The sequence below is a fragment of the Callospermophilus lateralis genome, unplaced genomic scaffold (assembly GCF_048772815.1).
Source record: "Callospermophilus lateralis isolate mCalLat2 unplaced genomic scaffold, mCalLat2.hap1 Scaffold_130, whole genome shotgun sequence".
Classification (NCBI taxonomy): Eukaryota; Metazoa; Chordata; class Mammalia; order Rodentia; family Sciuridae; genus Callospermophilus; species Callospermophilus lateralis.
The window spans coordinates 150,199-222,287 of NW_027512473.1; the positions used below are offsets into that span (position 1 = coordinate 150,199).

At 34.4% G+C, this 72,089-nt stretch overlaps 1 pseudogene; it reads left to right on the forward strand.

The window, feature by feature from the left end:
- The first annotated feature begins 1,018 nt into the window (after positions 1-1,018).
- Positions 1,019-32,693, forward strand: LOC143640168 (abnormal spindle-like microcephaly-associated protein homolog; annotated as a pseudogene).
- Positions 32,694-72,089: the final 39,396 nt, after the last annotated feature.

The following is a 72,089-nucleotide window of genomic DNA, read 5'->3' on the forward strand; positions in this document are numbered from 1 at the left end:
TAGGGATACATATCCTGGCTTTCTAATTAGCTGTATGCTCTATAGTCCTCATCTATAAAATGCAAATAATGATAATTATGTCCCATGAGATATCTTGTAGGATTCAAGTTTGAGATAATTATGTAAAGGGTTTGAAACTGTTCCTGACATACAGTAATATGTGAGCTAAAATCATTATTATAAAAATATTAATATAAAAATCAGTGGTTGTTTGTCAAGAGAATTTTCTATCCAAACCATCATTTATGGATTATTGGGAATCTTAGCTTTTATTTATCTAGTATTGCTCCCAGTATCTGGAGGTAAGAAACAGAGTGTACATGTAGTGAGCTTCTGCAATGGCCAGCCACTAAAATAAGCATGTTTACTAAACTGTCAATTTAATTGTCTTTATATTTTACAATTCAGCCCGGAAAACCGCGGAAGTAAAGTTCATGGATGTAATTCTGGGCGTGGTGGATCAGATGAGTGGAGTGACAAACTATTTTGCCCACTCAACGGTTTTATCTATGGTTGTGCCGCGCAACCGCAATGATTCCTACTTTTACTGTGGAAATGCTGTTACTATCTTTCTTTTATCATAACCTGTTTACAAACTCTAAAGTTAATTTCAATCCTAAACCTGTGCGTTTCTTTTCCTCTGCAAAGAAAGACTGGCGGGTACCATGCAATCATTTAAACGAGGCGCTGCGGTTTCATTGGCCAGAAGCTGCTGCTCATCGATTTGCCCCCTGGTGTTGTGGGCAGAGCGCGGAGGTGCCTATTGGTGGAGGTGAAAAATTTAAACGGAGGCAAAAGGCAGGACTAGTTTTGCTCCCTGACTTGAGTTTGCGAGTTCCTGGGGTTGGTACCCTTTTTATTTCTAGGGTGTCGGCTTCTGGAAAACAAAGCGGGGTAAATTCACTCAGACCGTTTCCACAGCCGCGCGGTGAAGCGGCCAGCGTCGGTCGGAGGTCCCTGCTCCGGAGCAGCCTGGTAGGGGGTAGGGAAGGAGGCCGGGACGGGGTCTGAGGCTGCTATGGCGAACCGGCGAGTGGGGCGAACCTGCTGGGAGCTGAGCCCTACAGAACGCCGGCCGCTGGCGGGGCGGCGGGAACCAGCGGCCCAGGAGGAGCGGCTTCCCCGCCGACGCTGTCTCTCAGCCACTTCTACAGGTCCCCTTTCCCCTGCTTCGGAGATGTCTGCCTGGGCGCCTCGCGGACGCTGCCCCTGGTCTTGCACAACCCTAACGAGGAGGTGGCTGAGGTGGAGATCTCCCACTTCGCGCCGCGGACCTGGGCTTCAGCGTGTCTCAGCATTGTTTCCTGTTGCAGTAGGTCGTGGGGCGGGGCGTGCCTTGGGCTGCGCTTTCTACCCTGTCCTTCCCGCCGCCTTCCACGCACATATATAATGTTAGGGCACTCAGTTACTTGGGCGGTGACAGTGCATCAAGGCATGCCTACTTATCTTTAACAGCATTCTAAGGAAACTTTATGCAAAAAAGTGCATTTAAAAATATGCTCCGGGTATTTTTAAATACTTTTGGTGTTTTTAAACTAATAGTTGGCACAAAGAGTGCATTCAATTTAATTTTATGACATTTGTTTCAAGAACCTCCCACATAGCTTTTACAGCCTGCTTTGGCCAAAGTACTAGTCCCATTCCCATCTCCACAAAAGAGAAAATTTGGTTCTTATTTTGACTGATGTGTCCTTTTAATTGAGTAGATCCTTGGAAAGCATGAAATCATTAACTGAGGGAGTCTAGATGGCTAATAACCACTTCATAAGGCAGTAGTAATTCAAATCTGAGGTTCATTGCCTTCTGTGTCACTGCTTATCTGCACTTCAGAACCTGGCTGGTCTTGTTTATAAATGACTGCTTTTCTTCCTATGGAAAGTTAGATTTCTGTTCTGTATAGTGATACTTTTACTTTTTGTTATTGTTATTGTTGTTATAATGTAGAAGTAAAGTTCTTGTTTTCAGAGTAAATTGTTTTACACAGTAAAGATTCTGTATTTGTATTTTCTAAAACAAACTGCTTATGATGTTATATAGATTTACTTTTCAAACAAAAAACTGTTTTTTTCCTCTGACAAACAACCAAGGTTTGTTTGTTTGTTATTGTTGTTTTGTCATGTCAGGGTTTGGCAGATTCTACTGGACAGGCTGTATGGTGTAGATAGATGTTAAAGTCTAAACTCTGGAGCCAGACTACTTGGGTTCTAATTATTAGCGATATGACTTTGACAAAGTTTCTAGACATTGGTCACTTCATAGTTAACCAGTTGTATGAGATACCTGTAATTGTTCCTGAAACATACAGATTGTTTAACAAAGGTCAATTTTATGATGTGGACTGTAGAGTAGTTTGTGAGAAAGAGGAAATTTAGTTGATCATCTCTATGTTTCTTTTTCCACAAAATCTTTATAATACAGGACCATTATATTTGAAATAGAAGTACTGCACATGATAAAGGAGTAGACATTTCATTTTTTTTTAAAGCCACTCAATTAAAATGATCTGGAGACTATTCTATTGCTTTCATCCAGTTAGATCTTTTTTTTTTAGTTGTCAATGGATTTACATGTAGTGTTGAGAATTGAACCCTGTGCTTCACACATGCAAGGCAAGAGGTCTACCACTGAGCCAGGACACCAGCCCTCATCCAGTTGGATTTTATTATAGTTTTATATTGTTATGAACCCTGTTAGTGCTGGTGACTATTTTCATTATAATGAAATGAGCAGATCAGGTGGGAAAAATATATTTGACTTACCAAATGCTTTTAGGATTTTAGAGTGTTCATGAATAATAGTTGTTGTATGGTATGCTTTGATTATTTTAATTATATTATCATAATCATTTTAAATGTATTCTTTTGACTGTAGCCTAAAGAAAAACTAGTTATTTCTGTTAACTGGACACCATTGAAAGAAGGCCGAATAAGAGAGATTGTGACATTTCTTGTAAATGATGTTCTGAAACATCAAGCCATATTGCTAGGAAATGCAGAAGAGCAGAAAAAGAAAAAGGTAATAGTTTAATCATTCTATAATTCAAGAAAATGTTTCATAATGTGTAAAAATTGTTTTGATGACAAGCCTGAAGTAACATGTATAAATTGCTTATTAAAATAATATTCAATGGTTTTTAATTTCATCAGTATATTTTGTTTGTTTTTACAGAGGAGTCTTTGGAATACCATTAATAAAAAGAAAAATTCAGCCTCTTCAAGTTATAACAAAAAGATTTCAAATGATCAAAACATTAACAAAACATTTTGTGTTTCTCAAAAACTTGACAGAATTAGTAGCCCACTACAGGCATGTGAAAATCTGGGTATTAATGAAGCCTGTTCTCCAACAGAAAATCGTTCTTTAACCCTTGAAGAACATAAAATACCTATATCACCTATTAGCCCTGCTTTCCAAGAATGTCATGGTGAAATTTGCTTGCCACTTTCTGTACGTCAGTCTACTACCTACTCATCTCTTCTTACATGTGAAAATGAGGAACAGTTAAAAGTAGAAGATGCCACCATTTCAAAAGATTTTAATTTTAATGAGGAAGTCATAACTCAAACTTCCTTTCAAAGTGAGGAGAATAGTAAACTTATTCTGACCCCAAACTGTTCTTCAACTTTAAACATTATGCAAAGTCAAGCAAATTTTCTAAGTCCAGATTCTTTTGTAAGTAATAGTCATACAGCTAATAATGAAGTAGGGTTAATGACATTTATTTCATCAGATACACTTAAAAAAGATAATTCAGAGTCTGTGAATTTGGAATCCAAAAGTATACATGAAATTTACAGAACAATTTTAAGTCCAGATTCTTTCGTAAATGATAATTATGGAGCAAATCAGGATCTACAGTCAGATTCAGTTAATCCTATTTTATCCCCAAATCAATTTGTAAAAGATAACATGGCACATATATATACCTCTCAGCAAACATGTAAAATATTATCATTATCAAATGAAAATTCAAAGATTGCCCGGTCTCCTCAGCACTGGAGAAAAAATGAAGTTTTGCCATGTAGTCATGAATATCAGGGTTCAAAAACACCTAAGCCTAATTTTGAAGAACTAAATCCTATAGAAGTGAAGTCAAGGTTAGTACAATTTTAGAAAACAAATTCACCCTAAATTTTCTGCAGTTCAGGATGTTTCTCGTTATAGCCATAATAAGCAACATAAGAGACGCCCCATACTTTCTAACACAGTTATTAAAAGGAAGACCACCATTGCCAGAGAAAATCAAACAGATTAATAAGCCAAAAGCAAAAAGATGCCTCAACAGTACAGTAGGTGAATGTGAAAAAGTAATAGATCACCCCAAAGAAACAGAAGCTTTACATTCTCATCTTCCAATTATCGATTCAGTATTAAGTAAACCTGAGTGTTATAAAAGTGAAGTAAGTAATTCAATGACAGCTTTAGTTGCTTTTAAAAGAAAAAGTGATGGAAACATGGAAGATACAAATGTGAAGGTTGCTATTATAGAACATATGGATATACCCAAAATCAAAAGAATCCACTTTTCTCCCTTGGAATTGAAAACATCAACTGTTAAAAAAATAAAGATGACAACACCAATCTCAAAATGTACTAGCAACAGAGAGAAATTAAGCCTTAAGAAGAAAACTGGTGAGTATTATTTATAAAATCTCTAGTGTATTTTCTGTTTTGGTTTAGTGAATCTGCTTTTGATAAGCTTATATTAACTTGTACTTTTCATTTGTCAAATTGCTCAGTGGAAGACAGAACAAATAGTGTGGGACTAATTTCTGAAATTGTTGCAATCTTGTCTGTTAAACTTTGGATATTTTTTAAAATTTTATTTATTTATTTTTTAGTTGTAGATGGACACAATACTTTTATTTATTTTTTATTTATTTTTATGTGGTCTTGAGAATCGAACCCAATGCCTCACATGTGTGAGGCAAGCACTCTCCCACTGATTCACAACCCCAGCCCAAACTTTTGATATTTTACTCATGAATTTTCTGCAATAATTCTGTTTTTTAAAAAATATTATATCCAAATATTTATCTCAATTTGATATTTTTGGTACCTCCTTAAGTTTTACACCCTAAGAAAGTATTTGACATGTCTTGCCTTAGTCCACACCCTAACTAGAAGGCCCAGTGAAGTTCCTGGCCCGAATACTACCATCAGAAAGATTGTAGGAAAGACCTTTTCATGTCCTGTACTCCTGATAAGCTTACTCTGTCTTTGCCTCTGTCCATCCACTAATTGGAAATGAAGATAGGTCCCTAGAGTTCTCCATTTCTTAGAGAAGAATATTTTTCCTTTTCTAGTATTCACAGCTTTATCACACTGCCTCAGAAGCAGACAGGATTAATCCCATCACACTTTTAACCCAAAATACCTCTTCTGACAATCAAGATCCACGCAGGAAAGTAACCCATACTATGTATTTTACCAGATAATTTGAAAGAATTCTAGGCCTCCTAAGAAATATACACATCTCTCATTTGAACATCCCTCAATTGGAACTGTTTTCTTTCTCCTATTCTGTAAATCCTTCTATATCCTTTGGACTCACTGTTCTTCATTAGCACTTCTTTGCAAACATTCTCCTACCTTGTTAGCCTGTTGCAGCCTGACCTTCTCTTGACAACAGTGCTTTCATTATAACCCTCTCAAGTTCTGTCTGCATTCTCTCCTACTTTTATGATTTTGGAGCTCCTGCTGGAATCTTCTAATATCTACTTTTTATTTTTTATCTATTTCCAAACTAATATCCCCTCTCTCCCTTAAAAACAAGCAAAAAGAAAATAACAAAATAGTTTAAAGCTCATTTTTCAGACTTTCTCACCCCTGTCCTCTCTTGATGCAGAGAATGATTCACTCTCAAAATTTTGAATCTTGCTTATTATACTTTTTCTAAAACTACTACTATTATGATTTCAAAATCATTTTCGAATATCTTTCTACTACTCTGGGAATTTAGTTCCAACCTCCTTAGGTCATGCTTTCCTAAAAGCATCTTAATATCCAGTTACTATCTCTATAAGTTCCACATTTCCTCTAGAACCCAACTTCAACATTGTTTATACCCCACTGTACACATACAGTTCTTTAATCCACCACTGTTTCCATGGCCCTCATCTCTGACCTATCTATCTTTCCTAATTCAGCTTGAATTCCATGGTTCAACATAAGCACTTCCTCTGGCTTCCTTCCCTTCATTGTCCATGCAGCAAATTCCAACTGTATTTCAGTCTAACTTTGCCTACTCTATGCCTGAACCTTGCTTGGTTGTTCTTTATTACTACAAACCCCAAGTAATCCCTAAACTCTTTTTATGGCTGTATTTTCCGGGCTTATTAGCTTTGCTATAGGGTACCTCACCCTTTTATCCTGAAACTTCTCTTTCCTCCTGTCTCATGATTGATAATAGTAGCTGACATTTACTGAATTCTTTTATGTGTCAGACCTAGTTGTGAGTGCCTTACTATTACCTCTTTTAATATTTATGACATTCATGTGCAGTAAATGTTATTTTTACCCATAGCACAATTTTACAAATAGGTACATTGAGACTTGAGTAATTTGCCCATTTTACAGTCAGTTAGTGATAAAGCTGGGGTTCTACCCCAGGTAATGTCAGTTTTGTGATCCTCATCCAAGCTGATGACCCGTTTCCTATTTCACTGAGGGAGTAGAAATATAGATGCTTCTCTATTTATTAAGGATTACATCCAATAAACCCATTATAATCGACCTTAACAAGAAAAGTTTCAATAAAATAGCAAAAACTGATTGAAGTGGATTCAACAATTTTAGGTGATGAATTGGAAATAACTAATAAAGCTCCTTTCAAAATGATGTTTTACTTCATAAAATAACTTTTAATTAAGTATAATCTATATGCAAAAATTATACAAATCAGTATATAACTCAGTGAATGATCACAAAGGGAACATTGACTCTATTAAGGAGTTTTGCTTAAAAGAAAATGTAAGCAACATAAGCATAGAGCATAGGCTGAAGGGATAAATGGTCAGTGAGTTCCACACTGTAAATCCAGTGATTATTTCTCAATCTTTTTTTTTTGTATTGGGGATGGAACCCTGGTACATTTAACCACTGAGCCTCAACCCTTTCCTGTATTTTATTTGGAGGGTCTAGCCAAGTTGCTTAGGGTCTCCTTTAGTTGATGAGGCTGGCTTTGAACTCATGATCCTCCTTCCTTAGCCTCCCAAAGTGCTGGGATTACAGGCATGCACCACCATGCCTGGCTATTCTCAGTCTTCATCTTGAACTATTTGTAAACAGTTTGGAGCCTTGAACCTCTGTCTTCTTGGAACATTTTATCTTGCCATTCTCATTCTCCTGGTTTTCTTCCTTCTTCATTGACTGCTCCCTTTCAGTTTTCTTTGTGGGAAGTTTCTTATTTCCCTTACACTTTGGATTACAGAGGGCTAGTTATTAAACATTTTTATATTTTACTCATTCTCTTAATGATCTCATCTGTTATTTCTCAATAGTGAGGCCCAAAGCTGTGGAATTGTCCTTATTTGTGTTTCTCTCTCATCCTTTCTTTATAAACTCAAATGCAGATCTGATTCTAAACTCAGTCCACCAACAAATTTTCTCTTTCCTTCAAATATAATCATAATCTGATCACTTCTCACTCACCATTGAATGGCACCGTTTGGGCCAGTCTTTGTCATTGCAGGATGTGCAAACAGATCTCCTTGCTTTCACCCTTGACTTTTCCATAGTCTGCGTACCCACATACTACTTTTAAAATATTAGGGCTTGGACTGTTCAGTTTCATAACATCTAATGACTTCCTGTTGCAATGAAAGCCCAAATTCCTACAATGATTTACAGGTCCCTATAACATCAATATTATGACCTTTTGACTTTCCAGCCTCTTACTTTTCTCTTTCCCTTGCTCACTGTTTTTTACCACTTTGGCTTCCTTGTAGTCCTTGAAACTTCAAATATGCTGTGTCCTCAGGGTATTTGCAGTTTGTTGTTTTCTCTAACTAGAATGACCTTTTTATTTAGTTCACTCATCATCGTATCATGTTCAAAACAGTGACTTGACCCAGGTTCTCAAACGCTACCAAATATTTAGAGTCACAGTTTAAACTTAGGTTTTTCTAGCTACAACATAAATGTTTTTTTTTTTCACCATTCTTGTTAAACTGTTGGGGTTTAAATGGAAGAAAAGATAAATAAAAGTTTTTATTTGGGGTAACGACCAAGGATTATAGTGATGGCACAATGGGATTCACTGACTTCAAAGTTCTGTGCCAATGTATAATTATTAAAACAACTCTTCTGATTTTCCACTATGTGGTGTTTTTCTTCCTTGCTCAGGAAACTCCAATGGTGCTTTACTATTATCAGATGATTTACAAAATTATTATTCTGTCATTTTAGGTCATCAGTTATAGGATCTCTGTTTATTTAGCCAGATATCTTTATTCACCATTCTGTCTTTGTATACTCTTACTAACATTCATATCTGTTTTTCTCTCATTAATTCAATCCTTTATTTCAAGTACTATAACCAACTTTTGTTAATACTGTTCTCTAATGAATTTCCCTCTAATTATATTCCCTTAGAAACTAATTACAGCTTATGTGACATCTTGAACCTACCTGTTATTTCTATTTCTTGCTTTACTGTTTTTTGTAGATATGTTCTCATCCGATAACAAATTATTTGATTCTAAGAAACATATCCATTTTGGTCTCCTGCAAGGTATACAACAAATGATGAACAGAATGAATTCGTGAATGAATGAATGAACAAAGACCACTGAATTTTTGACACTCAAACCCATACCTGTTTTTGAGGCCACCACGTGGTTGAACCTCTTTGTTAGGTTTAGAGAGAACTGTACATATTTGGTATCTGATATATGAGCCCATAGAAGAGCCAGTAATTCACTAAGAGCTGCTCTAGCTTCTTTCTCTTCTGACAAACAATTCTCCAGATATATTTCTTCAACACTAATGAGGCCCCTTAATAAAGCACATATTAAGTGTTCATACATTGTTTAGGCTCTGTTTTCCCAGGAAAAAAATATAATTTGTATCCTCAAGCTACTCCCAGTTTTAATGATTAAGCTCTGCCCAGGGAATTATTGAAGCATAGAAGCAGAGATGTTGTATGAATGGCAAATAATGTGATAAGGTACTAATGCAGGCTTCCTAATGAATAAAATGATTTCAATGCAGAGGGAGTAGCTTGTTGAAGGTTGCAAAGTGAGTCTCCCTTTTATGTTTTAAATGTTCAAATAAAAAGAAAATTATAACTTAATAAATGTTATAACTTGATCATGTTCCTTATCTTCATAATAGGTATAGATTTGAGATTTCTCTAAAACAAGAGTAAGCAGCCTTTTTTTAGGGATTTTTTTAAAAATAACTTTTTAAATAACTTTATCTTATTTATTTATTTTTATGTGGTGCTGAGGATCAAACCCAGGGCTTCACACATGCTAGGCAAGTGCTCTTTCACTTGCCTACTAAAACCCCAGCCCCTTTTTCTTTCATAGTTCAGATAATATTTTTGGCTATGCAGGCCATATTTCTATCACAACTGTTTAGCTCTGCCACTAACAATGTGCCTGTGTTCTATTAATTTTTTATTTATAGGCACTGAAATTTGGATTTCATGTAGTTTTTATGTCATCAAATATTATTCACTTCATTTCCCCCCATTCATTTACAAATGTAAAAACTATTCTTTGCGTATAGAACATACAAAAGAAGATTGTGCTGGATTTTACACATGGGCTATAGTTTGCTCTAATTAGGAAAGATGCTTACATTTAGTAGCAGAATATGCTGGTATGAAACCTGCTTTTGAGAGAGTGAACTGCTACTCCTATAGGTATTTGCTACTATGAATTTTATTGCCTTTTCCTTTATAATTACTTGCTATTTATTAATCATGTAAGCTATATACTTGGGAATCAGTCTGTTCTCATTCTTCACCACTTTCCTAGTGAGTTGGTATTAAGACTTATTGTTTCGACTATTAAAACAACTCTGCTCTGTTTCCTACCTTTGTTAAAAATTGTTTTATCATATCTAACTTGGCTAATAACTACCTTGTAGTTTTTTATCTTTAGTCATAACCCCATTCATTTTCTTGCTTATACTATTTTCAAAAATAAAGATGAAGGTGTTATTTCTTGAAATAAAATCTGTCACTGAAATAGAGGGTACTTCAAACTTGTTAATAGTGCAGGCTCTAGAACTTGACTACCCAGGTTCAAACCCCTGCTGCTTCCTAACTTATGTGACCTCTAAGCCCTAGAATCCTAATTATGTAAATTTTGGATAACTATAGTACTGTTTTCATAGATTTATTGTGATAATTATATGAGTGAAAGATTAATACTTAATAGCTCTTGGCATAGTATATTCAATTATTAGCTGCCACTATTATTAATATTGTTGAACTCTTCCCTTCCTCTTCCAACTTCTTTTATGTAATTTCTTATATGTGTTTATTCTTTGTTGTATCCTTGTTATAGTTTTGTCAGCAAGCCATATCCCTTGTGCTTAATATTCATTTTAGGAGTTAGCACATGTATATTTTCATCCAGAAGGTCTTTTATGCCCCTTTTAAACTTTTTCTGTATTAGACTTAACTGCCTATAGGCTGTGACAATTATCTTTCTATTCTGTATTTTCCCTGTACCTAACACAGTCTGGAATATATGCACACAGTCAATTGTGGTTAAATCTGGACAGTAACTTCTGTAGACAAAAATTGAATGTATTGTTTTGGTCTGAAAAACATTCTAGATGTTGGTTTCATTGACTACTAAGTTCGTAATATTAGTATCTGAAGCATAGTAATTATTAAGTATTTGCTAAATGAATATGATTATAAAGAACCCATACTTTTAATTTTAAATGAGCTACCAACTTTGGGAATTTTATTTTTTAATGCTATTAATTTTGTTTTCTAATGTATTTTAGATTCAATGGCATTCAAAACACCTATTTCTAAAACAAACAAAAGGATAAAACCCATTGTTGCTGTGGCACAGTCTAATTTGACCTTCATAAAACCATTAAAAGCAGGTACGTGCTTATTATATTTAAACTGAAAATATAGTTTATTATATTTAATCTGAAAAAGTGACATGGAATGAAGCATCAATTTCATTTCAAATGGAAATGAGTTTTTTAAAAAATTTGAATAAAGGCCTTGAAGAATTTTTAAAGTGTGTATGCAAATTATAATTAAGGTATTCTATCAGATTTTACTGAAATTGCTTTATGGTAGGTTAGGATTTTTAAATAATCAGGGAATTTTGTTTTATTCCCTATCATTTTGCTTGATCACATTTCATACCCAAAATGTTTTCAAGTCTTTGTAGCAAGTAGTGAAAAGCAAATATTGTTCAGTTTTTTTATTATGGTTTCACTAGTTTTAAAAAAAGTTATTTTTCTATATATTGTACAGTAATTTACTAGAAATTTTTATATGTAATAATCTAGTTGTATTCTTAGATATTCCTAGACACCCAATGCCATTTGCTGCAAAAAACATGTTTTATGATGAGCGCTGGAAGGAAAAACAGGAACAAGGATTCACTTGGTGGCTAAATTTTATATTAACTCCGGATGACTTCACTGTAAAAACAAGTATTTCTGAAGGTAAACATTAAGTTAATGTTTAAATTTAATAATACTCTTGTTTTAGCAGACCAAAATTTGACAGGATTTGTCATTCTTTAATTAAATATACTTTACTTATTACGTTATATTTCACTAATTTATTGACTTAAGTTTTTAAGATTGTGTAGGTAATTTTTCTTACATAGGTTGACATGAATACATTTTCTGTACTAAAAGTACTGAAACTTGCTTTTTCTTTTTACCTTCCATTCTATCATTTTATCAGCCAATGTAAGCAGTCCTTTGTGGCCTGAACATTTTGGATGTATTGACTTCACTGTTAATACCTTAGTTTAAGGAGTAGGTCAGAACACTGCATAGTACAGGGACTGTGAGAGACAATTCAGATGAAATTTTAAAACACTGCAGTGTTTATTCTTAAAGAGAGGACTTGGGTGTGGGATAAGGTAGAAGCATGACACTCCGAAACATTTGAAAGATTTTTTTTCTGAAAGAGAAAGAAATTAACTTTTGTCTATTCTTCATAGAAATTATAGGAATCCATTTCAGATAACTAAAATGATTTTAGTTATCAAACCATTGTGTAATCTTGCAAAATGGTGATTTCCCCATTGTTGCAGTGTTCAAACAGACCATATTTCACATTCACCAGAGAAACGTGTAGGATTTCTTCTATTAGATGCAGAGTCTCTGGTTTAATTCCTAGGTCCTGAATCCATTTTGAGTTAAGTTTTGTGCATGGTGAGAGATAGGGGTTTAATTTCATTTGGTGCATATAGATTTCCAGTTTTCCCAGCAACATTTGTTGAAGAAGCTATCTTTTCTCCAATGTATATTTTTGGCACCTTTGTCTAATATAAGTGTAATCATATGATTCTGTGTTCTCTATTCTGTACCATTGCTTTGGTGCCAATACCATGCTGCTTTTGTTACTATTGCTCTGTAGTATAGTTTAGGTTTAAGTTCTGGTATAGTGATGCCACCTGCTTCACTCTTCTTTCTAAGGATTGCTTTTGCTATTATTTTTCCAGTTGAATTTCATGACTTCTTTTTCTATTTCTATGAGGAGTATCATTGGGATTATGATTAGAATTGTATTAAATCTGTATAGTGCTTTTGGTAGTATGATCATTTTGACAATATTAATTTTGCTTATCCAAGAACAAGGTAGATCTTTCCGTCTTCTAAGGTCTTCTTTAATTTCTTTCTTTAGCATTCTATAGTTTTCGTTGTAGAGGTCTTACACCTCCTTTGTTAAATTTTGATTCTCAAGTATTTTATTCTTTTTTTGAAGCTATTGTAAACAGGATAGTTTTTCTCATTTCTCTTTCAGAGGATTTGTCACCGATATACAGAAATGCATTTGATTTATGGGAATTGATTTTGTATCCTGGTACTTTGCTGAATTCATTTTACTAGTTTTCTGGTGGAGTTTTTTTTGGATCTTCTAGGTATAGAAGAATCATAGGCAAATAGTGCTAATTTGAGTTCTTCTTTTCCTATCTGTATCCCTTTAATTTCTTTCATCTAATTCCTCTGACCAGTGTTTCAAGAACTATGTTAAATAGAAGTGGTGAAAGAGGGCATCCCTGTCTTGTTCCAGTTTTTAGAGGAAATGCCTTTACTGTTTCTCCATTTCAAATGATGTTGTCCTGGGGCTTAGGCTTATCATAGATAGCTTTTATGATGTTGAGATATATTCCTGTTATCCCTATTTTTCTAGTGTTTTGAACATGTATAGGTACTGTATTTTGTCAAATGCTTATTTTGCATCTATTGAGATGATCATATGATTCTTTAAGTCTATTGATGTAATGAATTACATTTATTGATTTCCATATATTGAGTCAGCCTTGCATCCCTGGTATGAAACCCATTTGATCTTGGTACATTATCTTTTTGATATGTTTTTGTATTCAATTTTCCAGAATCTTATTGAGAATTTTTGCATCTATGTTCATTAGAGATATTGGTCTGAAGTTTTATTTTTTTGATTTGTCTTTGCCTGGTTTTGGAATGAGGGTGACATTGGCCTCACAGAATGAATTTGGAAGCGCTCCCTCTTTTTCTATTTCTTATAAATTATTTCAGAATAATTTATAGAGTATTGGTATTAGTTATTTAGAACTCAATTGTGTATTCATCTGGTCCTGGGCTTTTTTTGGTTGGTAGGCTTCTGATGGCATCTTCTATTAATCTGTTTAAATTGAGTATATCATCTTGATATTCAACTTGGGCAACTCATATGCCTCTAGAAATTTGTCATTGCCTTTGATATTCTCTACTATATTGGAGTACAAGTTTTTAAAATAATATCTAATTATCTTCTGTATTCCTGTAGTGTCTGTTGTGATATTTCCTTTTTCATCACGTTCATTAGTAATTTGAATTTTCTCTCTCCTTCTCTTTGTCAGCATGGCTGAGGGTTTGTTAATTTTATTTATTTTTTTCAAAGAACCAAGTTTTTGTTCTGTTAATATTTTCAATTGTTTCTTTTGTTTCAATTTCATTGATTTTGGCTGTGATTTTAAATATTTCCTTAAATATGTCTTCTACTGCTTTTGGTGTTGATTTGTTGTTCTTTTTCTTAGGCTTTGAGATGTAATGTTAAGTCATTTATTTGTTGACTTTTTCTTCTTTTAAGGAATGAACTCCATGCAATGAACTTTTCTTAGAACTGCTTTCATAGTGTTCCAGAGATTTTGATATGTTGTATCTGTGTTCTCATTTACCTCTAAGAATTTTTTAATATCCTCCTTGATGTCTTTTGCAACCCATTGTTCATTTAGTAGCATATTATTTAGTCTCCAGTTATTGGAATAGTTTGTATTTCTTATTTTATCATTGATTTCTAATTTCATTCCAGTATGATCTAATAGAATACAGGGTAGTATCTCTACTTTTTTGTATTTGTTAAGAGTTACTTTGTGGCATAATATATGGTCTGTTTTAGAGAAGGATCCATGTGTGTTTAGAGAAGAAAGTATATTCTCTCATTGAAGGATGAGATATTCTATATATGTCAATTAAGTCTAAGTTATTGAGTATATTATTGAGTCCTATATTATCTTTGTTCAGCTTTTGTTTGGAAGACCTATCCAGTGGTGTAAGAGGTGTGTTAAAGTCACCAAAATTATTATATCGTGGTCAGTTTGACTCTTGAACTTGAGAAGAGTTTGTTTGATGAACATAAATGCTCCATTATTTGGGGCATATATATTTAAAATTGTTATGTCTGGTTGGTATATGGTTCCCTTGAGCAGTGTGAAATGTTCTTCTTTGTCCCTTTTGATTAACTTTAGCTAAAGTCTACTTTATTTGATATGAGGATGGAAACCCCTGCTTGCTTCTGCAGTCCATGTGAGTGGTATGATTTTTCCCAACCTTTCACCTTCAGTCTGTGTATGTCTTTTTCTATGAAATGAGACTCTTGGAAACAGAATATTGTATTGTTCGGTCTTTTTTTTTTTTTTTTTTTTTAATCGAATCAGCTAGCCTATGTCTTTTGATTAGTGAATTTAGGCCATTAACATCAGGGTTATTATTGAGATATGATTTGTATTCCCAGCTACTTTTGTTTATTTTTGTTATTTAACTTGACTTGGTTTTCCTTTGATTAGCTTTTCCTTTAGTGTAATATCTACCTTTGCTGATTTTTATTGTTGTTTTTCATTTTCTCTTCATAAAATAGTTTGCCAAGGATGTTCTGTAGTAGAGGTTTTCTAGCTGTAATTCTTTTAACTTTTGTGTATCATGGACGATTTTTATTTCATCATCAAATCTAAAGCTTAGTTTTGCTGGATACAAAATTCTTAGTTGGCATCCATTTTTCTTTTCAAAGCTTGATATATGTTGTTATAGGATCTTCTAGCTTTCAGGGTCTGGGTTGAAAAATCTGCCATAACCTACTTGGTTCTCCCTATATGTAATCTGATTCCTTTCTCTCGTGGCTTTTAATTTTCTCTCCTTATTCTGTCTGTTAGGCATTTTTATTATAATGTACCTTGGTGTGAATCTGTTGTGATTTTGTACATTTGATGTCCTGTAAACCTCTTGAATTTGGTTTTCCAATTCGTTCTTTATGTTTGAAAATTTTTCTGCATTATTTCATTGAATAGATCGTTCATTCCTTTGTTTTGGAACTGTGCCTTCCTCTATCCCAATAAGTCTTAAATTTGGTCTTTTTATGCTATCCCATATTTCTTGAATGTTCTGCTCATGGTTTATTACCATTTTCAACTTTGTGATCTACATTCTTTTCAAGATTATATATTTTTTCTTCATTGTCCGAGGTCCTGTCTTCCAAGTGGTCTAATCTGTTGGTGATGCTTTCAATTGAACTTTTAATTTGTTTCTTTCATTTCAAGGATTTTTTTTTTGAGAGAGAGAGAAAATGAATTTTTAATATTTATTTTTTAGTTTTCGGTGGACACAACATCTTTATTTTATTTTTATGTGGTGCTGAGGATCAAACCCAGCACCCCGCATATGCCAGGTGAGCGCGCTGCCGCTTGAGCTACATCCTTAGCCTCTCATTTCAAGGATTTTTGTTTGGTTTTTCTTTAGAACTTCTATCTCCCTATTGAAGTAATCTTTTGCTTCCTGTATTTGCTTATGTAGCTCTTTGTCAAGATGATTTTTTTTTTGCTGCCTGTATTTGCTCTCTTATATCATCCTTTAATTCACAAAACATTTTAACTATATACATCCTGAACTCCTTCTCTGTCATTTCATCTGCTGTGCTGGCCATGGATTCTAATAATGTGGTATCTTCATTTGTGTGTGGCACCTTCTTCCCTTGTCTTTTCATGTTGCTTTTGTGTCTTCCTTTTTAGCTCTGTGAATCCAAGGCGTTACCATTTTTATCCCATAGGCTTATAGTGCCCCTGTAGGGTTCCAATACCTCTCCTGAGGGAAAGGACAATGTTAACAAATATAAACAAAATACCACCTAAAACCAAATATTTGTTATTAAGATATTTACAGGTTGGTCACAGTGTACAGAAATGGTAAATTCAAGTATTATCTACAATATAATCAGTAGGTTTGTAAAAGGGTTTATAGTTTCTGATGGTGGGCAAAGAACCTGGGGTGTAGGAAGATATGTTGAGGAGGTATGAGATGAGGATATAGAGTTAATCTTAGGATGTGTGAAAGAGAAATCTAAAGAAGAATGTTAGTAGCAGGAGAATAGAGAGGAAGTAATTTGGGGTAGACAAGTAAGAGGAAAGACATAGAATACATAAGACAAACACATGTATATTAAGAAAAATTTAAAAATGTTAAAATAATAAAAATTGGAGAGAAAGAAATAAAAGAATATACAACACAACAGTAATATACTATTCAGTCATACCAGTCCTCAATATCCTAATTCATGCAAAGTACTTGCTTTCACATATGTTGGGGATGTGAGGGCAGGAGAATAAAGAGGGAGAAGAAAGAAAAAAAATCTCAAAGGAAGAAATAAGGATTGTTTTGGTTGGAGATGAGAATCTTTCCTGCTTCCCTTCTCATCCAGTAGGTGGGGTTGTCTGTTCTTAGTTGATATCTCTGCTCTCATGATGGTGGGGGTTACCAGGGTGTGAGAGTTGGTCTTGTGTGCAGGGCACCTGGAAGTGGGGTTTGGCACTCCAGTTGGGAGACTGCACCTCAAGGATCTCCTTTGGCATCTATCTGCTCCTGTCATGTGGGTGCTGGGTCTTATCTCCTTATCTCACCTGTAGACCTCACAGTTCCTGCCCTCTAAATTAGTCTCTAAAGTGTATCTCCCTCCCCCCCCCTTTCTACTTCCTAATCAGGAGCCTTTCTCCAGAGGTTCTTGTATGTTGCACTCTGGTGGCTGTCATAGAGGGCTGTTTTTTATTGCACTGTTCCAAGTTAGCAGCTGCTGGCGATTGGGAGGAATTAGAAAACTATGGGTACGTGGTTATTTGGTGTTCCAAACTGGTAGTTGCCCCAACTGAAGATGGTGATGAAGATGACCCAAGATGGAGGCAGCTGCTTTCTGCGATGGGGTGTTGGGAGGGGTGGGGTGCGGTAGCCAGGAGATGTGTTGTGATTGGTTTAGATAAGTCTGTAGCATGCAATGTTGCAGCTCTCAGCTTTTTTTCAGAGCTTCTGATGTCCCCAGGTGCAGGCCGGCTACTGAAAATAGGGGACTAAGACAGTAGTTGCAGAGTCCCAAGATGGAAGCGACAGAGGGAGCCTCACATTGGTAGATGGGGGTCCACGTGGGAGTGGCGGCTGGAGTTCCTGCTCATGGGTAGCAGCTGTACTTCGTGGGAGCAGCGTCTGGGAATTCTGCGCTGGTGCTGATGCCAGTGGTCCCACTAAGGCACCTTGTGACCTGCGTGAGCAAGTAGTCAGGAGTCGGAAGTCCTTTTCTAAAGCTGAGGCCTGGGGCCTTGCGGGCAAAGAGGCTGTGATTCCTGCTCAGGATCAGCTATGGGGGGTCCTCTATCACTCTCAGCAAAGCAGTATTCCCACAGGCTGAGACCCCGGTCATGGAGCGACACAGAATGCTGCCTCCCTCTGGTCTACCATCTTGGATCTGAGCAAAAATCACATTCTTTAGGAGCTTAACTTTTTTTATTAATTTATAAAAATGATGGAAAATAAGCCAGTTCAAAGGTCATTTAATATTCTGGATTAGAGAAGCTAATATTTTAAATGTTGGTGGTAGCAGGTAGTGCTAACAGGTTGTGGAGATATATTGGCCCAAGATACTTAGTGAATGATGACAACTACATTTTAAGATTAGAGAATCAGAAGAAAACTTGGAAGGAGTGGGAAATGGATTCCATTTTTATCATCTTAAGTTGGATTTTATTGCTGAATTTAAGAATTTATGATGTTTTTTAACCAGAAACATTTATCCTTTTTTTTTATTACCCAGTAAATGCTGCTACTCTTCTTTTGGGAGCGGAGAATCAACATAAAATAAGTGTTCCTAGAGCGCCTACAAAAGATGAAATGTCTCTCAGAGCTTATACTGCACGGTGCAGGTTGAATAGATTACGCCGCACAGCATGCTGTTTATTTACATCTGAAAAAATTGTTAAAGCTATTAAAAAGCTTGAAATTGAAATTGAAAATAGGCAGTTAATTGTTCGAAAAGATAAACACCTCTGGAAAGATATTGGTAAGAAGGTTACTGGTTAATTTTTTAAATTTTGCATTTAGTCCCTGCCCCCAGTTTTATTGAAGGAAGTATAATTGACAGATAAAAATTGTATATATTTAAGATATACAGTGTGATGTTAATATGCATATATATTGTAAGATGATAACTACAATGTAGCTGATTAACATATCTAGCACCTTACATAGTTACGTTTGTGAGGAGGATGGGTTGGTTGAGGACATTTAAGATGTATTCTTAACAGATTTCAAGTTTGTAATTCAGCTTTGATAAATATAATCACAATACTATACAGTAAATCTCTAGAACTTATTCATCTTGCATAAATGAAACTTTGTACCCTTTTGATAAGCATCTCCTCAGCCCTTGGCAACCACCATTCTCTCTGCTTCTGTGAATTCAATGTTTTTAGATTACATGTGCAAGCAAGATAATACAGTGATTGTTTTTCCTTTCCTGGCTTATTGCACTTAACATAATGTCCTACAGGCTTATCCATGTTGTGAAAAAAGACATATTTCCTTCATCTTAGAGGCTGAATAGTATTTCATTATGTGTATAGACACAACCCATTTTCTTTATTCTTTCTTTCATTGGTGGATACTTAGATTGTTTCCACATCTTGGCTACAGTGAATAATGCTACAATAAATATAAAAATAAAATTATCTCTTCCAGACACTGATTTCATTTTGTGTGTGTGTGTGTGTGTGTGTGTGTGTGTATGTGTATGTGTGTGTATAGATAGATAGAGATATTTTTTGTTTCAAAGCTAAATTTACTTGCTTTAGCTTTTCTGCCCCAAATCTCACATACATAAATATAATAATGTATAGTTAACAATAGAAGTATTTTTCATATAGACAATATGCTTCATTTAAGTGATTATTCTTTTTTTTCCACTGATATCTTTTCCGTGGAATTTTATCCTCTTTATTTAATTAGTGATCTGAACTTGTCTTTCTTTTGATCTATATTTCAGGAGAACATCAGAAAGTCTTGAACTGGCTATTATCCTATAATCCTTTGTGGCTTCGAATTGGCGTAGAGGTGAGGATATGTTTTAGTTTTAAACAGTTTATTTTTCAATTATATACTTAGAATATTCTTTAATAAAATGTGGTTTTACTCATAGAAGTTATAAAATTATTTGTTTAGCTTGATTCATCTTCAATATAAAATATAAGGTCAACTAGGAAATACTGATTAGATAAGTAGACCATGTCATTATTTATTATTGACATATTGTTACAGAGTAATTTATTTCTATAGTCTTTTTCTTCTTTCTTTCTTTTTTTTTGTATTGGAGATTGAACACTTTACCATTGAGCCACACCTACAGCCTTTTTTATTTTTTATTTAGAGACAAGGTCTAGCTAACTTGTTTAGGGCCTTGCTTAATTGCTAAGGCTGGCCTCAAACTGCCTCAGCCTTCCAAGCCACTTGGGATTACAGTTGTGTCACCACCATGCCCAGCTACTTCTGTAGTCTTTTAAATATACATAATGTGATCTTGGCTGTAATGAACCTATAGTATAGTAAACTAATTTTTTGAACATTTATAAATGAAAAGACTAGGCTATTTAAAACATATTTTCTAATTTAAGTCTCTTTAAATCTCAATGAGATGTGTATTATTATTTTTACTTCTCTAACAAAGTGAAAGCTCTGATATTAAGTGACTTGTAAAATGCTAGTAATTGGTCAAGCCTTGTACCTACAACTGTCTGAGCCAAATCACAACTTTCCAATTATTTGATGGACTACTACTTAAAAAACGTCATCCAGATTTGAATTATTACATAGTACTTGTTAACTATTATAAAATTTTGAATAATTAGGGTTCTGTTATACTTTTCATGATATGTGTAGTTGCATGGTTATAATTAAATTTGAACAATGTTTCTATACTTTTTAAAATTTTTGGTACTGGAGATTGAATCCAGCAGTACTCTACTCCAATACTTTTTATTTTTTATTTAGACTGGGTCTTGCTAAGTTGCTGAGGCTGGCCTCAAATTTGTGTTCCTCCTGCCTTAGCCTCCAAGTAAATGAGATTACAGGTATATACCACTGCCCCCAGCAATGGCATATACCTGTAATATTCCTTTAACTTAAAGGAAAAATTTTAAACATAAATGTAAAAGCTCCTTGTCAGATGCTTAAAAATTTATCTAAGTTCTAAGTTTTGTCTTTTTTTTGTGAAGTAAACATTTAAAAATGCATAAACTATATATGTATAGTTTTAAAGGGTTATTTATTGAATGACTATGTCATTTCCTTACTGTTTAGGATATAGACTATTACCAGTTCTTTAGAAGATTGTTGTCTACTCTTCTCCAATAGCGTTTCATTCCTTTTTTGAGGTAGTATGATTCTGACTTTAGGTTTTAATTTTTTGTTTTTAGACAATTTATGGTGAACTCATATCTTTGGAAGACAATAGTGATGTCACAGGGTTGGCTATGTTTATTCTGAATCGCTTGCTTTGGAATCCTGATATAGCAGCTGAATATAGACACCCTACTGTTCCTCATTTATACAGAGATGGTTAACATTGCTGCTTCCTTTGCATTTTCTCCACACTATGCACAAATGGCTTCTGGTTATTCTTCCTGTTTTTATTTATGTTTTACTTTCTTAAAGAAACCAGTCTAAATAGGTCTGTTTCCACTGCCTTCCTTTTCCTTATTCCCATTATTCCTCTTCACTATGTATAATTATTACTACTATTTTTTGTCTCTATCCATCTTCTCCCTCCAATAGATTATAAATCCTATTCAGATTATATTTATCATGCTTTGCTACTGTATATATAGTGCCTAGGACAAAGCTTGCAAATAGTAGGTGCTCCGTAAATGTCAGTTGAATGAATCCAGCTAAATCTCCTCATGTGCCCATTTTCCTTATCCATGAATTGAAAATATTAAATGGTACCACTTATGTAGAGTTGTTGTATAGGTTTATTGAATTCATATATGTAAAACACTAAGAAAGGCACATAGTGTGATTTTTTTATTTGTTTGCTACTACTTTTTTTATGTTTTAAGTGCAACTTGCCTTTCATGGATGAATTTGTTATTATTTTTTCTAAGATCATGAAGAAGCTTTGTCCAAGCTTTTTCACATTGAAAAAGTTATTGTTGTTGGTATGCTAAGCTTTCCAGACTTATTGATCATGATCCTTGTCTCTTCTGTAAAGATGCTGAATTCAAGGTATAATTTTCATTTTATCTTATATATTTCAAATTTCCCATTTAAGACTTTTGTTGATCTTGTGGCATATTTTCTGTTTAGAAAGAACATTAATTGTGTTTTTTTTTAAATTTTTTTTAGCTGTTGATGAACCTTTATTTTATTCATTTATTTATATGTGGTGCTGAGCATTAAACTCATTGCCTCACACATGTGGGGCAAGTACTGTACCACTGAGCCACATCCCCAGCCCAGAAAGAACATTTCTAGAGACTAATATGTTAGAATATAATATGAATGAATGTTTATTTAGTGAATCCCATCAGTAATTCTACCTTTCCTGATTTTTTGTTGGTTAACCTTTCACCAGTACATCATTATTACTCTTAATTTTGACATGAAAATGAACTAAACTATGTTTCTAAGAAATTAATTTTGAGGGAAATTTCTTACCTAATTTTGATGTAGTATATTATCAAATTAATGCTAGGTTTTGTAGTATGTTATTAATTATGAGCAAATTTTAAGGAGAACATTAAATTGAAAATGTATGATATTTGCAGTATTAACATTTGATATGAAACTGAAAATCTTTTTATACTATAATTAATTTTATGTCTATATTTACAGAATGACCAAAAGGATTTGCTTTTATTATATAAAAAGTTATACTATTGAAATATTATATCTGCAACCTGTTTCTTTGTAGGCTAGTAAAGAAATCCTTCTGGCTTTTTCACGAGATTTCCTAAGTGGTGAAGGTGATCTTTCCCATCACCTTGGCTTTTTGGGATTGCCTGTTAGCCATGTTCAGACACCATTTGATGAATTTTATTTTTCTGTTACAAATCTTGCTGTAGATTTGCAGTGTGGAGTGCGTCATGTGTAAGTATAAGAAATAGAATCATTTTGCTAATGGAATAGACCAATTTTTTTTGGAAAATGTCGTACTCTGTACTTATAAATAAATAAATAAATATATATATATATATATATATATATATATATATATATATATATATATATATATTTTTTTTTTTTGTTCTTTCTTGTAATGGAATAAATTTAGGGTTGAAAAAAATTGAGATTTCTCTTTCAAAAAATGATATCAGTTTTATGCCTAGAAACTTTTCTCCTATCACACTTTTTTTTCTGTTGGCATGTGACTTGAGTACATGCTCTGCAGTACATGGTTAGGAACTACTGATATCTCAGAAAAGGACTGGGAAAGAGCATGAGACTAATTAAAACATTAAACACTTAAATACATTTTATGTCAACAGTAGCTTCATGAGTTCCATTATCATTTCAGACTAGCTTTAGTAGCATTTACTTTGTTTTAATGTTTGATTAAAATCAGATGAAGTGATAGAATGACTTGCCCAAGTTTTATAGAGTAAAATGGAGATATAGACTCTTTTAAGCCTGACTTTAAATTACAGAATATTTACCAAATAATAAACTGGAATCCCTCACAGTTGGCTATGATTTTAGTAATGGATTGCTTATTTCAGCTTTGGAAGGCCTGACTTTGACCATGTACTTCAGTTTCTCTTTAGAATTTCTGGATTGGAGACAATAGTCTTATTTCTAGGGAACTCTCCAATATGTTATACCCTTATCAAGGAAACACTTTGGGGGTTAAAAAAGAGAGAGAGAGAGAGAGATTTAGTTATAGATGGGCACAATATCTTTATTTAATTTAGTTACTTCTATGTGGTGCTGAGAATCAAACCCAGTGCTTCACACATGCTAGGCAAGTGCTCTACCACTGAGCTACAGCCCCAGCCTCATTATGTGTTTTTTTTATGTGTATGTGAATTTCAAACCAGCCAGTTAAACTGGTAATGGGTTGGTCTATTGTTGCAGAAATGTTTCCTACATTGATTGGTCTAGGGTGATCTTAAGTCATTTTCTAGCCTTTAGAAACCATGATTCTGTAAATAATTTGGTCACCTTTTAGTTACATACAACATCATATGAGGCTTGCTTTTTCTATGGAAATATTGCCTATTGTGTAGTGGATAAAATATTGGTAATCTAGATGATATTAGGAATTTGAATTCAAGCTCTGGAGTACATGTCTTTTTTAGGTAGACATTCAAATATGTTTATAGTATGCATTACTATTATACACACAGAGAGAGAAAGAGAATTCGACCAACTGTTGTTATGGAAACTGATGAAACAAGATTTTAATTGCTGTCTTATTTCTGTCATAGCAGTATATGATGATGAATTAGATCAATTAAATTAACTTCCTCCTGGACCTTTGTTTCTTTCTCTGTAAAAAAAAAAAGGCCACTAATACCTGACTATGGGATTTACCATGATAACTAAAATAAAAACAAAAACAAAAAAAAACACTTAACTTGATTAATAGATTATAGCACACCTTAATACATGCCTCCTTCTTCTTATCCTTCCTCTCCTTCCTTTTTTTCTTTCTCTGAAGAAGTTTATTATTTTGTTGATATGTATGTATATTTTTGTGTATGTTTCAGTTTTCTTATCATTTTATTCATGAATTTCTATATTTAAAAATTAAAAATGAAAAACAGCTACTCATTAACTATGGAGCAATACAGTTTTGAGATAGTTATTTGGAGTCTTTTTGACCTTACTCTCTTTAAACTCTTGGGATTTATGTGGGTAATAACTATTTTTAAATGAATATTTCTTTTCATATATATTGTTACGTAGCAAATTCATCTGAAAATTTCTTTACTACTAGGCGAACCATGGAACTTCTCACATAGAACTGGAATCTTTCAAAGAAACTCAGGATTCCTGCAATAAGTCGTCTTCAAAAAATGCACAATGTTGACATTGTTCTTCAAATTCTTAAATCATGAGGAATTCAATTAAGTGATGAACATGGTAAAAACTGAACAGAGAAATACTTATTCTTATTGAATATTGGTATATATACATGAATCATGCTAATGGACTGCATTTTTATTGGCAGGAAATTCAATCCTATCTAAGGATATTATGGATAGGCACAGAGAAAAGACTCTTGCATTGCTTTGGAAAATTGTATTTGCTTTTCAGGTATTATACATTTGGCACATTTTGTGTTTTTTTTTATTTTTCAATTTTGATTAGTAGTTTATAAAAGGAATTTGAATCAAATAAACACAATAATAACTACCACTTATTAGAATTTATTCTGTCTCAGGCCTGTGATAATTTTTGTATGTATTCTATTTTAATATTTCTCACACATGCATTAGGTCATGTTAAGTCTCCTTCACAGGTGAGGAAACTGAAGCTCAAGTTTATATCATTGATAGGTGGAACTGTGCTGAGAATCTAAGCTTGTGTGGCCCCAAATCTCATTTTCTTAACCACTAGATATTTTATCAGTGTAGATTGTAGGATGGCGATGTAGCTTAGTAGAAGAGTGCTTGCCTTGCCTAGCATGTATGAGGTCCTTAAAGAAAATGTAGATTTTTCTGTACTTTGGGAATTTTATTTTTGGATTTTAAAATTTCTGATTAGGTTTTATTTTTTTAACCTGCAGTTGATCAAAGTACAGAATAGATACTTTAATTCTGTAGGTCAAAAATAACATGATGTGGAACTAGAGAGAACAAAGGGAAAAAAAGGGGGGATAGGGTGGGGAATCTCATGAAAATAGAAGACCAGTATAGTAGAGGAAAGTGAGGCAAGAAAGGAGAAGGCAGGAGAGGAGGAAAAGGGGAGAAGAGTACTAGGAAATGGCATTGACAAATCATGTTATGGGTATGTATGAATATGTAACAATGAATCCCACTAATATGTACAATATAAAGCACCAATAAAACATTAAAAATATAAACTAATATATAAAAAATTAAGGAATTTATCCTTTTTTATATGTTTCAGGTGGATATTTCCCTTAATTTAGAGCAATCAAAGGAAGAAATTCACTTTCTAAAATACACACACAGTATAAAGAAATCATTGTCTGCAGTGTCGTGCTGCTCTGATGCTATTATTAATAAGAAAAAAGACAAAATAAATAGTGGTTTCTTTGAACAGTATAGTGAAAATGTGAAATTATTGATGGACTGGGTAAATGCACTTTGTGCCTTCTATAATAAGAAGGTAAAGTTTTTTTGTGGTTGTTTTTGTTTTAATTCACTATCTTTAAATAATTTTGGTTGATGTCAATTAAGCTTAATGCATAAAATATTTTCTTACATTTCTTAAATAATGAAATTTATAGATTTAAGCAGATTTTTCCTCACATGAATGATTATATTGTTATATGCTAGATTTTAACTAATCTAAGTTGTATATGATTTGCATATTATCTATGTACATCTTCCTGTATATTTCAATTTTCTATATTACTTATAATACCTAACACAATATAAGTGCCGTATAAATGGTTATTATACTGTATTGTTCAAAGAATAATGATAACAGGAAAATTCTGTACATGTTCAGAACAGCACTTTTTTTTCTGGAATATCAATCTCTTGGTTGAATTTAATAATGTAGAATTCATAGATACAGAAAGCTGACTATATTTGATTTAAAAAATATTTAGCGTCTCCTTACTACCTGTGAATCTCTTTGCTACATTCAGCATAAGACTGAAACATAATTGAAATGCCTTCTTTGTTCTGAAAGGGACAAGACTCTAGTTCTATGAATCTTGCTGTCTTCATTTTGTATTAGAGATTTGTAGTCTTCCACTGCATGGGACATTGTGGCATACAGCATCACTCTACTTTGAATCCATGTACCTTACCAAGGTATAGCTTTATCTTAATAATGAGTCCTAGAAACTTCTCTTTGGGAACAAATAATACACACATTTTTCTTCCAAGCCCATTTAGTTAGTATATAATGAAAATAGTGCTTATAATTAGTCAATAGAATGTCTATGTTATTTTTCTTTTAAGCCAAAATATGTAATATCTATTTAACATAATATGTTCCTTGTGTTGACTATACTGGGTCCTTTGCTTTTTTGTATAATGTTAGCATCAGTTTGCTGATATCCAAAGTAATTGGTGAGATTTTGATTGAGATTGGATTGAATCAAAATAAAGAATTGACATCTTGATAATTTTGAGTCTTCCTAAACATACATGACCATGGTATATTTAGATCTAAATTTCTGATATTTCATCAGTTCTGAATTTTTGCTCATATAGATTTTGTACATATTTTGTTAGATATGCACCTTAGCATTTCATGGTTTTGCTACAAATGTAAATAGTACTAAGCTTATACATTTATTGTTTACTTATTATTCTGAGATTTTTTCTTTTTTTTCTTTTCTTTTTTTTCTGTAGATTCTTTGGTACCCAGTCCCTATACTGCTCTACTTGCATGAAAGGAAAAAATATATAGTAAGAAACAACATGCCCCTCTCCTAATCAACAATTTATAGATTGTTTTGGACAGGTTTCTATAAGAATTATCTGGAACTTGATTACCAGTAACCTGGGATCATGTAGATATCAGCAACTGGAATTGGCTGGAAAGTCTGCAGTCCTGTTTGTTGAGCCAACATATTGTTTCATTGACTAAGAAGCTACATTATAATTGTGGCTTTTCAAGAGACAAAAGTTTGCTTACTTTAGAGTGTTTCCAAAATTCCATATATATATATTCATTCCATATATTATATATCTATAATCCCCATATTTGGTAAAAGAAAGTAATTTTATTTTTAATAACAATAATAACCCTGAAAGTGGTCTAGCTCATTTGTTTCTCAAACTCCTGTATAGTTGTCCCTTGGTATCCATGAGGAATTGGTTCTAGGACCCCAGCAGATATCCAAATCTGTATGTTTACAAAATGGCATGGTATTTGTGTATGACCATGCACATCCTCATCCTCCAGTATGCTTTGAATTCTCTCATAGTATTTCTAGTATTCAATGCAATGCCAGTAGTGTATAAATAGTTTTTAGACTTTATTGTTTAGAGAATGATAGCAAGAAATCAAGTTGGTACGTGTTCAATACAGTCACATCTTTCTTTTCTTTTTTCTTTTGGAAAATGTTCCACCCTCACCTGTTTGAATTCATGGATGGGAAATCCATGGAAACAGAGGGCTCACTATGTTTATATTATCAGTCCTGTAATGTTATAGTACAGGATGCCTTATGTACAGAATTTTCAAGCATAATAAGATAGTTTAACAACCATAAAATAAAGGAAATATTTAAGATCTGGAAATAAAGTCTTCAGAAATTATATATAACCAATAGATATCAAAAATATTATAATATTTTTCTTTTCCTTTTAATATAACAAAATTGCTACTTATGACTCTGTAATACAAATGCAGTGTAAATACAATCAGAATTGAAATGGATTTCTGAATTGACTACAGCTGTATCACTGTAAAGACTAAATTATAAACAAGATGTTAGCAATGAAATATTGGCTTTCTAATTAATGTGTTCATTTTTAAGCATGGTATTAGAAAACTTAATATTTTCAAAAGTATTAAGAATAGAAAGCTATGTCTATTTTACATTTTGTCCTTTATTACCTTTCCCAGGGGTATTGGTGAAGATATTCCACTAGAAAAAGATTTCTGAAATTGAAATATTATTCAGTCATCCTGCAATCTAGAATAAGAATGATAATTGCTGTTAAATCTTATAAACGATATCTGTGGTCCACAATTACATTTCAAAGGGATTGGCATGCTAGTTTAAGAAGAAAATAAGATCAACAAAGATATAAAAGGTTAAAATCATCATTCCTTATAATCCAATCTGTGTTCAGAAGATGGAAGCAACATAAAATGCAATTACAAATAAAAGCTGCAGTAATATCGCAAAGAGCTTTTAGAGAATGGCATTCTAGGAGAAAAGCTAAAGAAAAGTCTGCTATTGTCATACAATCATGGTATAGAAGGCACAGAGAATTACAGAAATATATTTATATTAGATCTTGTATTGTTATTATTCAGAGAAGATTTCGGTGCTTTCAAGCCCAAAAGTTATATAAAAGAAAGAAAGAGTCTGTACTGACTATCCAGAAGTACTACAGAGCATACCTTAAAGGAAATATTGAGCACACCAACTACTTACAGAAATGAGCTGCAGTCATTCAACTACAGGCAGCTTTCAGGAGAATGAAGGCTCAGAATTCACACAGACAAATTAGAGCTGCTTATGTTTTCCAATCATATTGGAGAATGCGACAGAAAAAATTTAGACTTTTAAACCTTAAGAAGATTGTTATCAGATTGCAGGCACACATAAGAAAACATCAGCAATTACGGAAATATAAGAGGATGAAGAAAGTAGCCATTATAATTCAGACTCATTTCCGAGCTTACATTTCAGCCAGGAAAGTTCTAGCAACTTATCAGAGAACACGTTCTGCTGTCTTTGTTCTACAGTCTGCATATAGAGGGATGCAAGTCAGGAAAACATTTATTCATATCTTAACATCTATTATAAAGATTCAGTCATATTATCATGCTTATATTTCCAGAAAGAAATTTGTGAGTCTAAAAATGCTACAATAAAGTTGCAGTCAGTTGTCAAGAATAAACAAGCACGTAAACAATATTTACTTTTAAGAGAAGCTGTACTATTAATCCAACAATGGTACCGTACACAGAAAATGGCTGCATGAAAGAGAGAAGAATATGTGCAGATACGTGAATCTTGTATCAAATTGCAAGCTTTTGTTAGAGGATACCTGGTCAGAAAGCAGATGAGATTGCAAAGAAAAGCTGCTGTTTCGCTGCAGTCTTATTTCAGAATGAGAAGGATGCGGCAGCACTACCTGAAAACTTATAAAGCAGTTGTTGTCATTCAGAATTACTATCGTGCATACAAAGTACAAGTCAATCAGAGGAAGAACTTCTTGCAAGTCAAAAGAGCAGCTACTTGTTTGCAAGCAGTCTACAGAGGTTACAAAGTTCGCCGACTATTGAAACAACAATCTCTAGCGGCTCTTAAAATTCAAACTGCTTTTAGAGGCTACAGTAAAAGGGAAAAATAACAATCTGTTCTTTGGTGGGTAATGAAAATTCAGAGATGGTACAGGGCACACAAATCTGCTTATGATATAAGAACACATTTTTTAAAGAAAAGAGCAGCTGTGATTTCTCTTCAGTCTGCTTATCGAGGCTGGAAAGCCCGGCAGCAGATCAGAAGGGAACATCAAGCTGCAATCAAGATTCAGTCTATTTTTAGAATGAACAAGGCCCAGAAACAATTCAGATTGTAAAAATCAGCAGCATTAATCATCCGGCAACATCTAAGAGCATGGACTATAGGAAAGAAACAACGTATGGAGTATGTTGAACTCCGTCATGCAGTACTGGTGCTTCAGTCTGCATGGAAAGAAGAACCCTGAGAAGACAAATTCAAAGGAAGCACAAATGTGCGGCCATCATACAGTCATACTATAGAATGCATGTGCAACAAAAGAGGTGGAGACTCATGAGAAAAGCTGCTCTTTTGATTCAAATGTATTATAGAGCTTACAGAATTGGGAGAGAACAACATCGTTTGTATTTGAAAACAAAAATGGCTGTGCTAGTTTTACAGTCAGCTTACCATGGTATGAAAGTGAGAAAAAGAATAAAGAAATTCAGCAAAGCAGCAATCACTATACAATCTAAATATAGAGCTTACAGAGCCCAAAAGAAATATGCAATCTACAGAGCTTCAGCTATCATAATTCAGAGGTGGTATCGAGATATCAAAATTACAAACCATCAACAAAAGGAGTATCTTAATTTAAAGAAGACAGCAATTAAAATCCAAGCTGTTTATAGAGGTATTAGAGTAAGAAGACATATTCAACACATGCACATTGCAGCCACTTTAATTAAAGCCATGTTTAAAATGTATCAGTCAAGAGTAAGATACCATGCAATGAGAAGAGCAGCTGCTGCAATTCAAGTAAGATACAGAGCATATTGTCAAGGTAAAATTCAGCGTGAAAAATACCTGGCCACTTTAAAGGCTATTAATACTCTTCAGGCAAGTTTTAGAGGAGCAAGAGTTAGACAAACTCTAAGAAAGATGCAGGTTGCAGCAACACTTATTCAGTCATGCTATAGAAGATACAAGCAGAAAATGTATTTTAATAAGTTAAAGAAGGCAACAAAAATAGTACAGCAAAGATACCAAGCAGTGAAGGCAAGAAACAAACAATTTCAGAGGTATAACCAATTGAGGCAATCTGAAGTACGCCTTCAGGCTACTTTTAGGGGCATGAAAACTAGGAGACTTTTAAAAGTTATGCATTTAACTGCCACCCTTATTCAGAGGAGATTTAGAACTGTGATGATGAGAAGAAAATTCCTTTCTCTCAGGAAAACTGTTATTTGGATTCAGAGAACATATCGTGCAAAATTTTGTGGAAAGAAGCATCACTTACAAGTCCTTCAGTTACAAAAGGCAGTTATTAAGATCCAGTCATCATACAGAGGGTGGGTGGTAAGGAGACAAATGAAAGAAATGCAGAGGGCTGCTGTTGTCATTCAGGCGACTTTCAGAATGCACAGAACATTTGTTTCATTTCAGACTAAGAAACGTGCCTCAGTTATAATTCAACAACATTATAGAACATACAGAGCTGCAAAATTGCAAAGAGAAAATTTTATCAGACAATGGGATTCTGCAGTGGTCATTCAAGCTGCATATAAAGGAATGAAAACAAGACAGCTTTTAAGGGAAAAACAGAGCTGCTATTAGAATACAAAGCACATACAAAATGTATAAGCAATATTGTTTCTACCAAAAGCTCCAGTGGGCTACAAAAGTGTTACAAGACAGATGTCGAGCAAATAAAAAGAAACAAAAAGCTCTTCAACCCAATATGTGTAAAGAAGAAACAAATAGCATTCAAGCAAGTTTTCAGGACATCAACATAAGGAAACAAACTCAGAAACAGCATGAAGCTGCCATTATTATTCAGAAGCATTTTAAAGCTTTTCTCACAAGGAGACATTATCTCCACATTAGAGCAACAATAATTTCTGTTCAAAGAAGATACAGAGCATTAAGTGCAAAAGAACCCAAACAGTTACTTCTGTACAGTCTTCTTACAGAGGCTTTAAGATAAGAAGTAATATCCAATGTATGCATCTGGCTGCCACACTAATTTGGTCATTCTACCTAATGCACAGAGCCAAAGCTGTTTATTGAACAAAGAAAACTGATTTTTATTACACAGATTTTTGTAGGTCATATGTCAGAATTAAAAAGGAAAGAAAAAAGTGTTTAAGCAGATTCAGAAATCTGACCTCTTCAGGCTGAAGACAGACAGAAATTTAAAATATATATGAGGAAAGGATGGCAGTCTTGCTATCCGATCTGCATTCAACTGTTACAGAAGTAAAACCCAATATGAAGCTGTTCAAAGTGGGGATGTTATGATTTACAGGTGGTTTAACACTTCTCTGTTTGCTTTTCACAGGAAGGAGAGTATCATTCTCAAAGTGGGGCTATAGTAATGATTCAAAGAGATCTTTGTGATACAGTCACAAGAAAACTGGAAATGCAGAAATGTGCTGCCCTCCAAATTCAGCCCTTCCTTCTGATGACTGTGTTTCAGAGAAGATTTGTTCAGCAGAAAAGAGCTGCTGTCACTTTACAGCATTATATCAGGACATGGCAAACCAGAAAGCAGTTTTTACTATATAGAAAAGCAGCGGTCATTTTACAAAATCACTACAGAAGCGTTCTGGTCATTGGCCATTACAACAAGCCACCAGAACGCTTCTAGGCCTAGGAGTGGCGACTAATCCCCATAGAAGTGCAAAGGTATTAGATTGGAAGGATCCTGAAGGATGTGAATGAACTGTACAGCCATATGTATTGGATAAATTTATGGGGATGAGAAGTCCTAGATCAATTAGGTTTGACATTAACAAATAACATCAACCAAAATGCATCCACTATTATGACTAGACAAGGTTTTAGGAAAGGAGAAAGATTAGAAAAACAATAACAAGGTATAGCAGCACCAATACAAATAGATCAAGGAACAGACAGACATGGGTTGGATTTTCAGGAAGGGCCACTGAGATAATAAAAATTACTTGGAAATCAGAAAGACCAGTATGGGTTCCTCAATGACCCCTGACTAAAGAAAAGATACAAGCAGCCCATGATCTGGTCAAACAACAATTAGCGGAAAAACATATACAACCTTCTGTATCTCCCCATAATACTCCCATTTTTGTCATCAAAAAGAAATCTGGTAAATGGAGATTATTACAAGATTTAAGAGCCATTAATAAAGAGATGGTTATTATGGGACCTGCTCAATCGGGGATTCCTCAATTTTCTGCTTTGCCAAAAACTTGGTATGTTTTAGTTATAGATATTAAAGATTGCTTTTTTCTTCAATTCCAATTCATCCTGAGGATAGTCCACGTTTTGCATTTACTATCCCTACACTGAATCATGAAGGTCCTGATCAGAGATATGAATGGAAAGTACTCCCTCAAGGGATGGCTAACAGCCCAACTATGTGTCAAATTTATGTTAACAAAGCAATCCAGCCACTTAGAAATCAAAATCCTGATCTACAAATATTTCACTATATGGATGATGTATTATTAGCACACAAATCTAAAAACACATTGCTAGAATGTTATGTCACACTTACAAACTTATTAAAAAATTATAATCTAGAGATAGCAATAGATAAAGTACAATTAAATTTTCCAATTAATTATGTAGGAGTTCTATTATCCTCAACCATGGTCCATCCACTAAAAATTCAAATACGAGTAGATCAACTCAAATCACTTAATGACTTCCAAAAGTTATTAGGAGACATAAATTGGATAAGGCCTTATCTAGGTATACCAATAGGAGAGTTGGGACCTTTATTTGATATCCTAAAAGATCCATCAGATCTAAATTCACCCCGAATGTTAATGCCTGAAGCAAGAAAGGCATTAAAAATCATTGAAACATATATGGAAAATATGCATTTGGATAGAATTGATATAAGTTTGCCTTTATTATTTATTGTACTACCAACAAAAAATATTCCTACAGGAGTATTTTTGCAAGAAGGTCCATTATTATGGATACATTTATCTTATTCTCCTAATACTATTCTTACTAGGTATCCTGAGGCTGTAGGACAATTAATACTCAAATGAATAAAAGCAGCAAAGGGAGTGTTTGGAATTTCTCCCAATAAAATTATTACTCCATATATTATGAATCAAATTGTTGAGTTAGCTAATGAGTTAAATACTTGGGCAATAATCAGGTGCAAATCTAATGTTTCATTTGATAACCACTTACCATCTAATCCTTTGTTGTCTTTTTGGTCATCGTATCCTGTAATTTTTCCAAAAATGACAAGAAAAACACCTATTGGGAATGCTCCAAATATATTCACTGATGGGTCAAATAATGGTACAGCAGCAATAGTTACACCTGACCAAACTTTTACATTTTTATTACCCAAACAATCAGCTCAAAAGGTAGAGCTTAATGCAGTATTACAAGCTTTTGTGATGTTTAAATATTGTATATTTAATTTATTTTCCGGTAGTCAGTATATAGTTAATGCTATAGTATCCCTTGAAGATGCTGGTAGGATTTCCCTTTCCTCTACTGTTTTCTTTTTGCTTTCCACTATACAAAGTCTAATCTGGGACAGAAAAGATCCATTCTTTATAGGACATATCAGGGCACATACAGGATTGCCTGGAGCCCTTAGTTTGGGCAATGATTTAGCGGATAAAACTACACATGACAAACATATTTTCTCTATACTAGAAGAAGCTACAAATTTTCATAAAAAGTTCCATGTCAATGCTAATACTTTACAAAAGTGTTTTAAAATAACTAAGGAACAAGCTAGACAAATAATAAAACAATGTCAAAATTGTGTGACCTTTTTACCACAAGTTAATCTTGGAGTCAATCCTTAGAGGACTGATACCTAACCATGTTTGGCAGATGGACGTCACACACTTGCGAAAATTTGGAAAATTGAAATATTTGCATGTTACAGTTGATACTTCTTCTGGATTTTTGATGGGCTCCCTTCAAGCCGGAGAAAAAACTAAAGATGTTATAGCTCATTTTTTACAAAATTTCGCCACTGTGGGCGTTCCAAAACAGTTAAAAACAGATAATTCCCCTGGTTATACTTCTACCTCTTTTAAACAATTTTGCTCATCATTTGGCATTACTCATATAACAGGAATCCCATACAATCCACAGGGACAAGGCATAGTTGAAAGAGCTCATCAAACTATTAAAATGTACTTATTAAAGCAAAAATAAGGAATTGGGAAGGGGTATGAATTCCCCAAAGATAAACTTAAACTAACGCTTTTTACTCTAAACTTTTTAAATTTGGATTCATCAGGGCTTAGTGCTATGGAAAGGCATATGTGTCCAAAAAATGTACATAAGCCCAAGGTACTTTGGAAGGATATTCTAACAGGACAATGTATTCCCAAAAACTCTGGTAGCTGTTTGAATAAGCCTATCTACAAATTCAGTGTAAGATTCATTAGCTCCTTGTATTATCTTAGATAATTGACCTGACCCAGTAATTGTCTGGAGTCGGGGGTCTGTTTGAGTGTTTCCACAGGGAGAACAGCAGCCGATTTGGATTCCAGAGAGATTAACAAAGGTCCTGACCCAGTGATTGCCTGGAGTTGGGGCTCTGTTTATGTGTTTCCACAGGGAGAACAGCAGCTGATTTGGATTCCAGAGAGATTAACTAAATCGATTTCTAAAGACCAAATAGAAGATGATTTAGCTCAAATCCATAACAGCTGATATCCAGAATTCCAGTTTGGTTATTCTTACATCTGTGACAGAACCAGAATGCTTTTTTCAATATCTATTTTATTATTGCCCTTTCCCATATCATGAAGTTCTATTTTGTTTTTTGAGCTCATACAGACCTAGGTTAATGTTTTGCTGATCAGTTCTATTTTTTGACTATAGAGTTTTTAAACATTGCAATGGAGATTTCACCTGTAAAAAAGTTATAAGGTCTTTACTATTATGTGATAATGCAGTACCCTCTATGGTGGTCTGAGAACAGCATTCATTAGTCCAATGTCTCCCTCTACGGCATCGTGGGCAAACACCTGGTATTCTATTCCTTTGATACCTAGTTTTGTTAAACCCTCCTCCTATGGGGCAATTCCTTTTAAAATGTCCTGTTTGCTCACAATTGTATCATGTTCTTGGCCTGGCATCTAAAGCCTGTTTTACTGCAGCTGCCACAATTTGCCCTTGTTCATTAATGTCTCTGGCATCTAAAGCCTGTTTTACTGCAGCTGCCATGACTTGCTCTTGTTCATTAATGTCTCTACATAATTTAATATATGTGTTTAAATCTTCATGTTTCCACGGTCTAATGATATCTCTGCACCAACGATTTGCTTGATCATAAGCCAGTTGTTTTATTAATGGCATTGCTTGTTCTGTATTCCCAAAAACTCTGGTAGCTGTTTGAATAAGCCTATCTACAAATTCAGTGTAAGATTCATTAGCTCCTTGTATTATCTTAGATAATTGACCTTGTAAACCTCCATGTCCTTGTAAAGTTTTCCATGCCTTAACTGCATCTACAGCAATTTGCAAATATACACCAGGATCATATGCAATTTGTTGCTGCTGATCCTCATAAGGTCCCTTTCCTAACAACATATCTAGATTTCTCTGAGGATAACCAGCTGCTGCATTTTGCCTAGCCGTCTCCTTGCAAAATTCCTCATTGGCAACCTTTCATAACAGGTATTGTCCTCCATTTAGCACAGCTTTACACATATTAGCCCAATCTGCTGGCATCATGTTTAAGTTGGTAATGGATTTGACCAAGCTTACAGTGAAGGATGCTTGAGGACCATAGGTTGTTACAGCCTCTTTTAGCTGCTTCACTGTTTTGAAATTTAAAGCATGATAAATTCGCTGCCCTCCTACCTCAAATACAGGGCATGTTAATACTTGAGATCCTGTCTCAGGATCCCAACTATCAACTGCGGGGGTTGCGGGCCTCCCAGCATATGGAGGTGGCCTTGTTAGTTGGACACTTACATCCTCTGATGATAGACAGCTGTTAGTAGCAGTCTCCTGTAAAGGTGGTGCTATTGGTTGGACACTTACACCCTCTGGTGATAGAAAGGTGTTAGTAGCAGTCTCCTGTTGTAACTTTCACCCTGATGGCTTTTTCTGTTTTACACTTCCTTTCTCTGTCTGACTAGCTTGAGAGGCCTTCTCTTTTACTTAAATTTTTTCCTCTGTCTGACTAGTTCGAGAGACTTTCTCTTTTATTTGAATTTTTTCCTCTGTCTGAGTAGCTTGAGAGGCCTTCTCTTTTACATGAATTTTTTCCTATGTCTGACTAGCTCGAGAGACCTTTTTTTTCACTTAAAATTTTTTAACTCGAGAGACCTTCTCTTTTACTTGAATTTTTCTACTATAACTATTATACAACCCAAGAAGATAACAAAACTGAACTAGAATGAAACAAAAGTGGAACAACAGAAAATCATTATAATAGCCTTTCTATCCTCCTGAAATGTCCATCCATCCTTTCTCCCTATCTGTTCCTCAGATGTGAGCGGTTTTTCTTCCATCTTACACATCTCCAGGGACAGGCAACATAAAACAAAAGTGAAGCAAAACAAAAGAAGAATCTTAATATTGCTACCCATCTTCTCACCCTGCACTCAGGGGTGAGCAGTTTACCTTATCACTTACCCTCAGTCGTTCCCCGTGTAGCCCACCAAATGCCACAGTCTGGCTGGGCACAATTCAGGAGCCACTTGTCAAAAGAAACTAACTTTATTTTTAGAACCACACACGCCAAAAAAAACAGCTCCTCCGGAAAAACCCTCAGAGCCCAACTGCCACCACCAGCTTCCCACAAGCCACTCTACCTCTCACAATCCTCCTGCTCTTGAGGCCGATTGGCTGGGTCGCATGGGCGGAGCCAAAAATGTCCCCCAAAGAGCAGCTCCGTGGTCTGTAAGGGCAGGGAAACAGCCCAATGAGCATCACCGCAGAGGAGCCAATAAGCTAGATGTTGTTGGGGCTGCTGTGAGCCAATCATCAGCCGGCAGTCTGGAAGTTTGCTGGCAGCTGGAAGTTTGCTGGGGCCCCTTCGGCTGTGGCTCTCAACACCTCACTACCACATACAAACAAAGATATTGTGTCTGCCAAAAACTAAAAATAAATATTTTTTTTAAAAAGCCAACAAACAAACTACTAATGATACTGTGTCCATCTAAAACAAAAAATATTCAAGAAAAAAAAGACTATGTATTGGACTTGCGCACCCTCACTACAGAACTCATAAACACTTTTTATAAATAATATATACATATATGTCTTCAGACAGTGTATAAAATGCTCCTGTGATGTCTTTTCAAATAACTTATATTACAGGCTTAACAACCCTGAAATTCTCCCCACCTCACTTATTATTATTATTATTATTATTATTATTAGCCTGTTAATTGCATTAAATGCCTCTGTATGGGGTTATTTTAAGGTAAAGTTTTCTTCCAATAATAGTACCTAGCCTTGAGAGAAATGTATTGACACTTATAACTGTCTATAAGGTGAAAGCAATTTGTGAATAAATATGTATATATACTTTTATGAAAATGATATCACAATCACTTTAATATATATTTTTTAATTTTCTATTCTTTGTCTCATTAAAAAAACAGTTTGAGCTTTAAACTCATTAGCAATGTCCTTATATCCCTTTCCCCAAAAAAGTGACTCACGAGTATAATTCAAATTATTGAAAATCATAAATTTTTGATCCTTTATTTTAACTAGTGAAGTCTAAAGATTTTCTTTTTATTTTCACCTTTAAATGAACCCCACTTTTTATTGCTTTCTTGTTGTGTAACTGACCTTTAATATTCTGCAAATTTTATCCCCATTCTGATCACTTTGGACTATTGATGTTTTGATGGAGGGGATCTCAAAGTGGTCATGCACAAGGTAGGAAATGGATATAGTAAGATATAAGACTGGTGATTGCTGAGTATGTAGTTTTTGCTATACAAAATAAGTATTGGTGGATGATATGGGGGTAGGGAGAAAAAGATCAATGAAAAAAAAGAAGAAAAACTTGAACAGTAGAGGGGTTCACATGCTACAAGTCTACAATGATAGGTAATTTTTTGCACAGTTCTCAAGTGAGAGAGCCAGGTGAATGGGTTCTGTGTTCAATTCTTTCCACCTGGGAGTTGAATTTATAGTTCATAGGGTATGTCTTACTAAGTAGTAAAATACTATGTCTATGTACCTTTACACTTTTTAATGGCTACAAGCTAACTTTGACAATTCCAGTCACATTACAACTTTGCACTTGTTAGCTATTCATTAATTAATTCATTCATTACATTATTTATTTGTTTTTTATTAATTCACTTTTTCTTTAGTTTTCATTGTTTTTACATTACTGGTGATTACATAATTGCATAAATATTCTGAATGTTGACTTTTGTTTAAATATTGTTTTATGTGTTTATTCATACATTTACTTTTCATTGAAATGCTTTTCCTTTGCCAAGTGTGATTTATATTAGACTTCAATCTTCATTTATGAAGACTAGATAAAATCACATTATTCCAAATTACTCAAGGATTTATCATCTTTGCAGAACCCTAATCACCCACTAAAGTTGACCCAGTGTGGGTCAACTAAAAGCTGTGTCAAAGTCCTCTTTTTTCTTTTTTCTATATATATATATAGCGTGAATATAGAGGGTGGTGTTCATTTGACTCTTTCTCTTGGGGACTGTGCCAGAGTTACCTTCTTTTTATACTTCTACCTTATTTCTATCTCCAAAGAAACTACTCTTTACCCTCATACTACCATTGATCCACCATTAGACTTTTTAAATCTTAACTCTTGAACTGGTTATTCTTTCCCTCTTTCCTTTACAGCACTTTTTTCTCTTCCCATACCTATTCCACCAATGCTTTTTCATGAATACTCACTACGACATACTCAGTATCCACCAATCTCACATCCTGACCCATCCCTGTTCTACTTTTTCCATGGATCACTTTGAGATTCCCTCCACCCATATATCAATAGTCCAGAGTAAGGTCAGGTAAGGGTATTACATATGCAGGTTTTTAAAAGTCATTTACATAACAATAAGCCTATTAAAATTGGGATGTATTTTGTCTTAGGTAAAAAAAGAAAATCTACAGACTGCACTGATATACTAAATTGTTTAAAATTCATTAATCTCAATAATTTGGAAAAAGAAATTCTATAAAAAGGAGAAAAAAAACCCATAATACATAAAAGTTATAATTTGAAGACACATCAAGTGTACATATCAAAGAGTGTCATATATCGGTGCTTTCTTTTGAAAAATTAATTTGAAATAAATGCAGTTAATGTGAGATGTAGTAATCATTTATTAATTATATATAATGGTAGTATACATGTATATGTACAAAATGCATCTCATATAATTATGAGTATACATTGCAAAAAATGAACTCTACAGTATTTTTTTAAATTTTGCCAAAAACACTATAAATACCTTCATCTAGGTTTATGTATTACCAAATGTTCAAGATACATTTTGTACTTTATAAAGTTTACAACTTACCAACAGACCTTTTTTTCAATTTTTAAAAGAAGTAGTACTTATTTTCAGTTAGAACATAATGCCATCTTTTATCTTTAATTTTTAAATATTTTTAATTATATATGACAACAGAATGCATTACATTTCTTGTTAAACAAATAGAGCACAACTTTTCAGATTTTCTGGTTTTATACAAATTATATTTACATGAATTCACTTCTTTATACATGTACTTTATATAACAATATACATCATATTTCACCATCATTTCTAACCCCATGATTGCTCTCCTCACCTCACAACCCCCAAAAGTTTATTTTGATACACACTGATTTATGCTATGAAGTTATAGAAAAGACTATATACCTTATAATAATATGAACAGATAAAGTTTTGTAACTAATACATAACATAATCATCATCATCATCATCATCATCATCATCATCATCATCTTGCCATTTAGACATTAATAAATTATACATCTAGCACTACTGACATCTTTTCCAAAAGAAATGACATCTTTTCCAAAAAGGGGGGGGGTTATTTGTGGGGAAAAAATGGTATTCTATGCTTTCTTAATATCAAGAATAAATTATTTTCAGAAGTAATGTATATTTCAATATAAAAATAAAATAGAACTAGGTTCCATGGCACACACCTCTAATCCCATTGGACTGTGAGGCTAAGGCAAGATAATTCTAAATTTAAAGCCAGCCTCAGAAACTTAGCAAGGCCCTAAGCAACTATGTGTGACCAAGACTTTGTGTGCCCCTGATTTAAATTTTAAGTAAGAAACAACAACAACAAAAAGAATACAGAGTATTGATAAGGACACAAAACAAATTCTCATGAACTAAAGATGGAGTAGAAATTGCTGTTATTTCATCATAAAAAACTGTATATATATATATATATATATATATATATATATATATATATATATATATATATAAATACTCCTCACCAAGCTTAGATCTGTAGAAATTATAGTATGTGTGTACCATTTCAGTGTACAAGTATGTCATAGCCTAAGGCTAGAGCTATATTTGTGAATACAGTGGAAATCTGCAGCCTAGGAGGAAATAGGAGGTGATTCAGAAAAATAAAAATAATAAAGTTTGAGAAAAATTGGTTTCTGGAGCCCAGAAAGATTTTTCGTTTAATTAGAGTAAAAAATAACACATAAGTATTATACTGAAGTTACTTCTGTTAAATACATGAAATGTATAATGGATTTCATGGAAAATATGTGGAACTTTTCAGAAACTAAATAAAAATTTACAAAAGCACATAAATAGCATGTGTGTAAATAAAACTAATCATTACAAATACAAATATTTTAACTCAATTTAATATATAATATTTTCCTATCAATATTTTAGCATGTTTTTCTATAAATACAAGAAGAGAGCTGGACCTGTTGGTGCACAATTGTAATCCCAGTACCTTGGGAGGCTGAGACAGGTGTATTGTGAGCTCAAAGGCAGCATCAGCAAAAGTGAGGCCCAAAGCAACTCAGAGAGACACCATCTCTAAATGTCATACAAAATAGGTTTGGGGATGTGGCTCAATTCCCCTGAGTTTAATTCCAAGTACCAAATAAAAGAAAAGAAAAGAGGGGACCAAAAAAAATCTTAGAAATAAAATATATATAAAATACCCCAAAATCTTTAATAAAATCAAATAATATAGTTATTGTTATGAGACACATTTAATGTATATTATGAAACTTTATTGCAATAATACAGACCAATATATCATAATGTGAATCAAACCTGAAACCATATGTAGATCAATAGTATTCTTAAGAGCAATAGAAAGGCATATGTAAAACCGACCATATGAAAAATAACGTTAGACGTGAATGAATAAATCTATTCTACCTAAAGTTAGATTTGGGACATAGTGGCAAAGTTCACCATTAGAGTGTGTGTGCAGGAAGTGCGAGATAGTCAGTTCCAACCTTAGCAACACTATAAAAAGCAAATATTAAGAGGGAATGATGTTGAAAATAAAGCAGAATATTAAATGAGACACTCTCCCTTCATCTATAGATACATTTAAGGAAAAAACTACTATGAGTGTCTCTTTGGCAAAATCATGAATAAGTACAGAGATTTAGATACACTGGATATTAGTCTGCTTGTAAGAAATATACCAATTTGGGACAAAATCCCCAATTACCATCATCATCTCTAGTGAAGAGAAATGTGAGAGAGGGGCTGAGGATGTAGCTCACTTTTTAGAGTTCTTGCCTTGTATGCACAAGGCCCTGGGTTCAATCTCTAGCACCACAAAAAAAAAAAGAAAGAACAAAAGAAGGAAATATGAAAGAAATTATACAAAAAATGGTGATATCTAGGAGCCTTAAAATCCTTCACAAGTGTTTCATCAGCTGTGACCAAGAAACAAAAATACCCAAATATCAAAGCTGTCAATTTATCTCAAAAAAAAAAAACTGCCAGCATATTTTCCCAATTGCTGTTGCTGACAGATGAAGTTTACTCTAGCTTGAATTATAGGTGAAATAGGGAGGAATCCAGTAAACTACTCTTTGCTTGAGTGAGATTTTAGCACTTTTTGAATCCTTCCCCAACCCTGATTCACTAGTAATAAGGCAATAACTACCAATTCCTCCTAGAAATCATTTTTGGGTTTTTTTCTGGGTGTGTGTATGTGTGTATTGAATGTTTCAAAATTAACATATTTTGTTCATGTTACTATGTCCCTGATACACTAGTAATAATGCCAGAACTACCAATTGGTCCTAGAAGGTTTTGTTGTTGTTGTTGTTTGTTTGTTTGTTTGTTTTTGTGTGTGTGTGGATGTGTGTGTTGATGTGTGTACTGAATATCTCAACTTTAACATATTTTATTTATGTTACTAAGTCCTGAAGTTCCAAACTCTAAAACAAAAGGTGATTGAGCTTATGTAAATCTCTGCAGATTTCAAACAAATGAATTTACATTCTTTTCCCAGCACTTTTATGAACTATGATACCAAACATCAGTTCAGAAAGGTTAAAACAATGATCCCTGTTTATTCCAACAAATCTTTACAGAATAGTCCTACATTGGCTACTTCATATAAACTTTCCACAGGGATAAAATTCATCAGTCAAAGATATTTTCTGTAGCCTGGTCAGTGTTGTTGAATAGGTTATTATAATAATCTGAAAGAGCTAGGTGTGGTGGCAAATATACTAGAGGCTGGAGAGGCAAGTCAGGCAGATTGTGATTTGAAAGACAGCCTTAACAACTTAGCAAGGCTATAAGCAACTTATTGAGATATTAGTGGTATATCACCTGTCTCAAAAAAAAAAAAAAAAAAAAACTGGGTACATAACTCAGTGGTAAGCACCCTCAGGAGTTCAATTCCTAGCACCAAACCACACCAAACTAAACAAATATCTGAAAGATAGTAGGGACTCCAGAGTATATGTGTATATGTATAGATAAAAATTTTGGTTAGAATATAAAGTTAATAAAGATACTTTTGAAAAAAAAATTCAGTTATTTTTTTAAGAGAGAGAGAGAGAGAGAGAGAGAGAGAGAGAGAGAGAGAGAGAATTTTAATATTTATTTATTCATTTTAGTTTTTGGCAGACACAACATTTTTATTTATATGTGGTGCTGAGGATAAAACCCAGCGCCGCACGCATGCCAGGCAAGCCCACTATCACTTGAGCCACATTTCCAGCCCCTATCATGGTTCTTAAGAGCTCAAAATAAAAATGCCATATAATCCACTAATAACAATTTTTTGAAGCAAAGTATTATTGTGAATGTCTGTACTCTCAGTGGCTTGGGAAGATGAAACAGGAGAAACTTAAATGCAAGACCAGACTCAGAAACTTGGCAATGGCTTAAGTTACTCGGTAATATCCTGTCTTATTAAAAAAAAAAAAATAGGGATGTAACACAGCGGTAAAGTGCCTAAATAAATAAAAATAAATAGCAATTATTGGTTTAAAAATGCCCTATAACCCAGTAATTATAATTCTGGATAAATATCTAAAGAAATTGGAAAACTTTTGTGAAAGAAATTTCTTCACTTCCATTTTCATTGTAGGTTTATTCACAGTATCTAATAAAAGGAATCAAATTTAGTGTCTTTTAGATGCAAGGTATTGATGAAAAGTTTCCTTCCAGCTGCAGATCATCCATCTAATTCCTATATGCTGCATACTTATAATTCAAACTGCTCCATAAAAGGCAAGACTCAGATATGGATTTTTCTGAGTACTCCAAGAGATTTTGGTACCTCTGGACAAATTGTGTATAACTTTTCTAAAACTAATGAATAGGTAAATTTTGGTGTTTGGAATGTGGAAAACATACAGTAAATTCCTCAAGGGGAAATCTTAATTCAGACACTGTGATGAGGTGTCTGAGTCTGGGGAAGAAAGAGGAAGTAAAATCAGAGTTTGATATAAAATTAGACTTTGCTTCACTGAATTCTAGTTTATTGATTTAATCCAAACAGATATTGGAAAACAGTTAAAGCTACTAATTAAAATTTATGTAAAACAGGTATTTAAAAAGTATCAGGAAAGAGCTGAAGGTGTTGCTCAGTGGTACAGTTCTTGCCTAGCATATATGAGGCCCTGAGCTTAATTCTAAGCACCAAATATAAATAAATAAAATATAAATAAATATTAAACAAAATACCAGATAAGGGTTTAGGGTTGTTGTTCAGTAATAGAGTGCTTGGCTAGTATGCATGAGGCAACTTGTTTGATCCTGGACCCACAATAATAATAATAATAATAATAATAATAATAATAATAATAATAATAATAATAAAGATACTTTGTTAATCTACAACTAAGAAAAAAATTATTTTAAAAAAGTACAACAGTGCTAAGGCCTGTAACCTTCTAATTATCTGTGTTCTAATTAAGCCCTTGCAATTGAACTTATTTGTTATTTAAATTAAAGTCCAGTTCCACTTTTATTTCCTGCCACATCAGGACAAAGGAGTTTGCTTGAATATTTGGAATGCTTCTAAATGTAATTTTAATAAAGTTGTTTTACATATTTAAAAACTCAGTTGAAAGCAAACTTGGTGGCACAGTCCATAACCCCTGTGGCTCACAAGAATTATACATGGGTATCATGAGTTCAAAGCTACCCTCAGCAAAAAGAAGGCACTAAGCAACTAAGTGAGACCCTCTCTATGAATAAATACAAAAAATGACTAGGGATGTGTCACAGTTCCCTTGAGTTAAATACTTGGTACAAAAAAAAGAAAGAAAAAAAAGAAAAAAATTCAATTGAGGACAAATACATTAAAGAAACACACAACAACCACAAAAAACCAACATTAATTATGGAAAATTAACTGTACTATAGTGAGGATGGCCTTAGGCCTGGGCTAAAAATCTCCATTTTAAAAACTTCAGTTTAAAACAAGCAGTCTCACCAGGCATGCCTAAATAAGCCCTGAAGTATTGCCCTCAGATATAAACAAATCACTTCCCCTCACTTTGATAAACAGAGTGAGGCCTCTGGCAGGTTGTCCTCACCTAATAAGAGGGAAGGGTGAGAAGACCAATGTGCAGACCACCAGACCAGATGTTTCTGACCCTAGAGTAACTGATGTCATGGAAAAATCTGGTAGTAACTAACAAGGATTGATAAAATGGTAAAAATGCTGCAAAATTTAGTATAAATAGTAGGAGCAAATAAACAGATGTACAGCCAGCTCATTAAAAAATGCACTTGAGCTGGGGAGGCTGATGAGGACTTGGAATGAAATCTCATCACTTCTCATCATTTGTATTATCCTCACCACTTTTAAACTCTACAGCCACACCTTAGTGAGAGGGAGAAAGGTAAAAGATTATGTGATGTTCTTCTCATGTGATGAAAACTTAATTTCAGTGGGGAGAAACCCAATGGGGAAAATATAACCAAGAGGCAAGATTTCCCACACACCCAAAATATATAATTTTATGAATAAAAAAATTATCAAAATTACTTTAAATTTCATTTCACTTTTGTGCTGTCAGGTCTTATGAGAAAGCAAATTTTATTTTAAATTTCTAACCAATGTCCTAAGGCATTAATATTTTCCCAGAGGGAAAAACAATATAATGCACAAGTATAATTTTAAAAATTTCTAGTATTCATAATAAAAGTTAAGAAGGACAGCTTAAATCAATTTAATAACATAAACCACTAAATCAAAAATATTATTATTTTTTAAAATATAAATTGCCTAATAAATAAATGTATTTTTCAAGCTTGATCCTAAAATTTATTCTTGACTTCTCAGGATTATCTATGTTCACCACAGCTATATTCCATGTTTGAGATCTATAAATACCCTGACCTCAGCAAGGTGAAAAAAAAAAATGGACAACTCAGTTCTGTATCATAGGTTATGGAATAAACATACCAAACAACATTCTCTCAGGGCCAAAGAACAGGAGAGACTTTGCACTTTGAGAGAGCAGCCATCTACATCTCAGAAGTGTGCAAAAGTGGACACTGTTTTTCACAGGATTCTGGGCACAGATCTGTTTTTATTTTAGGTATCATACTTTAACCAAAAGAGATTGGTATCACTGGAGAGAAGACTCTAGGTCATCAGATCATCAGTAACCCAGAAACTAGAGTCTAAACATTTTCTTAAAAAATTTATTTTGCAGTTTTGTCGTTAGCCTAATGCAGGGTTTTGATTTCAATTTTCTTCTTTATTATGGGATACTCTGAGAATATTATCAAACATTAAAGGCATAAAAGTCTACACATATTTCAAAATAATTCAATAAAACCTGTCAAGAGATTAATGTTTAAATTTGAATTAATAAAAATATAACCAGTACCTATAAGGCACAATATGTTTTTCACATAACTTATGTTCCACATGTGATTGAATCCTGGCATTCAGCCTATTTAATGAATTAAATATCTGTCACTGAATTAGAAGAAACTATATAAAATTATTGTCTCGAGTGTGGGCTTATCATCAATTAAGGCTGGGTTCATATGGGATCTGTTTACTGCATTAGGTGATAGTTGTTAAGGTTACTGAACTTGAGAGTGAGATATGGTTGCCACAAAAAGCACCCTTCTTCTCAGAATCAAATAAATTAAGGTGGGCTCATTCTCATGGAGGTGACAGTGTTATGAAACCAAAAACAAAGTATCAAAATGTTTCCTGACTAATACACTTTCATAGTCACAGATTTACATAAGTCACACACTAAAAATAAGAGCTCAGATCCAAAATTTGGGAAATATACTCTGCACTTTGGCTACAAGGGGAGTAAAAACACATTGTCAACTTTATCTGTACATATAGGACTAAATAATTGCTAATATGTTGACACTTGGTATCATTCTGATTTTTGCAATGAATGAGGTTTACATAGCTGTTCAGTGTGAAAAAATATTTGAAATGTCTCATGAATATTAAGCAACTTTACTGAAATTCAGGAACAATTCTATGTGACCCAAGAGCCACAACTCACACCCTTTAGACTACATGAATTACAATTCTTTCATTATTGTCTTAGAAGTTAGATAGTGGCACAAAAAGCAGAATATTTCTTTTTGTACCAAGGACTGGACTCAGAACACTTTATCACAAATCAATCTCTAGCCCATTTGTTTTTAAAGACAAGCCAAGTTCTCACTAAGATGTTTAAGGCCCCACTGAGTTGCTGAGTCTAGCCTTGAACTTAAAATCCTTCTTCCTCAGCCTCTTGAGTCACTGAAATTACAGACATGCATTACAATATTGGCTCTTGTTTTCTGGTTTATGAACAGGCAAAATTGAAATGCTAAGCAGAGAAACCGCTGTTATAATCACCCCTTTGTTAATTCTGCCTTATTTCCTAAGGTTTATATATTGAAACCAGTATTTCAATGTATATTGAAGGTAACATTATCTATTATAGTCAACAGTGTGTTGATCTCCATTCTATCCCGACATTTTTTTACTGCCGAAACTTTGATATAATTTGAAAAGTTTACTCAATATATTTGAACTTCTGGTGTTTCTTCTGGCATTATTAGGATACTAGGTTCAAACCATACAGCCTATGGAAAATTAAGGTGTAGTTAAAGCTAAAGAGAAGACTACAAGATAAATAAAATTTTAAACTCATAAGGATGAGGTATTTTATTTATTGTTTTTATGTATCCTTGGTGAATAAGATAGAGTACACAGTCAAATCTTAAATCATACAAAGCAGGCTCTATCTCTAGTTAATAAAGAAAAATATCAAATACAAAAAGTTGTGTGGAAAATCACATGGTACTTGGTTTGTTAACAGCAGCACAAGAATGGATTTCTGCCATATTCAGTTGTATGTATATTCTGGATCATCAAAATAATACCAGTATTACTTCAAAACATATTACATCTTCAGTTTCAGCCACACAGCAGTTGATCAATGATAAGTTGAAAGAATCATGAACTTGTCGGGATACCATCTGGAGATCGCTTTTAGTAATCCTAAGCAGGGGGATTGTGTTCTAGTCATATCACAATACAGTGTATTTTTTTTGTGGCCTGTGGATGCAGAGCTCTTACTTCCTTGCTAATAGATCATTGCCGAAGAATTCAGGTGTGTAGATTTTTTGATAATGAATCCTAAAAGGGTGGATCATTGGAAAGGCCAAACATGCCTATAGCTACTCTGTTGTTGATGCTTCCAACAGGTTGTTGTTGTTGTTGTTATTAGTAGTAGTAGTAGTAGTGTTTATTGAAGTAATAAATATCCTGATTTAGTGTATTCATTCATTGTCATAAACATTTTCTTTTGAGCATGTGTTCATTATGTAAAATATTGACCATTCACCTTTGTTTTCTGTCCTGTATATAAAAAGACCTATGGAATGATGCAGGAATCTAAGGGCTGAAGGCTCTGGTCTATCTGGGAGCTATTGTGCTTTTTTGCATAAGCATGACTACACTGCCAACTCTGCCTCACGTCTCTCAATTGCTAGAGACCCGAATTTTACATCCTTGGTCTCAACATCCACACAGCAACTGGCAAAGTCTTTAGGATGTTTGCAGGTGAGTGATATCTCAGTCCTGATAGATTAATAGAGGTTGTCAGGGGAGTGGTGGCACCTATGGAAATCAAGAAGCATACAATACTTAGTTGCCTCAGTCCTATTATAGTAGACTCCTATGAAGAGTTGTGATATAATGGGATTAGTTCCTTGTAAGCACAAATAAGGATTCTGACTGCACTGTGGGTAAACATGAATCCTGCAAGTTGAAGTGTCAAAGAACTGTTGAAGCCTAAACCCCAGCCCCTGGCCAAAGAAAATACTGGCAGCAGTGGCATGTATGATTTGGAGAAGTAGTCAAATGAGTCATGTGCAGCTGCTCTGGCCATGGGATGAATGGTTTCTATAGATCTGAGAGCAAAAACTGATGCAAGTATATGAGAGACTACCACAATGAGGAATTGCAAGATAATCAAGAGGCCTAGGAATCCAAAATACATCCAGTAGAGTAAGATCTCTATTTTGAAAATACCTATCAACCTTCCCCATTGTGATGTTGAGTCTGTAGAGAAGAAGAAGAATAAAGGCCTTCAAGTCCAGTCATTGGATGATGCATAAAATGAAACATCAGCAGCCAATGGCTCCAGTGAACAACTTGCATGGCCAGCCCAGGTATCCAAGTTTAACCTATTTTACCTGTTAAGCAGAACTGATGGACTTAAAAAATAATTTACCCAGGTGTCAAGAGAGCAAGATTATTATTTTTTGTCTGTAAGAATTAGAGATAAACAGCATTCTGTGTTGCACCCTAAAAATGGTGAGGTTAGGATTGCTCCTTACAGTAGAAGTTGTAAAATGCTCAATTCCAAGAGGCATTTAGGGCCAAAAAAACCCCAAAAGACCAAGTGTGTTAGTACAGTTTCTGAGAAGTTTCTGTTCAAGTCCTTGGCCCATTTGTTGATTGGGTTATTTGCTTTTTTGTTGTTTAACTTCTTCAGTTCCTTGTATACTCTAGAGATTAGAGCTTTATCAGATGTTTTAGGGGTAAAAATTTGTTTCCAGGGTGTAGGCTCCCTATTCACCAGATGTGAGAAACTCTGGAACTGCCCAGTGAGAGTTCAGGAATAAAGACTTGCTGTTTGAACCTACAAGGCTTTTGTGGCGGCTTGGTTATTTTTGCCCAGACAGACTGTGGCAGTGTGTCACATTAGATTGAATAAAAAGAAAGGATGGGAGAGGAGGGCAGGAGTAGGGAGGATAGGAAGGGCAGCAGAATAGAATAGACAATATAATTGATGTATGTACATTACATGTATGTATTATATGTCAAAATGCATTCTGCTGTTATGTATGACTAAAAAAATATAACAATAAAACATGGTTAAAAAAAGTTTCTCACATCTTCTTTCAATTGCAACCCATTCTTGGCATACCCCTGCCCTCCCACACAGCCAGCCTCACTGTGCCTGGCTCAGGAGGCTCCTGAGATGGGCAGCAGTCCTCTGGTGGGGTGAGAGGATTGACATGAGGAGGGATGCACAATCTGGCATCACCAAGAGGGCTAGCTGTTATCCAGCAGGTGACAGATTAAAAGTTTGTTGTTGTTTCCTGCCCATTATCTCCAGCGCTGCATTTTGAGCATAGATATAGATGAGAGGGAAGGGAGAGTCTGCAGTGGGTTCCCACCAGAAGAAATAACTAACTCTCCTCTGTATGGCTACTCAACTTACAGCTCTCCCTCACTTAAGATTTCTTTCTATCTTTTGAACTATGGCTTGAGCCCAGGGATGCTTAACCACTGAGCCAAATCCCTAGTCCTTTTATTTTTTTATTCCAACACAGGGTCTTTATGAGTTGCTTAGGACCTCAATAAGTTGCTGAGGCTGGCTTTGATCTTGTGATCCTCCTGCTTCAGCCTCCTGAATCACTGGGATTACAGGTCTACACCACCGTACTCCAGGGAGACGTCCTCACACTTCCCCTGGGAGGGAGGAAAATAAACTAAGACTAGCAGTAACACAGCAAGGGTGTATGGGAGCAGGGTTGGGAGCCCAGACACAACTGCTCAGAATTCCCCCACACTCCAGAAGCTTAGGTGTCTCCAGGCTGTCTCCAAAGTGGGTCCTAGCCTGGGTCAGTAACCACAGCAAGCTCCCCCAGGACATCTTGCCCCTCCCCTAGGCATAGTTCTGCCACAAGGTCACTGTATAACCTTGGACACCTGACTTGCATCTCTCTGGGTAAGTCTGACCATCCATTTGAGAATACTCAGCTGAAGATTCTCCAAGATCCGTTGTTGCTCATGAAAAAGAAAGCCTGAGGCCCCCACCTAAGTGTCAATTAGTGCCAATTTTAAATGAGACCCTGCCTGTAAAGAACACAGGCCGGCACCTGTACCCAAGTGTGCTCTTCTGATGTTAGCTGCCCCTGGTGGTCTTATTTCACCCTTCAAGGTCCAAACAAAATGCCATTCCCTATGCTTTGCCTGATTTCCGCTATCCAAAAGAATCTCCCCCAACTTCCCCACCCCCAGCCCTAAGCCTGGACCTCAATACTGGACTGCCCTGTCTGGTCTGGGAATTGAGGCCTCATACTCTTCCAGTCTATGGGCTCCCTGAACACATGGCTTCCTCTTGTTTCTCAAGCATCTTCCTGGGGGTCCAGGCTAAACTGGTGTGATATGATGATTTCTTTCATTGACAAATACAACTTTGTTTATTTACTAGATACATCATGGTATTTTATACTGTATATATAAGGTAAAATGAGTAAATGCAATGAATTAACACAATCATTATTTCATATAATCATCAGTTTTTTCTTACAAGTATTGTATTTCTTCTACTAGTATTTATGAAGAACATAATACACTCACCATGTGGTAAAACAAAAATCTTGACCCTCTTATGCTCAATAAAGTAAAAATATGGAGACTTTGACTATAGTATATACCCTACACAAAACACAGTACCTGGAGAGCAGAATTTTACTCACTAAATATCTGACTGTTACATGTGAATCAAATGCTCCTGCAACTTAATTTCTGCCTGCCACATTTCACTTAATGCAAAGTCCTGCATATATTTTTTATAACACTTTAAGAGACAAAATATTTTATAACTAAATAATAATAGTATAATAAGTACAATATTTTTACACATTTGATCATTGATAGGCAAATACATTGAGTCCCTAGGTTTAAAACTGTGAAGTATGTTGCAATAAAAACAAAAGCAGAGGTATCTCTTCAATTTTCTGATTTAATTGTTCATGGAATCATATTTAGTACTGGCATTTATGAATCTTTAGGTCATCCAACTTTTAATTTTTTATGTGTGGTGCTTGAGATTTGTCCTAAAATTCTACATCAAAAAATAACAAACAAGTCTTTTTAGAATTTTTTGAGTCATGCTATTTGTAAATATCTGTGACTTCCCTAAACATGAAGTACTTTTGCATGGTTTCCCAATTAGCAAATATTAAAAGGATGCAGCAATGTTCTTGCCTATTTTTATTTATTTAACAGATTTTATACTTTGTTCCCAAAATGGACTACATAATCTACTGTTGGCTCCTTTAATGAACAAATAAAAAATAGTACAGCAAACATAAACAAAGAAGCATGGCTTAATTCAAGTGACAAAAAAAAAAAAGAAAAGAAAAACATTAAGAATTGAACATCAGGATACTGACAGTTACGGATTAATCAAAGAACACTAAATAACTATTTAAAGAATGTTTGAAGAGTGAAATTGAGACAAAAAATATAAATATAAATAAGCACAAATTGTGTATGTGAATAATTCTTTAAGAAAAAAATGAGAGGCGGCATTCCTGAGCAATGATGCTCCAAAGAACATTTACTTTTGAATAATTTTTGAATCTTTACATAAATGCTTGATGTGTTTTTATATGAGCATCATACTTTAATGGAAATTTTAAAAGTTATGTTTATCAAATAATTAGGTATGTCAGAAAACTAGCAACAACTTGTGATTCAGTAAAAATCTCAAATTGGTTCACTTTCTATTTTAATATTTTATTATTCTCATGCATTTAGCCTTGCTCTAACACTGGGACATAAAATTTTATTTATTTATTTATTTAAATTTCAGCAACAATTTGGTAAACATTATTTTTTATTCTTTAATTTGTTTTTTTTTTCTTATTTATAGGGGATGGTAGTAAGCATCACCTTACCACTGTCATTATATATATTGAAATGACAAAATGACACATTACTATGTCACCAAGCCTGTCATTAAACTTGCAATCAAGCAGTATAAGATACCTTTATTGCAAAAAATATTGGCATGCAGCACAACACATGACTTAACACATTTATTGCAATATTTTTATGCAATTACATTTTTTGGTAAAATGATGTGGTTAATGACCAAGTCACTTAGAACTGTGTCCTGAGCCTGGTACATTCTCAGTAAATTTTAACTGAGTTTAGTGGGCAAAAATCAGTGTTTTAAATGATATCAATAATACAATACAGGTACTTTGGTTTGGATAACTGCCTCATAATTGTCCATGTATGAAATGTTTGTTCCTAAGGGTTTTTTTTATTTAGTGGAAACTTTACAAGAATAAAGCATATTGGGAATTGTTTAGTTCATTGTAGAGCATGTACTTGAAAGGAATTGATGACACCTAGTGCTTTTTTAAGCCATGTTCTCCTGCCATAATATGCTCAGTCATCTCAAACATAAAGCTGTAATACAAGCACTTACCAAGAAGAATCTTCAAGACTTTGATTAAAAATAATTTTTTTTTATTTTTTAGTTAATTATCACTGTTATTTTTCATATTTACAAAACAAACTAAAAAAAACTGGCAAATTGGTGGCCAAAGTCATGAGAACATATCTTATGTGTCTTTGCAACTCATTCATCACAAATGTTTTTTTTTAAAGTAGTGGCTTTTAGTTTTGCTCTGGATGATAATTCTTTTCAAATCTTTCAAAAACACTGATGCCTGGTTTCCTCTCCAAGGATATGGATTACATTGTTTAATACATTTTTTTTTTAATTAAAGAGCCCTTCAGGTGACTGTACAGTTTAGAAGAACCAGAAACCATTGGTTCACAGCTGAAAATGCATTAGCTCTGTGTGGTTTTTATTGTGCTGTGTGGATTTGTCCACTTCAGCCTTTAATGTGGGGGTTTATAGAGAACAGATTTGCCATGTTGAAAACAATAAAATAATGATCTTCTGATATCTTTAGGTGTTTAGTCAAACTGCTGGTAGAGGAAGTATTATTTCCAGTAGATCTATCTTGTTCACTTGCTTTCATATCAAGTAAGTGTTTCATGAAAAAAAAATGTCTGGGTTTAGTCTAGGTTAAAAACCATGAACACCAAAGGGAAAAAATAAATTAAGTTGCAGATATACTCTGTGTTATGCACATTTTTACTATTATTTTGAAGTGGTAAACCATTTCTCCACAGAAAAGCCCTCTTCACCATGGCTGATTTTGGTAGTGTCAGCAGAAGAGTCTCTGTGAAAGAGTTAAATGTAGATAAACTTCCTATTTTTCTGTCACCCTGTTTATTTGGCCACTGACCAAGAAGATACCAGCACTCCAGGTGCTGAACACCCCCTTATTAGTTTTTCACAAATGTATCCAGTATAGTACTTTGAGGAAATGTGCAAACAGGACTCTGGCCTTGAGCTGGGCTTCACAGAAATGTCTACATTTTTAAGATAAGTTACAAATGGGTTCCATGGTAACAGCTTGCAATGGGAGGAAAGAAAGGGGAGAAGAAGCTCTCCCCCTCTGAGGTGTTGTCCTTGAAGAGTTAACTTGCCCAGAACAGTGAAAGAAAAAGCTGATTTATGTGACCTTCTGCAGACTGTGAACTTCTGAGCCCCTCCCCTTATATGCTGGGTATAAAACTCTGAAACTCCCTGAACTTGGGGTTCAGGGGATTGAATAATTACAGCAAAAGCTGTGCCTTCTGAACCTGGTTGAAGCTAAATAAAACTGTTTCCTGCTATCTTTGGTGCCTTGCCTCATTTGTCCTTACAACACCATGAGTATAAAAAAATTCTAAAAAGTATAAAAGGAGCAAAATACCCCCACTTCTTTGGCCACCCTTCCGTGGGATCTCTTCTCTCTTAAGAATTCTATCTCTGTTCTATCCTTTAAATAAAACTAGCTTTTTACACATTCCTCAGCATTTCAGGTGTTCAACCTTCAACATCTGAGAAATGGAACTTGGCCCTCAGCCACATAGCCATATCCCCAGCTATATAAATTTAGAGACAGGGTCTCACTGAGTTACTTAGTGCTTCACCATCACTGAGGCTGGCTTTGAATTTGAGATCCTCTTGTCTCAGCCTCTTGAGCTGCTGAGATTACAGTATCTCACCACGTTTGACTTCTAAATCATTCTGTCTAAACTAGAATACTTTTTATTTTATATTTTGCAAAGGTCAACAATCTTTTATTGCACTTTCCCAGAGGCATGCGGCACAGGGGAGCGCCAAGCTCCCCTGCTTACAGAGAAATTGTGAGAACAGCGGTGGGTAGAGGGAGGGGGCCCACTTCGGCCAGCCCATTGGCAATCGGGTGGGAGACAGTAACAATGGCGATGGCCTTTGCCAAGGGCGAGAGCCAATGGGGGTATGCTGGGAGCTGTTTCAAAAATCTCCCAGGAACAACAGCCTCCGCAGTGAATGGGGGAGGGGAGGGGAGGCCACAGTGCTGCAGGGACAGTCCTCCTCAACTTTGGTCGCCAGCAGGCCGGGTGCTCAATTGCAGCCCTTGGACACCTTGGGGACACTGGGCTTGGCCGCCTTCTTAACCTTCTTTCTCTCCGCCACCGCCGCTGCCCTTGTCCTTGGCAGCAGCCTTCTGGGCGTGTGCTTGTTGGCTGTGGCACTTTTGGCAGGTAGAGGATCCCCACGATGAGGCCCCCCTGGCTTCTTAGGCATATGCTCAGCAGGTGCAGGGGAGCGTGCACCGCTCGCTGGCCTCCAGCTTCTTGGGGTTGAGTTGAAGGAGCTGTTGGCGCCTGTGCCCTTGACCTGCAGCAGCCATGAGTTCTCCATCAGTGCCCACTGAGCACGTGAGGTAGGTGGGCTGTTCTACTGATCAAACCACACCACTTTCCTGGCTTCCGCATAGATGTGGCCAGCATGCTCGCCCAGCCTGCAGACCATCACCACCAGCTGGCTAGACTTGCCAGGCTGGTTCTTCTTGCCACTGCTCCTGTGCTTTGGGTGGACTTGGACCTTGTCGCCACCTGCTACAGCTGCCACTCACACTCGCTGCCCTCTTGGGCCCCTCAGCCCCTGTGGGTAGCAGAGCCTCTTCCAGCTCCACTGACATGGTGGCCAGCAGGTTGGTGGCTGGCAGCCAGGGGGCCAAGCCAGGAAGATGATGGCAAGGTGGTGGTGGGGGGGGGCGGCTCGGGATGTGCAGTAGCTCTAGGCGGAGCAACATCAGCGGGGCCTGGGGGCTGGCGGGCCAAGCGAGATGGGGGTCCGGGTTGGGGGTCCCAGGCAGCTTGGGTCTCGGAAAATGCTAGGGGGAACTCAGGCTGACGCATGCTGCTGTTGCCTCTGCTCTGAGACTGCTGTGCCATCTGGGCATCAGCACTGTGCTCCACAAAACCAGAATTCTATATTTAGAAGATTCCTATAGAGATCTTTCTCTTCCTATAAAACAAATGGAAGACCAGTGTTCATAAACATGAGGACAATTTTTTTGTAAAGGGGTTGAGGGAAACAAACTTCTTGGTGCTTTTCCATGGACAGCACATGGCGGGCAGTTTATAATGCATTTGAGGTTAAGTTGTTCAGACAACAGAAGCAGAATTTATGGATATGGATTATTTTTGTTTCTTTGCCCTATTTCTGAAAGTTTGTAGGTCCACTTATAATTTTTTTCAAGTGAGACATCCTTAAGTTGAATTTCGATGATTCACAGATGTTATTATTTTTATAAAAATGTGTTTGAAAACATTTTCTGTGTACCCAGTTTATGTAGGAAATTAGATCCATGATATTTCTTGGCTAGAAAGCCTGTATAAGGACTTTTTCCATCTGATACTGAGGACAGATTTCATAGAAAACTCATATGAAGGTTACACACCTTTTTCCCCTAGGAGGACTTCAGCTTTGCTTATCCAAGTGTGATCGTAGGTCCTGGAGCTTGTTTGAAATGCAGACTGTGGGAAGCATCAGACAAGATTTGTGAGAATATCACCAGGTTTGCTGGACTAGTACAAATTTAATGATTTAGTAGTCTGGGTGGGAGCCTCAGAATTCTAATTTTAACAAATTATCACATGATGCTGATGCTGCTGGTACAGGGACCATACTTGGAGAACCATTATACGAAAGTGTCTCATTGTACATTTTTTTTCTCTTTCCAAATTTCTTACTCATTCAAATAGCTTTTTAAAAACAGATTATCATATCTTTTAACTTGATTGAAGGGGGGGGAAAGCATATTTTTTTGTGATGATTACACCCAGAATGCTTTTCAGCATCTAATTTCAAAGCAAAATATCTCTTTAAAGCTTGGTTTTAAGTCTTATCTACAGGTTTCCTCTTTCTCTTTTTTTCTGTAAGTATTCTTTTTAATGTTTAAAATTATTTTAATGTATGTAACATGTTCTTATGGTTCAAAAGTTAAAATGACACAGGCATGCCTGGGAAAATCCGATTTCCAACTGCGTTAGCGCCCCCTTCACCCCTCTTTCTTAGATAACCTCCTTTAATTTATTTCCCATAGATGTCAATTGTTTCCTTTTATAGTAGGAGAAATGCCAGTGTACTATATTCTTTGTATAAAAAATGTAGCATACTGTGTGAGTAATTCTGTCCCATGGCTTATTCTTTATATGTTCTTAAGATCTTTTCCTATTAGTATTTATTTAGAAAGAATATAATATTTATTTATAGAAACACTTTATAAAAACAGCTGTGTTTAAGCAGTGTCTATTCAGTGCCTTGTTTATTTAACCAGCCCCCCCCCTTTTGGGTATTTGGGTTGTCTCTATGTTTATCACAAACCTTACTGTGGTGAAACAGCTTTTATACATATCATTTTATACATTTGCAGGTCCATCTGTGGGATACATTCCTAGAAGTGGGATCTCTGGGCCACTGGCAGTGCATTTATAATTTTGTTAAATACTTCCTTTCTTAAGTGTTGCATGATTTTAAACTCCCACAAGTACAGTTGCTCCTCGTTATCCATGAAGGATTGGTTTGAGGACATTTGTTTTTTCGGGATTGGCTAGATTCACTTAGCATAATCTGCTCTAATGCTATCCATTTCTCTGCAAATGCCATGATGTTGTTATTTTTTAGTGGTGAGTAATATTCCATTGTGTATAAGTGCCACATTTTTTTTATCCATTCATCTATTGTAGGGCATCTGGGTTGGTTCCACAGTCTAGCTATTGTGAATCGTGCTGCTATGAACATTGATGTCACTGTGTCCCTGTAGTATGCTCTTTTAAGGTCTTTTGGGTATAGTCTGGGAAGGGGAATAGCCGATCAAATGGTGGTTTCCTTCCCAGCTTTCCAAGGAATCTCCATACTGGTTTCAAAATTGGCTGCACCAATTTGCAGTCCTACCAGCAATGTAAAAGTACACCCTTTCCCCCACATCCTCACCAGCACTTGTTCTTGTTTGACTTCATAATGGCTGCCATTCTTACTGGAGTGAGATGGTATCTTAGAGTGGTTTTAATTTGCATTTCTCTGATTGCTATAGATGGTGAGCATTTTTTGTGTATTTTTTTATTGATTGCATATCCTCCTCTGAGAAGTGCATTTTCAGATCCTTGTCCCATTTGTTGATTGGGTTATTTGATTTCTTGTTTTTTAATATTTTGTATTCTTTGTTTCTTTGTATATTCTGGAGATTAGAGTTCTATCTGAAGTGTGAGGGATAAATATTTATAGGAGGATGTAGGCTCTCTATTAACCTCTCTTATTGTTTCTCTTCCTGAGAAAAAAACTTTTTAGTTTGAATACATCCCATTTGTTTCTTCTTGATTTAAACTCTTGTATTATGGTTTTCCTATTAAGGAATTTGGAGCCCAATCCCATGAGATGCAGATTAGGACCAACTTTTTCTTCTATTACATGCAGAGTTTCTGGTTTGATTCCTAGCTCCTTGATCCATTTTGAGTTAACTTTTATGCACAGTGAGAGAAAGGGATTCAATTTCATTTTTTTGCATATGGATTTCCAGTTCTCCCAGCACCATTTGTTAAAGATGCTATCCTTCCTGCATTACATGTTTTCAGCACTTTTGTCTAATATAAGGTAGTTCTATTACATCACCCTGATTCCAAAACCAGACAAAGACACTTCAAAAAGAGAAAACTACAGACCAATATCTCTAATGAACATAGATGCAAAAATCCTCAATAAAATTTGGGCAAATTGGATACAAAAACATATCAAAAAGATCTTGCATCATGATCATTGGATTCATCATTGGGATGCAAGTCTGGTTCAATATACAGAAATCAATAAATGTCATTCACCACATGAATACACTTAAAGATGAGAATCATATGATCATCTCAATATATGCAGAAAAAACATTTGACAAAGTACAGCATCACTTTATGTTCAAAATACTAGAAAGACTAGGGATAAAAGGAACATACCTCAACATTGTAAAAACAACTATGATAAGCCTCAGGCTAGTATCATTCTAAGCAGAGAAAAACTGAAGGCATTTTCACTAAAATCTGGAACAAGACAGGAATGCCCTCTCTCACCACTTCTATTCAACATAGTTCTCAAAACTATGGCTAGAGCAATTAGATGATAGAAATTAAAGGCATAGAGATAGGAAAAGAAGAACTTAAATTAGCACTATTTGCGGATGACATGATCCTATGCCTAGAAGACCCAAAAATGTTCTACCAAGAAACTCCTAGAGCTAGTAAATGAATTCAGCAAAGTGGCAGGATATAAAATCAACATGCATAAATCAAAGACATTTCTGTATATCAGTGACAAATTCTCTGAAATGAAAATGAGTACAACCAACAAATTCACAATATTCACACACACACAAAATAAAATACATGGGAATCAATCTAACAAAAGTTGTGAAAAAACTATACAATGAAAACTACAGAACCCTAAAGAGAGAAATAGAAGAAGGCCTTAGGAGATTGAAATATATACCTTGTTCATGGATAGGCAGAACTAATATCATTAAAATGGCCATATTACCAAAAGTACTCTATAGGTTTAATGCGATACCAATCAAAATCCCAATGACATTCCTCGCCGAAAGAGAAAAAGCAATCATGAAATTCATCTGGAAAAATAAAAGACCTAAAATAGCAAAAGCAATTCTAATCAGGAAGAGTGAAACTTGCTTTATAGTGATATCAGATTTTAAACTATACTACAGAGCAATTGTAACAAAAAGAGCATGGTACTGGTACCAAACAAGAGGGTAGACCAATGGTACAGAATAGAGGACACAAAGACATCGCTTTTCACATGTTTATTTTATAACCCATGACTTTGCAGAAGTTGTTTATTAGCTCTAATAGTCTTTTGATTGATATTTTTGAATATTTTAGGTATAAGATAATATTATCTATAAAGAGTATTGATTTGTCTTCTTTTCCTATTTTTATCCCCTGTAATTTTCTTGACTAGTAATTCTGGCTAATATTTCTAGTACTATATTAATTAGAAGTTGTAAGAGTGGACATTTTTTTTGTAGATGTTAAAGGAAATATTTTGTTTTCCCTCTATTTATGTTTACTTGGGTCTGTGTTTTAAACATATATTAAATTTGATGTTGAGGTAAGTTTATTTTATACCTAGTTTCTTCAGTATTCTTTTATCATGAATTGGTGCTGAATTTTATCAAAGGCTTTCTGTACATCTATGGAGATGACTAATGGTTTTGTGTGTTTAATTGTATTTATGTAATGAATTACATTTTATTGATATCTCTATGGTAAACCATCCATTGCACATCTAGGGTAAATAAACTTAGTCATGATGCATAAGTATTGTTGAATGAAATTTGCTAGTATTTAAGAACTTAATAATAATGTTTAATATCTAAGTTTTCAGTATTGTTGATCTACAGTTTTCTTTCCTTGATGTGCCTTGGTATGACTGTGATATTGGCTTCATAGAATAAATTTGGAAGTGTTCCATGTTTTCTATTTAATTGATAATTGGTATTTCTTCTTGTATAATAGAATTAATTAAATAATCTCTTTGTGTCTGGACTTTTCTTTGTGGAAATGTTTTATATTACTGCTTCTAACTCATTGCTAGTTATTGTTGGCTATTTTTCTCTTGATTCAATTTTTGCAGGTCACAGTTGTCTATAAATGTGTTTATTTCTTCTAGGTTTTTCAATTTATTTGAATACAAGTTTCAAAAACACACTATAATGATTCTCCAGATTTCAGTGATGTCATGGTGATTTCTCCCTTTTTCTTTCTGATTTTATTAATTTTGGTCTTTTAAAATCTTTTGATTAGTTTGTCCAATAACTTTCCCAGGTTGTTTATCATTTTAAAGAATCAACTGTTCATTTATTTTTTTTCTTTTCAATATATTTGATTTTGGCTGTAATCTTAATTATTTTCTTTTTTCTACTGGTTTGGGGATAAGTTTGTTCCTTTCCAAAGACCTTGAGTTGTATGATTAGGGAAGTAGAAAGAAAGGACATCCTGTTATGTGGTCTCTCTGTGTTGTGTTGGGCAGGCCAACCATGAATTATTTGGCTCAAGTGATCTTTCTACCTCAGCCTCTGAAGTGTCTGGGACCTCAGGGATATGGAATTATGAGGGAGATTTCAAGTTGATGGTATATAGAAGGTCACTTTACTCACTGCTTCATTACATGAAATCATATGGGAAGTTTCTCAACCATGTGGGTGCCCAAAAATGGTGTGTGTGGGGGGAATTTTACCAGATTTTTATAGTGATCATTCAAAGTGATTGGGAACTCAGAAAGTTGAATATAATAAACAAGGAAAAATCCCCATATCTACATCAGCTGCCATGCGTGGCATAAGTCACAACCATCCCTTTGTGAGCACAGTGGAGTGATAAAAGAATTAAAGAAACCCACATTTTAGGATGTCTGATATGTATCTGGGTATGGAGAGTTTATGGGCTAAAATGAAAAATGTGCTTCACACTATCCTTGTATTGGAAAGAAGCCAATTCTCTCCCAGTTGCATGTGGAGGACAACAAATACAAAATTTTGCAGCCATGGTGCTTATGCCAGAAGCTGGGGGAGCTGATTTTTTTTGAAAATCTGAGTTTGGCCCTGAATACAGACGTGGCTAACACATCTGCATGAGATAGAGTGTGCCTAAGTCACCAGAAGAAAATCAAACATGGAGAGGGGTTTACATAGGGGACTACTAGTTGTGAAAACCTACCCAGCTTTTCCACTCCTCATTCAATCTGGCTGCTTGAAGGACCAGATGGGAGATATGCAACTGGCCAGGAATTTGAAAGGACAGAGACAGGAGAGATAGAGTTTGGAGACTGACCCCAAACCAGGAACATGTCCTTTACCACATGAGTAGAATGCAGAGGAGATCCCTGGGGTGCAGTGTTCCAGTGTGGACCAGCAATTGCTGGGCTCTGGTGGAGCACAATTTAAAACTTTCAAACAAATTGCAATTTGGTGGAGAGCATGGAGCCCACCTAATTCTTAACTTACCTCCAAGAGATTTATTTATGTGATTACCTTTCTAACTCTCGCAAAGCCACCTTAGAACATGCAAATCATTAGGCTATTACCTGTACCACATCCTCCCTGGCCTCATCCATCAGGATAAGTGCCTCTGCATTCTTAGATTCAGAAGTAGTGTGCAGTTGGGTCATGGAAAGGCTGTGGAAGGAGGGAATTTTAGCATACTGGTGAGGTTTCTTGTAGCTGCAGAAGAGAGACTTCAGCTCCAACAGTTCTACTTAGCCGACAGAACTGTGTTCCATATGGTATATTGAGGATATTTTCTTCTGACAATGTTTGCTTCTTTAATTTATATCTTCTTAAAATGAGTCATTTTTTAAATAGGGAATGATGATTAATTTTAGTTTCCCATTTGTACTAAGTTTAATGAGTTCTACTGATACAACTTACATATGGAATGTCATCTAGAGATTTTAAACATTACTTATTTGTATACATATTATAAAAGAAGACATGAGTTTTAATTTGATATTTTATAAACCTTTATTTTATTTTATTTTATTTTATTTTCATGTGATGTTAAGGATCAAACCCAGGACCTCACACATGCTAGGCCAGTGATCCACCACTGAGCCATATCCCCATATATAATTTAGCATTTTTTATTTATAAACTTGCTTCTGTAATATTAATAAAATAGAACTACTATTGATGTGAATTCTATACTTTGAGTAATTATAAGTTTCTAAACTTTTAGAAGGAAATAAGATTCTGTGTTCAAAACTTCATTTCATAGAGGGCAATATCACAATGCCATAAACTACTTATATATCTCATGAAGTCTTTGGATCCAATTTAACTCAAAAACTTAAAAATATACTGACCCTGGACTCTGTCAGTTAGGAGATGACTAATAAGAGGATCATGATATAAGGGTTTGGAAGCACACTGAATATTTTTGAAACTCAAATGAACATGCTAGTAATTTCCCATTCCTGAATTAAAAATACACAGGAATATAATTTAGAAGTTTAGAGGAGGAATATTTGTTTTCATTAGTACTTTATGTAATATATATATTATATATTATGTATGTATATACATAATATATAATACATGTATATATATATATATATATATATATATATATATATATATATATATATATATATATACCCTTTCCAATTTGTGTCACAATGAAAATGTCTAAATCTAATTTTTCTTAAAGGAACATTTAGGTCAGTGGAATGTCATCCTACCCTGATCACTGTACTTAAATTTCTGATGTTTTCACAAACTCAGTTGATTTTTAGTTTTTTTGTTTTGTTTTGTTTGCTTGTCTGTTTGCTTTTTGTCTTAGCATGAACAAATAATTGTAAACCTATCTCCTTCTCTGGTCACTGAAACACAAAGAACAAGATGACACAGGAAAGCCAAAGTTGTGGGGAAGAAAAGCAGGACTTGGATTTTAAATAACTATATCCATCAGAGGGACAGACTGCCCTGTAGGACTCCCTGGGTTTCCCAGTAATGACAGCTTGGCATGTGAAAAGAAGCATCTCTCTGGTTTCCTATTTCTTTACTGTAAGATTCAACAGATTTAACTTTATGAACCATATAAATTTATTGACCATCAACTATGTGAAAACTCTAAGGCAGACTCTGGAATGAGGAGTTCTTTAGGCCACTGTGCATTTTTTGCTTTCATGGTAATTGCTCTCTAATTTAGAAACTGTGTGATTACCAAGAATTTCTAAAAAAATATTCTGTATTAGAAAGAGGCATATAATTGCAAATTACTCATATAAGCATATATTACATTAATACATCTGAATAAATGAAGCATGTGAGATCAGAAAACAAAAACACAGACCTACAATTCATCACACAGCTATGAAAAGTTCTGTAATTACAAAGAAAAATAATTTTCTTTTAGGTCCAAAGCATGCGTTTTCAAAGTCCTCTAGCTAATAAATGTCTTTATTTTCTTTATTCCAAATTTATTGCTGTGCTTTCATTATTATAATTTGTTTGAAAGATCATGTGTTGATCTTGTGTATCATTTCAAACAATTCCCTTAAAAGTACTAAGAATTTTTTTGTAACACCCATCACTAATTTTATTAGTACCATAGTTACATGTGAATTTTGAGCCTACAGGAGAAGTTTACTTAAAATTCAAAAATTTTCTATCACTGAAAAGGTAGAAGATATATTATATTTAAGATGACTTTATTGTATAGGAAATAGAAATATGCCAAAGGAATTATTTCCAGGAATTTGGTCATTTTTTGAGGTACTGATCTATGTATAAGTGAAATTTAATTGTATTTGAAGATTAATGGAAATATGCTTCAAAATAAATGTGCCTTGACAGAGAATATTAGTATATTTAGCTTCTACAACTATTTCCCCAAAATTTACATAATATCCTAAAAATTACATGAATTATGTAGAAATGCTATTCACTGTATCTTTATAGTATTTTGAGGAGATTCATGGATTTGGTATTTTTGCTTCAAATATATTTTGTCAAAAATAAACAAAACTTGGTCATTAAGCTTTTTGTTTTATATGATATCATCAATTTATGATGACATTATGTTTTCTCTTTTAAGCCCAACTATATATAAAAAAATAGTGGTTCTTTTTCTTGGTGCCATGTTATCTTCCAAAATTCTTATTTTTTTGTGAAAAACAATGATAATTTTGAAGTGCAGAGTTATATACATATAAAGCATATTTTATTTTTTCCAATTTTAATCATTGATCTAATTTATATTAAAATGTATTGAACATTTTTGATTGTGTATTATAAGCCCATAAACTAAGCTAACTATTTTACTTAGAGATCTGGATCTTCAAATATACACATCTATTTTACCCACAATGAATTAAAGTAACAAAGAGAAGCATAAAATGAGATAAACATCCACAATGAAAAGAGGAGTTGATCTCCAGTGAGAAAAGACTTCAAAGAACTTCTGGAAAACAGAAAGTCTGGAAGCAGATGAAGCATGCATTTGAGTTCTAATTAGAGATTACCAGGGGGTAGATTAAGAGCAAGACTAGGCATCTTGGAAGTCTATAAATTAGTGTGGTTCAGATCAGCACAATTGAAATAGAGAAGAAAGCAGGTTTGGGCACACAGAATCTGGGGTTGCAGTCTACTCTCAGAGAAGGCTTCTGCTTACTCCAAGTGAAATTTTGGAGCTATCTTGCACTTTCATAGTTGTTCCTACTTGAGACATGGAGTGTGATTTACATGAGGCTCAAACAGTCTTAAGTGTAGGAAGATTTGAATGGTCATATCCAAAAAAAAAATCTTTTCTACTGATGAAAATATTTTGAAAAGACTACTTTCAGCAATTGTCTGGGAAATAAATCTTTCAGTCCTAATGGTGCCATAAAGTACAGTTCCCTATAGTGACACCACAAAAAAATTACTTTTCAGTCTAAGTTCTGTACTTAGTTTATGGTACTGCTGAGACTCTATTCCTGAAGAAAACTTATAAATTACTGTTTTGACAACTGTGTAGACTGAATATCAAATTAATGTTCATCTTGTGTCTCTTCTGCTGTTGATTTTAGATGCCCTAAATGGACTTCTTTTGGTCTCTATAAATTAGCTGATGAAGTGAAACTCATACTCATCATCAAATCATTTGAGCCTCCTCACCATACATTTCTCAAGACACAACTACTGCACTGGTCCTTTTACAATTCCTGTAGGGCAAGTGAGTACTAAAAAGTAGAGAATTGCATAATCTGGTTTCAAATTGAATCATTTGATTTTTATCTCTATTGCAACATGGAATCAATGTCCTTCTGGTAATGAGAGTGAATTGAACTAGCTAGGATTGTAATTTTTCCTCTTGCTTTCTGTTTACTACATAAAATTTAGAATCCTCAGCTACAGTTTAAATCTTAGTTGGAATCTTGTTAGACATTCTGATGGAAAAGTGTCCTCTTAAAATAATTAGGATTTCTAAAACTGGAGGATGCACAGGCATGGTGTAAGAAAATATAATTGCCAAGTTGGTTAATGGGAGTGATCGTGAGGGAAGACTCTTCAACTTTGACACTCTAGCTCCTGGATCTATAGTCTATCTCTTGGTAGCACAACCTGATATAATGATGTGAAATTTAAGAAGTGTAAGCAACACCATCACCTGTTCCAGAATTCTACTAGGCCAGTACCTTTTTATTTTTATTTATTTTTGAAGTTGAAAATACAGTGAATACCATGGTCATAGACCCATATAATATCTTTATTTTTGTTAACTCTGGTCTGATTCAATTTTGGGCATGATCTATTGGCACTTTATTTGTGTTGCTTGCTTAGGATTCATTGTCTGTAAAAGCAAAATGTAAAAAAAAATGCTTGGGTTTTTCTGGTTAAAATTATTTCTGGGTTGAAAGAGATCCATTTGTTAATTTATCATGAGAGAAAGATGAAAAGAATGATGCTGTCACAAGAACCTAGAGATAGACCTCTCCTCCTAGCTGGCAGGATATTTTGAAGAAGCATTTGATAGACAAAATGCAGTGACTGGAAACCACTATGTTACTCAGCCCTCAGTCATCCTGTGCATCATCACAGGCTGGATAAAACAACTAGCAAAGTCAAGTTGTCAACTTGGTTGTCTGGTACAATGCCCATGATGTATGTGCTTTGGTATTTGAAAGCATGAAATCCCATGATATTTACACTGCATTGTCTCTCTCAGAGATCAATCCTGATTACTGTACCCCCCAAATTTTATACTCTTCCAAAGTTCCTTATAGACTCTTGACAAGTCTTGATTTCTTCCTATTAGTTATGTACCTTCTTACCTGAGGTAACTTCTTTTTCCACGTGTAATTAAGATGAAGTGTGCTGCCAACTATTCTGCTCTTTGGAAAGAGATTTTTTTATTTTTATAGTTTTCAAGGCTAACCCTGAAAGATACTGTACAATGGTGTTATTTTATTTCAGTTTACTTCTAAACAAAGCTCATATTTATTTCTAGTAATATTTTCATAAAGGTTGGCCAATTTCCCCTTCTATCTTATTCACAAACCTTTTTCCCAAAGAAGGAAATGAATAGTTATTGTATTACTTCTTTTCTTTAAAATTGATTGGGGTTTTCTGAGAAAGAGAGTAACTTTGTGACTATCTTCTTGATTAGTTATTTGCTCAGTTATTTTTCACACTCTACAAGTGTGACCTCATGTGAAATGTCATTGAAGATAGAGAGTAAAATAAGTAGAAGCTATCAATTGATTATTCTTTTGTAACTTAAATAAGGTTTTTGAAGTACTATATGACTTGCATATCTCTCTGCCTTCCGTTTAAAATTGAAATATAAAATTCATCTTTAATTTTTATGTATCAAAAATAAACTTCTAAAAATAAAATTTACACCTATTTTTTTCCTAATTCTGTTCAGGATTTCTCAATTCTCTTAATTATATGAATTTTTATAACTGATACTAACTTGATAATCTGTGTCATTTCCTGGTTTACAAACACTTATTGATTTTTGTCTCTTTTTAATTATAGTTGGCCTCCAGTGACTAAGGGAAAGACCTCATCCTGTCTGCTCCTCCCAACCCTGCTCCAGCCTCTCAGCTTCCCAGACCGTCATGCAGTTGGTTCTAAATTCTTGCAGAAGCTCCTTTACTGTCTACTTTTCAGGACTAAAAAAATGAAAACTTAAAAAAAACCACTTTAAAAAGCAAAATGTGGAGGATGAAAGCAGCACATATTTTTTGTAATTAGACTTTTAAAATTTTTTTAACATTTCTCTCTTTTTAATGTGGGTCAGCCACTGATACTTGATCTTTGTTGAGTTCACGTGACCAAGGAATAGCCACAAACTCAGAACAAAACAAAACACACACATATAAAAATAAAAAAAAAAACACAGAATCATCTTTAACCTAATTTTTTATATAATGTCTCAGATCCTCATAACTTTGCTCACAAGCTTCTGAGTTCAGTTAACTTGTAACTGCTTTTTGTATTGGGAGAGAGTGTGACTATTGAATTTGAAACATTTTATTCTGGGCATCTTGGTGGATTCTGGTGACACAAAGTGGGTGAGAGGGTGAAGGGAAAGTGGGGAGTTCTTCCGTATTATAACATGAATTTTTCCCCACAGTCGGCTCTCAGCTGCTAAACATCAAGTTTTTCTTACACTAGTGTACTATGATTATTCATACTTCCCCTTTATCCATATTTTTTACAGAAGTTTATCAAATTACACTATTAAGAACAATTTTAAAAATAAAGTTATAGTTTGCCTCACCAGTCTGCACTTATTATTTATGGTTTCACTCACCTGATTGCCTGTTTTTGGTGTCTGAAAAACAGACATACTATTTTCCACATTTTATCCAGTTTTCCTATATGTATATACTGGAAAGAAAGAAAATAAGGTCTGGAAATATTCTATTTTTATTTAATATTATAATCAAGAAAATAAAATCTTAACGTGCTAAATATATCTACAGAATTTCTCAAGAAGCTATCCTTAAAACAAAGAGAACGTCCTGTAAAGAAAAGCTATAGTCAATTTCAATAAAGTAAGAATAGAACCCAAGTATTTATCATTAATGATGGATCATAGATGATACATACAGAATAACCTCAAGATTTAAAAGAAAAATAGTATTCAACCTGGTATTCTAAACTGAAGCAGACTGTCAATCAATGATAAATAAAAATAGATTTTCATAAATAATAAAATTCTAAAAAGCAATTTTCTATGCCTCATTACAAAGAGAGTTACTCAATATAGAAGAAAAATAAAACAAAGGGAGTAGAATTTGTGGACAGAAATAGTGGCTCTAACTACAGTGCTCAAGAAAGTTATGCTGATTCTGCAGTAGACCTTGAAAATAGTTTTGTTAGCATACCTCAGTACTACCTTTAAAATGATGCTTTAAGCTAGTAAGTAGTCAAGTGATTGAATGTAGCAAAAGTTAGAAGATTCTAGTGACCTATTTTTTTCACCACACAAAAAAAATGAATATTAGAAAATACAGGAAAAACAAAGTGATGAAAAAGAAAGTAAAAACACACTAAACACAAATAAAGGAACGTCAAGTTCTGAATATGAAAGACAGTAAAATGTGCACTTTTTGTAACATTTAACGGGATAGAAGAAAGTAGTATTGATTGTTCTTGATGGTAAGAACATCCCTCCATGAGCAGCATTCATGTCCTGATATTGGATGTCAGAAACGCTAATAAATTAGAGAAAGAAATCACTCTTACTTCTGGTGTGTGTTTTGTGATGAAAACTATTTTAAAGTAAAATTTGTGAAAATGCTTACTGGTTTTTAAATTTTAAATTTTCTGTAGACAAAGAATGCAACACATAATTATTTTTAAAAGAGAATATCTAACTGAGGAAGCATGAACACAGGGACTTGTAAGTATAAAAAAATAGAGTAGGGTGTGGTGGCCTGCACAGATGCTGATACTCAGAAATAATAAAGTGTGCAATGTAGATTAAGCAAGAAATCACAGAACACGTACCATTATGATTATGTAAATAATAATCAATAAACACTAAAGCCTTTTAATATTTGACTCATTAGGCCTGAAAAGAAAAAAGTGGGCCCATGATCTAAATTGGTTTTCCTCCTTCTTTCATTGCCATTGGAAAAATATTGTGAACACCTAAAACATTGTGAAGGGTCTTCTATGTATATATTTCAAAATTATGGTCAATATCATGCAAGTAGTAGTAGATATGGCTAAATTTAGTTTCCTTTTAGAACTTAACATAGTTGCAGATAGAGTGGAGGCTGCTGATTTAGGTATAAATTTTGGAAATACTGTTTTATAGAGTCCTGGTGATTGAACCCAGAGGTGCATTTTCATTCATATACATTCACAATTCTTTGATATTTTACTTTGATACCTGGTCTCAGTTACCAAGGCTGGCCTTGAAGTTGTGATTATTCTGCCTCAGACTCTATGATATTTGAGAATACAGGTATGTACCACCACATCAGGCCTGGACACTACCTTTTAATTTTTACATGCATCTAATAATCAAAACTTTTTAAAACATTACTTCCTTTTCTTTTATATAAAATATTCAATACTAACTTTCCAAATTGGTCTTCACCCTCACATTATTTTTTTTCAAAAGGCCAAGCTTCATGTTGAGTAGTTATACTTTTTTTTTAAACCATAACATGATATGCTCTTTAGGTTCTATTCTGAGTTAGCAAGTCAATTTTATATATGTTTTAGAAAAATAAATTGCCACAAATTGTTCTGGTCATGCTCTTAATAGAAGTACCTTTCCCTTAGTCATCATCAAAAGAAAGATAGAAGGAAATTTGTTGAAGTCAAAAACTAAGATCCAACAGTTAGCCAGTTCTTGTTTCTTGTTTATGATTTGGTTGCTTTAAAAAAATCCTTCTTCAGATTGCTCTGATGGCCTTTCCTATGATATTTAATAGTCAGCTCCATTTAAAAGCACTAGTTTAGGTGAAAAGTGGATACTAAGGGAAATAAATATCTGGAACAAATTAATAGTACTAAATGTTTCTCATGATTATATACAGCTTCCACCGACCATTCTGGGATTGCAAATCATAGAGCTTTCAATGACTTCCATTCCTCACTACATTTCACTAATCAGCTAATGCAGAATTAATTTCTCAACAAATTTGTATTAAATAAGTAGCAATTTAGAGAAAACCAAATATAATTTACACCTGTGAAATTAAAACAATATATGTGGCAGTTTGCCAAATACTTGGCATATTCAAATAATAAAATGAAGAAGTTTACTATAATTGTGGCTTTCCTTTATGTGATAGGGGAAAGTTTATTGTCATGTTGTTTCAAAAAGACCTTGACCACTTCCTTATGAAAAAAAAAAGTTGTTATTC